Consider the following 72,089-nt stretch of genomic DNA (forward strand, 5'->3'; position numbering starts at 1 on the left):
GATGATTAGCAACCTTAATTCCATGTGCTACCTTAATTTCCTTTTGCCATGTAATTTAACATATTCACAAGTTCTGATAATTAGGACATGGACATCTTTGGGAGGTCATTATCCTGCCTGCCATACAAACTTTAAAATATGGAGATTATCCTGGATTCCTGGATTGTATAGGTGGGCCCAATGAAATCACATGGATCCTTAAAAGTGGAAGAGGCAGATAGAAGAACCATAGAGATGCAATGGGAAGAAGAGGCAGGGAAGATTTGAAGAATGTTACAAGCTTTGGAGAGGGAGGAAGGAATCACAAGCCAAGAAACAGAAGCAGACTCCAGAAAATGGAACAGTCAGCATTTGACAGCCACCAAGGAAATGGGGACCTCAATCTTAGAGTCATAAGCAATTGAATTCTGCTAACGACCTTAATGAGTAAGAAAATGGATCCTCCCCTAGATTCTCCAGAAAGAAACACAGCCCTGCCAACACCTTGATTTTAGCCCAGTGAGACGCATTTCAGACTTCTGACCTACAAACCCTAAGGTAAAGAATTTGCATTGTTTTAAACCACTGTTTTGTAATTTCTGCTGCAGTAGTGAAAACGAATACAGCCAACATCCATCGGTAATATAGTATGTTCTATGTAACAGTTCTAAGAACTAGAGATTAAACAGTGGACAGGGTAGGTATGGTCCTTTCCTCAACAAATTTACAAGACACATTCTTTAGTAATGCAAATCTTGGTTATATATATCCCTATTGCAGCCTTATTTTTAGTCATAGATTTCTTTGGCTACTTACTAATGGCTCTTCCACCTTCTCTTTTCTGAGCATCTATTCTTCTGTTTAATAAGCAGGTATTACTCACCTAGTGAGAATGTATTGGAGTTTAAAGAGAGATGATACACAATCCCCAACCTCCTGAGGCTACAGTCCTGTGGGAAAGGCAAACACATACAAAAGGTAATGACACAAACTAAAGGGGAAAGAAATGGTCTCAGGAATACAGCTCATGCTGTACTCCAAATTTTGTCCAGCAATTGATGCTAAAAACTGCCACTGACCAGGTTCACATATTCCCTGCCCATAAGCCCTGGCCATGTGCTTGCATTGTTCTCATGCTCCACCATTACAGTTCTTGTAGGATCACAGCACCAACAATAACTCACCTGGGTTATTTTAGCATCTTCAATACTAGCTGGATAGCAAAATGCAGAATGTTTGTGGGAAAAAAAAGCAGTTTAGATTTACTTAAATACAAAACTAGGGAGCAGATGTCACTCAAGTGGTTTAGTGCCTGCTTCCCATGCATGAGGTCTCATGTTCTGTCCCCAGTACCTCTTAAAACAAAATAAACAAGCAAGAAAACCAACTCTTCAGTGGGGCGCAGATGTAGCTCAGTGGTTGAGTGCCTGATCTTCACGTACGAGGTCCTGGGTTCAATTTCTGGTATTTCTAAAAAAAAAAAACAAAACATTTAAAGTGCAGGTCAGATCTCCCTTGAATCACCCACACATACACATCAAAATCACCAGCAATAAGACTTAACTATGTTAAGTACCCCTGATACAGTGCTTGAAGCCTGCAGGATCACTTTTATGGTCTTCCTGCCAGAAATGCATAATCTCCATCTCATCATGAGAAAACATCAGATAAGCCAAATTTGAGAAAATCCTACAGAATTAGAATACTCTGCGAAAGTGTCAAGATCATGAAAGACTAGGAAAGAAATGATGATCTGTCATGGAATGGTGGAGACCAAGAAGAAATATCAACTAAATGCAATGTGGATTTCTTGATTGGATCCTGCAACAGAAAAAAAGGACATTAGGTGAAAAACTGGTGGCATTTGAACAAACTTGAAGAAATGTGAATAAACTATAATTGAATTCATAGTATCATACCAATGCTAATTTTCTGGATTTGGCCATCATCCTATGATTATGAAAGTTGTTAATATTAAGGGAAGCTGGGTGAGGGGTATATATATGAACTGCCTATACAGTTTTTATAAATTTTCTCTATAAAAAGTTAAAAATAAATACACAAAACAATCTATCAAAAAAGGGGTTAGATAATCCTAGGTAGACTTCGACACACAGCAGTTCTCCCTTATATTACCATATTCACATTTGATGATCTCAAAAGCTTCTCTCCAAAGTGGTCCATTAGGGACATGTGGAAAACTCAGTCATGGGACTGGTGAAATGTTTTGACCGAATGGACGGAGAAAGCTGGGAATTGAATTGAGACAGGCCTGCTTATTTCACTCAGACCACCTGCCTGGTTCAGATTCAAGCCAGTGACCTAAACACGATGGGCCATTACCAGTCTCTGCTGGCATTCTCAAATGACTACATAAGAGACAAATTTGGGAATGACAAGGTTTACAAATGACATGAGGACAGCAGAGGAGTAATGGCTTTTCATGTGTATTCTGAGATACCTGACATATACACATACATAAACTCACCAAGATTATTCACCCAAAATAAAATTTTTTCCCCAATAAGTTGTAAGTTGTGACATCCAATGTGATGCATTATTGGGGGGAAAAAAAACAAAAAGCAAAAAAACTTCTAAATAGATGCTTTCATCACATTTCCTGAGGCAATAGAATGGAAATTTTTTAATATAACAATTATTTCTTAGTTTGCTCTTTTTCTGTCAAGCATGCAACTGCTTTCCCTTTCTTCTGAAAGAGTTCATGTTATGATGACTGAAAGGAGAGAAATGAAAAGAGCTATGATCGTGTCAACCACAACTGAACAAATACATTTACTAAAAAGTACTCCCACCAGAAATCTTAGAAGTCTCACAAAGTCTCATTCTTTTTCATGCACTCACTCTATTATGAATTGATTATGCACCCTTCTTTTATTTTAAATCATTGTCATCATCCCCTGTGTATGGAACAACAAGTTATTTAAGTGGTGTCAGATGATAATACGCTAGATAATTTGTACTTTAATGGCTATAATAGCTCTAATAAAGAAATTAAATCAGATGTCATATGCAGAATGTATATTTTTTGCAACAAACAAGACTGAATTATAGCAAGCTAAATGTTATAAAGCAAAACATCTATCTGTTTGCAAATGAAAGCACATGTTGAAACCGCTATTAAGATCAGCAGAAGGCACTCTGGAGGTGCTGGGGAATGGGCAAGGAGCTGGCTTCCTCTAACATGGTCCTTTTTCCCAATTCTTTCAACTTAGTCCTTTATGATAATTAACTCTAAATTTTATCCTGTAGATCATCCCTCTATACCCTCCCCCTCATCTAGTTGAACTGAAATACTAGAACCCAGATCCGTAATTTTAATATGCATATAATTTCACACAATTGATGAATGTAACACACCATGGGTAAACAGCAGGGAGGGGCTAAATGGAAAACTCATTTGTTAGTTTTCCCACTTGGAGGTTGTTATTCTTTAAATTACTGATATTGGACACTGTAGGAGTGCCCTTTTTCATACACACTGAAGCACTCCACTGGCCCCAGGAGTCACTAAGACTAGTGGATTTTAATAGTTATAGATCTTAAGTGGAGGGTTAGAAATTGTTTCTTTTCATTACAATTACAACAAGGAATTAACCCCAAGGGTATCCACTTAATTTCATAATATATAGACTGGAACGCTAATGTGGCTCTTCTACAATGTAATAAAGAGGCAACTGGCCCTTCTCTCCCCAGGGTGGGTTTCTGTAAAATGTATCACAAAAAAAATGTAAAACGAAGGAGATTTGAAGTTAACAAGCTCCATAATGTCACCAGTCCAGAGCCTGGTGTGAGGAGACCCTCACAGGCACTAAGCACTGCTTTTTTCCCCCTAGTGAGAACTCAGTCCCAGCACTTTTCTGTGAATTGCTCCACTGACACAAGGAAAATGGAAAATGAGAGAAGGAAGGATAATTTACAATTAAAAATATAATAGAAAGTCACAAGGATAGAGGAAGAGACTCCTAGGCCTAGTCAATTACCCGGCCTCTGAGATGCTACCAGCAGAGCTGGCCAATTCTGACCCGTCAGCTTAACCCTTTACTTTCTGCAAGGAACCTCCGTTCCATTTTATGGGAACTCCCTCCCCACTTACTGGAACCTGAAGCAACACCCAGGGTAAGGATTTTCCATCATCAGGTTCCAAATGTCTGAAGCCACTTCCTGGCAGAGACTTGAAATGTTGGATCCCTGCTGATTAGCTCTCTCAGTTAAAGATATTTTACTTTCCAATGCTTTTTCATGATGTTTAACTATGACTCCCTGGGACAAATGAGAGGAAGATCACTATTTCACAAAGAGATCTTTAGACAGAGGGGGGATAAGGACAGCAGAGTAAGGCAAATGGCAATTCAATAAAAACACAACTCTAAAAGAGAATGTTGTTGTCTTCTGTTATGCATTTTCAATGTGTATAGTAACATTTGGCTCACTTCGTGCTTCCAGCTGGCCATAGCCTAAGACACACTTTCCTTCCTACTGAAAGTGTCAGCTCTGTAGAAATCTGCACATTTTCCAGTCAAACAGGGGGAAACTGATGATCCAGAGAGACGAAATAGCAGATAACTCATTAGTTCACATTTATCATACAGACCACATTTCCAGAGACAGATAAGGAACTCTGGCTTCATGAAAAGAACCCCTTTACAAATCAAAATTCCCAAGTGCTCTCCTGAGACAGGAAGCAGAGACTTGAAGCAGATGTCAAGAGGGCTGCCAGGGAATGACCAGAGATGGGAAGTCCCTAAAGAGGATGGAAGGAGACATTTATCACAAGAGAAAATTGAGGGAGTCCTCAGTACTGACTTGGAGGTATGGAAACCTTTTCCAAAAGAGTGCAGCATCATTCCACAAATCCATGAGTAGCCGAAGGAGAGAAAAAAGCATGTTGCCCCCAGAAAACAAACACAATGAGAAGTCCACCAGAAAGGTAATGACATATTGTGCATGGTTTAACAGATGGCTCTCAGTTCAGCCAAATGACCAAGTCTTTCTATATAAAAACCAGGGACTCAATATCAAGGATAAGGGAAAACAAGGGACATGCCAGCGGTTACAAGCTTTTCTATCCCCACATTTCCTCAATTCCCATTTGCTTCCTTCTATTACCATGCTTCTATAAGCAAAGTATCCTGAATGTATCAAACTCTGACTTATTAAAAGTTGTATGCAACTCAAAATAGCACAAGCATATTTCCCCAATGACTTATTCTGTTTGTTCTAGGCTTATAAACTTGGGAAACTTGAAGCATTTTTAAAAAATAGACAAGTTCAGTATGCCAGTGTTTTGGTGTTTCTAAGTTCAATGCACCCTAATTGGCTTTCCTTTTAAAATTATAGTTAAAAGAAGTAAGCTCACCTATAAAGAAATTTCTTATTTGTTTATCTTAAAAATTTTTATGCAGGAAACTGTTAATGTTCTTTGTTTTGTATTATATTAAATAGAAATAGAATTCAAAATAATGATCTAATTAGAACTACATAGGATATATGCCTGACAAGTTTGATTTTAAGAATATCCCCAACATTTCCAAATTGAGTATCATACTCAGTATGAGAGTAACCAATAAAGGAGCTTAATTTTTATAATGAACCTAGAGAATATCTAAATTTAACATATCAGACAGCTTTCATCTCTCTTGGACTTATTTTAGGAAGTGTTTTAGTTAAACTGACTTACTATAGCAAATATCATATCTTTCAGGTAGCATAAGACTACGGACTCCTGGCATATTATAATTATTTAGAGCTAAAAGTCATTTTGTCAAATGATACTTGCTGAATTGTCTGAAATACCTACTACTGTTAGTTCTATTTATATTTGTTTTCTCAGAGTTTTAAGCTTTTAAATATCAGATACAACATCATACTATAAATTTTCAATAACTATCAAAAAATGAGTGATTATTTGCAGTTTAAAAATAATCCTTAAATGATATAATTCTTAAATTAGATAATACTTTGTAAATAATATAAATGTTTACTGTAAGATTAAACAGAATTACAAACCCAGTTTTGCCATCTTATTTATCATACATTGCCTCTCCCCCAAATGTCCCAGGTTGTTTCAAAAATATAATAAAAACACACTTTAAAGTTTGTTCTTTTCTAGATTTCCAAGATCAGACTGTTAGATGGCAGAACAAACATCATCTCCCTGAAGCTTTATTGCTGTGAAAACCAGAAACATTCCCGAACTTTAACTCTGGTCCTGACAGTTCCTTGCACTTTTTCCTAACATGCCCAATGACTCTGGGGACTGTGATCCAAATCTGAATGTTTCAGATTCTCTCACAAAATTATTTCTTCTCCCATCTTTTCCCTATTGGCCAAAGGGAGGTGTCATTTTCTAAGGTCACAGAGATATTCTGGGCTGTGTTGAGATACTATTAGGCCTGCATTTGGATATGTCAGGCAAGCATTTGGATAGGAGCTGGGCCTCCAGGCTAGATTTATAAATTAGGGAATCATCAATATAGAAATGGAATTTAAATCCTTGAAATTACCTACTGATAAATATAGAAAGAGAAGAAAAGTGTGAGAGATGAGCCTCTGACAACGCCAACACATAGAGTAGATAAGAGGAAATCATCAAAGGGGATGAGAAGGTGAGCCATTGAGGCAGGCGGGAGCCCTGTTATCAGGACACAGGCAGTATTCTGTATTTCAAGTAAGACAGGTGTTTCACGAAGAAGTTTGTTCAACTCTGTTAACTTGTACTGATAGGTGAGACAAGATCACTGAGAATTGATCTTTGACTTTATCAACATTGTGATCATCCCTGAACTTGATAAGAGCTGCTTCAATAAATACTGAGGATGAAAGCATGATGCACAGTGGTTCCCAAAGAGAATGTAAAAATGATGGGAAAACAATTATTTTAAGGCGCTTTTGTAAAGGGGAGAAGAAATAATTGAGGTGGTAACTGGAGAAGGATGCAGAGTCAAAGTGTTTTTTTGACAGAAGAAATTTCAATATATTTATGCAACAATGAGAATAAACATTGGTTTTGCAGTAGAGCAAACAAATAATTCTTGTGTGATCCCCTTGTGTAAGAAAAAGAGAATGAAATCCACTTGACAAGAGAGGGTTTGTAGCAGAAAAGTTCATCAACAGCAATAGGGAAGTAGGCAGAGTTTATGAGGCAGAGGTGGTGGTAGCCGCAGCTAGAAATTTCTCATCTGATGGTGGTTTTCTTATCACTCAGGTCTTAGCACAGCTGTCAATATCCAAAGAACCTTTCTTGACTACTTAATACAGGAATTAACTCTCATTTTCTCTCATACAATCCTATTTCTTATTTTATGACTTTTTTTAACATTGTTAGTTGGGTAATTTTTATCTGATTATGTATGTCTCCTCATTAAGAGACTTACTTCTCTTCTTAACTTCTATATCCGTGGTTCTCAGAACATAAAAGCAGAGACTACAAATGGTAGCTTAATGTATAATTGTTGAATAAATAAATCAATGAAAGCTCCAGAAACAAGCATTTTTGACAATCCACATGACTTGAAATACATTATTATCAGTCTCAGATATTTTGTTCTAGGTTTTATTTTCCCTATAGGTGACAAAGTCTGTGAATAACTGAGACTGTACTACTTGCTCTATTGAAAATGTACATTCCTGAGAGTTTTGTAACAGCGAGTTAGACCATTCCCAGGCATGTTATGGGTTGCAGACTAAGAGCATTAAAGAAGAGCAGCAGGTATCGCCAACACAAAAAAATCAGCTAATGTTTCCTAGGCACTGCACCACACATACAAGGAATGGTACAGAGAAGAAAAGATCATTCAAAAAATAGAGAAAAACCCAGGGATTCAAAAACCATTAAGTTGGAGGAAATTAACATGTAATCGTTGTTTAGCACTTGATATTTATTTTTCCATAATTTTTATTAGTACACCACCAAATCACCTCCAGAGGTTGTTTAGGATTCTGTTGTACTCATTTTTGCAGAGCCATAATCTGAAACTCTAAGAAATTAAACTATCTACACAAAGGAAGTGATTAGCAGCTGCTGAAAAAGAAGTCACAATTGTGCTCCATGATTTTCTTAGCCCACCTAAGCCTACTATCCCTCTAATAGCAATGGAGTGGCAGAGGCAATGGTTGGATGATTACAAGCAGCAATAATTGACCACTAATTTTTTTTCTCCCTACTACTGAGTTTACTTCTCTTGGATGACTTGCAATGACCTGGATTGAGAATATATCCAAAGAAGAAATAGTGCATCTATGAATACCAAGTCCAAATCCTGATTCCAATATTTATGCCTTGGTTAAGCTATGCCAAAAAGCAATCAGGCATTACCCAGTGGCCCTAGGTTTAACCTGTTATTTATACCAGTTAGGCAGAAGGAGACCATGAAATTATCTATGGCTAGGCATCTTGGAAATTTTCCCAGGCTATTTTTCAAAGATTAAGTGATATTGCTGGTCATTCTTGCCAAACAGAAATAGAAGAATGAGAGAAACTTTGGAACTGAGAAATAGGAGCTCACATATACTGAAAAGAGAATGATCAGTAAAACACAAGGGAGTTTTGATAAAAGAAAGAAGGAAAACACAAGATGAAATCTTAGACTTTGCCCTTTTCTTTTAGTTTATTAATTTTTAGTGGTGGGAGAGGCTTTGCTTGAGAAAATTGATCATTCTTCTTCCAAAATTGTGTTCCCAAATGAGAAATAACATTCCATTCTCCTTGAAATCTCCAATGAAGGAGAATTTCACACCCTAGTTCCAAACCACATATTAGCAATAATATTCTGGCTGGGGTGCAGAATGACTTCCATAATCCACCTCCTTGCTCACCACAGAAAGACTTTTGCAAAAATAGAGTACAAAATGATAATGTTTGATCATGTTTCCTCCAAATAAGGTGTGTCTTATAGTTAAGGGATAAAATAGAAATCAAGTTACAAGACCCATCAACCTGTAATAATAATGCAGGTTTGTTCTCTTTTGTAATTGCATCCTCCTTTCCTTCTTTACTTTTCACTTACTTTTTTAATGTTGTTTACTCCCCATCTTGGGCCTTCTAAAAGCATCAGATTGTGGTCTGGTCATTAATAAATGTCATTCTCAAACCAAAGTAGGGAAAAGGGTAACCCTATTGATCACACAATATCTTTTGGGTTTAGTCTTTTCTATTCCCTGATCAGCTGCCTTTCCTTGACATTGAAACTTAATTTATTTTCCATTTCTGGAATTCTATCCTAAGATACAATCCAAATTTTAGAGAGAGTGGCGGACAAAACTATACCCACTGAGCAAATGTTTTTAAAAAGGGGAATTTAGGGAGCTACTGGAATAAGAGACTCCCTCCACCAGAACAACTATTAAATAGGCAGGAACTGTCAGAATCAACTCTTTTAAAACTCTGGAATCCAGTAAAACATTGTAGAGCATTCAGGGAATAGCAGGAAGAGAGGCTGGTAAATTACAGAAAATATGTAAATTGCTCTTTCTGCATGTCATTTACTGTCACCCATCCCCAACTACAGTGGCAGGCAGCAGTGGAGTCCAGCCCCTGGCATAGCTTGCTGGTGCCAGAAAGGGACATAAAATCCACTTCCCCAAGATCAATGTGGGTCGATTGCTGATCACTGCTTTTAATTAGTTACTTCAATTGGCAGGGGCTCTGACTTTGAGTGTGTGGCTCTGAGGATGGCCATTGCTCCAACTCACTCCAAACCAAGATGGCAGAGGAGATTTAAAGACAGTTTGCTCCCTCAGAGCTGCAGAGGACAGTTGATGGGCTATACTTGCTGGGCAGGGACAAGTCAAGACAGTACAGTTTTGGAGAGCCATGGAAATAGCTCCTGGTAACCTGCCAGGCCCCTCTCTTTTCCCTTACCCAAGGCAGCTGGGAGCTGGCCAGAACTCTCTTAGGAGGTCCCTGGCCTTGTTCCAGTTGGGAAAGACTGACTTGGGAAACTTCTCTTCTACATGCTTTCCACTCTACCTTCCACCCTCCTTCCCCAACACCCCACTCCTAGAATTTTCCCTCCAGGCAAAAGTAGCTTGAGACAGTGAAAGCAGTGTAAGAAATAATTGAACAAGACAGCCTGAGGCAAAGGCTTACCTGCATTAAAACCTGCAGGGCAACACCCTGGAGAAGAAAAAGTTCTATTTCCTGGGAAGTAGAGGGGACATTCAAACTCCTATAAACAGGGGAACTTCTAAGATCACTAGCAAGTATAAGCTCAGGTCAAGATACAGGCCCAGAGAAGACTGGGAGGACCCTGCACTTTGTATTCTCCTTATGCTGGCATTGCCATGGAAAGGCTGAACTCCAACTGACAGCACTAGGCAATGCAAAGCCAATTTGCAAAGGCAGAGAAAGGTGTTTTTTGCTTAGGCCTGCTTGGTATTGCTAACTCTTGACACTCAAGAAAATGTCATATCACCAACTAGTTACAAATTCAAGAAACAGATATCTCAGGCACTAAAGCCCATAAATAGCATTTTTTTATTAATATATTTGTTTATTATCAAAGTTACTCTTGGAGGGCAGGTTTTATATAGTATAGTTAAACAGATTTAAAAAACCAATCTTTTCCATTTGGTGAATTGAAGCAAAATGAAAAGCCTAGAAACTAGAACTTTTGGGGATCCCAATGGATATGCATAATATAGATACTGTTAAGTAAAAGAGTGGTGGGATTACTATCTTTATATAAATATGTAAAATCACATTTTAGCTTCTAATTTCCATGGACATACATTGGACTTGGAGACACTATTCTCAGTAAAACACAAAGTAAAATAAACACCAGTTAATCAGCTGCTTCTGACCCACAAATAACACTTTAAAGTATTAAAATGTGCTGCTCAACAAAACATTAAAAGATGAACAAAGAAACAAAATATGAATGTCCATCCAAAGAAATAGAATAAAAATCCAGAAGACACCACAAGGAAAACCAAATTGTGGAATTACTAGGCAAAGTCTTTTTAAAAATGATCTTCAATATGCTAAAGGAGATGAAGGAAAATAGAAAGAACTAAGGGATATCAGAAAAACAATGAATGAACAATATGAGAATCTCAATAAAGACAAAGAAATTTTAAGAAGGGAATCAGAGAGAACTACTGAAGTTGAAGACCACAATAAAAAATTCCAGTGAAGTTAGTTTAAACAGCAGATTGTCATTAGCAGAAGAAAGAATCAGTGAACTCACAGACAATACAGTCATGCTAAGGAGCAGGGGAAAAAAAAGAATTATAAACTGCAAAAACAGCAAAAACAGCCTAAGAGATCACTGGGACACAAACAAGCATGCCAATATATGCATTGTGGGAGACCCAGAAAAAGAAAGAGAAAAAGAGGCAGAAGGAATATTCAAAGAAATAATGACAGAAAACTTTCCAAACTTAGCAAAAGACTTGCGTATGCACACCCAGAAAGCTCAGAGAACACCAAAAAAGATAAACTAAAAAAAAAATTCCTTCTTACATACTTACAAATGTTCTAATGTAAAGATCAAAGAGAGAGTTCTGAAAGCCACAAAAGAATAGCAAGGTGTTATTATGTACGAGAGTACCCCAATTAGATTAATTGCCATTTTCTCATCAGAAATGGAGGGAAGAAGGAAGTAGGATGAGTGCATAAAGTGCTGGGAAAAAACTGATAACCAAGAATCTTATATCTGGTGAGACTTTCTTTAAACAATAAGGGATAGATTAACAAAATCCCCAATAAACAAAAGGTGAGATAGTTTATCAGCAATTGACCAGTCCTACAAGCAATGCTAAAAGGAGTTCTTCATACTGCAAGGAAAGGACATAGAGAGTGGTTCAAAGAAACATAAAGAAATAAAGATCTCCAGTATAGGTAACCATTTGGGTATATATAAATGCCAGTACTATTATATGGTATTTTTTTGGTATGTAACTCCACTTCTTACTTCCTACAGGGCTACAGGGGTTAAAATGCAAATGCATAAAAAGTAATGATAAATGTATGATTTTGACATAAATTATACAAAGATATAATTAGTAACAAAAAAAGGTACAGGGACAAAGGAATGTAGGAACAATGTGTGAGGGTACCACTGAGGTCAAGTTGGGATCAAATCAAATATAATTTTTATACATTTAAGATGTTACATTTTATCCCCATAGTAACCACAAGGAAAATAAATGAAAAAATATATATCTGAATATAAATGAGAAGGGACTCATTATGGTACAATACCAAAAAATTAAATAAATACATAAGTAGGTGGTAGTTTGAGATTATTTTATGAATCCGAAGAAGAGAAAGATTACATTTGTAAACTAATCAATTCCTCTGGGTATTATACCCTTGGATTGGATTACATCAGTGGGGCATGAGTCATGTTGAGTCTCCACCCTCTTGCTGGGTCTGATATAAAGAGAGGCACAGAGACTCAGAAAGACAGAGAAAAAAGGGAGCCAGCACATTTGATTCTTTAATGTGAGAGAGAGAATTGCTTAAGCACAAAACCCACAAGAGGATGGGCCCACAAAACAGCTCAAGAGGAGATGAACCCTGTATATGCCTGATAACATATAGCTAAACTTGGAAGAGAGCAGACAGCCAAAACTGATACAGGAGACCTGGAATGAGAAAAATCTTATACCTGGTTGCTCAAAGTTGAGCTCAAAGAGATGGTAGATTCTGGAGAGGAAGGCAGAGACTTCCACAGAGATTGGTGCCATCTTTCTTCACCATGTTGCAACAACTCCAGTATCAACAGTAGCTAATTTGGGTGAGAAAGCACCTATGCTGATCCCTCAATTTGGACATTTCATGGCCTTGGAGCTGTAAGCCCATACCCCAAATAAATACCCTTTATAAAACCCAACACCTTTCCAGTACTTTGCATTGGCAGCCCTTTGGCAAGCTAAAAGAGTAGGCATTAATGGAAGACTTGAAGGACCAAAAAAAAAAGGTATAACAATAACAAAGACTAAATAGAAAAATTTCAGAAGAATGTACTCTATCTTCAGTAGTGACTTTAAATGTAAATGAATTAAACTCTCCAGTCAAAAGATTGGCAGAATAGACAAAAATCCATGACCCATATCTATGTTTACAGAGACTCACCTTAAGTTCAAACACAAAAGTAGGTTGGAAGTGAAAGGATGGGAAAATTATATACCACCATGAGAATGGTAACCAAAAGAGAGCTGGGATAACTATACTAATACCAGATATAATGTGACTTTAAGTCAAATACTGTTATGAGGAAAGAAGACAGTCTTTAAGTACTGCTAAAGGGGTCCATTCAAAAAAAAACATAACAATAAATATATATGCATCTGAGAGTAAAGCAAATAGTGACAGCTGAAGGGAGAAACCGGTGGTTCTACATAAATAGTAGGAGATTTTAATACATCACTTTCAATATTGGATAAAACATCTAGACAAAAGATAAATAAGTAAATAGGGGACTTGAATGATACCCTAAAGCAACTAGACCTGACATATATAGAACACTTCGACCAATAACAGAATACAAATTCCTCTTGAATGCACATGGATCATTCTCCTGAATAGAACACACCCTCTGTGACAAAAAAGTTCTCAAATAAATTTAAAAATACTGAAATACAATGTATTTTTCTAGCTGCAATGTATTGAAGCTAGAAATCAATAATAGATGGAAAATTGAAAATTGACAAATATGTGGAAATTAAACAATGGATGTGTAAGCAAACAATGGGTTAAAAAATGAAATCACAAGGGAAATTAGGAAATATTTTAAGATAAATGAAAATGAAAATACAATGTACCAAAACTTATGGGCAGCAAGGCCATACTGAGAAGGAAATGTATAAGTCTAAATGCTTATATTTAAAAAGAAGAAAGAACTCAAATCAGACATGCAATATCAAAACTGGAAAAAGAAAAAAAAAGTAGATAAAGAATAAAACTAAACCCAAAGCAAGAAGAAGGAGGAAATAACAAAGATTAAAGCAGGGATAAATAAAGTAGAAAATTAAAAATCAGTAAAGAAAATCAACAAAACTAAAAGTTAGATCTTTGAGGAGATCAATAAAATTAACAAAACATTAGCTAGACTGAGAAGAACAAAAAATACACACATGACTAAAATGAAAAGTAAGACATTACTACTGACCCTACAGAAATAAAAATGACTAAAAGATACTATGAACAACTGTAAACCAACAAATTAGATAAGCTAGAGAAAATGGACAAATTCCGAGAAACACAAAAAATATCTACACTGACTCAAGAAGAAGTCAAAGATCTCAACAAATCAATAACTGATAAAGAGATTGAAGTAGTAATCAAAAACAACCCAACAGAGAAAAGCTCAGGACCAGACAACTTCACAGGGGAATTTTGCCAAACATTCCAAAAATTAACACAACTCCTTCACAAACTCTTGCAAAAACACTGATGAAAGAGGAACATTCCTTAATTCCTTCTATGAGGCCAATGTCACCCTCACACCAAAGCCAGAAAAAGAAAAAAAAAAACACAAGAAATTTACAGACCAACATGTCTTATGAATATAGATGCAAAAGTCCTCAACAAATACTAGCAAGCCAAGTCCAACGGCACATTAAAAGAATTATAGAATATCATCAATTAGGATTTATCTCAGTTATGCAAGCATGTTTCAGCCTAATAAAATCAAGTAATATGATACACCACATTAACAAACTATAGGGAAAAAACACTTGATCATTTCAACTAACACAGAAAAGTCATTTGGCAAAATCCAGGATCCCTTTTTTATAAAAACACTTTAAAAACTAGGAATAGAAGGAAACTTCCTCAACATGATGAAGTCATATATGTAAAACTCACAGCTAACATCATACTTAATGGTGAAAGACTGAAAGCTTTCCTTCTAAAACCAAGAACAAGACAAGGATACCCACTGTCACCCATTTTTCAACTTTATGCTGGAAGTTCTAGTCGGACCAATTAGGCAAGTAAAAGAAATAAAAAGCATCCAAATTGTAAAGGCAGAATTAAAACTATCCTTATTTTCAGATGGTGAAATACTATAAAAAAAAATCCTGAGAAACCCACAATAAAGATACTAGAGCTAATAAACAAATTCAGGAAAATGGTGGGATACTAAAACAACAGCCAAAATAAACAGTGTTTCTATACACTAGTAATGAACAATGATAAGAAATCAGGAAAAAAGAAATTACAATAGCAATTAAAATAATCACAAATATCCAGGAATATATCTAACCAAGGTTGTAAAGGACTGGTACACAGAAATCCACTATTTTTAAAAGAAATCAAAGAAGACTAAATAAATGGAAGGACATTCTTTCATGGACTGGAAGACAAAATATTATTAAGACGTCAAATCTATCCAAAGTTGTTTACAGATTCAAAGCAATCTCAATCAAAATTCCAAAAACCTTTTTTTATTTTTTGCAAAAATGGAAAAGCCAAGCATCAAATGTATATGGAAGCATAAGGGTCCACACATAACCAAAGTCTTCATGAAAAAAGTAAAAGTTAGAGGATTAACATGTCCCTATTTTAAAAACATATTACAAATCCACTCTAATCAAAATATCATGGTTCTATCACAAAGACTAAGGGAATCAAACTGAGAGTTCATAAAATAAACCCTCACATTTTTGTCAAATGGTTTTTGACAAGGGGACAAAGATAATTCAATTGGGAAAGAATAGTCTCTTCAACAGATAGTGCTGGGAAAACTAGTTCTCCATTTGCAAAAGAATAAAGGTGGGCCCCTACCTCACACCATGTAAAAAATCATCTCAAAATGAATCAAAAACCTAAATATAAGAGCCACTACTATAAAACTTTAGAAGAAAATACACAGAAGCATTTTCAGGATCTGGGGTTAGGCAATGTTTTGTGTTTTTTTTTCAGACCAAAGCATAAGCAACAAAAGAATAAATAGATAAATGGGACCTCATCAAATCTAAAAACTTTTGTGCATCAAATTACTTCATCATGAAATGAAAAAAAACAATCTACACAATGGGAGAAATTATTTGGAAGCCACATATCTAATTTGGGTTTACAATTTAGAATATATAAAGAAATCCTTCAACTTAACAGCAAAAAAATCAAAAGCCCAATTAAAAACTGGGCAAAAGACTTGGATGGACATTTCTCCAAAGAAGATATATAAATGGTCAAGAAGAACATGAAAAGATACTCAGCTTCATTAGCCATTAGGGAAATGGAAGTTAAAATCACAATGAGATACCATGTCACACTTACTGAAATGACGTCTATTAAAAATGGAGGGGGAGGGAAACGGACTTTGGCCCAGTGGTTAGGGCGTCCGTCTACCACATGGGAGGTCCGCGGTTCAAGCCCCGGGCCTCCTTGACCCGTGTGGAGCTGGCCAATGCGCAGTGCTGATGCGCGCAAGGAGTGCCGTGCTACACAGGGGTGTCCCCCGCGTGGGGGAGCCCCACGCGCAAGGAGTGCACCCATAAGGAGAGCCGCCCAGCGCGAAGGAGGGAGCAGCCTGCCGAGGAACGGCGATGCCCACACTTCCCGTGCCGCTGACGACAACAGAAGCGGACAAAGAAACAAGACGCAGCAAAAAGACACAGAAAACAGACAACCGGGGGAGGGGAGGGGAGGGGAATTAAATAAATAAATAAATCATAAAAAAAAAAAAAATTGAGGGGGAAAAAATGGAGGGAGCAGATGTGGCTCAAGCAGTTGAGTGCCCACCTCCCATATAGGAGGCCCTGGGTTCAGTTCCTGCTGCCTCCTGAAAATACATAAATGCAAACAATAAGCAAAACAAAGTAGAAAAACAAACCCAGGGAAGCTGATGTGTCTCAGTGGTTGAATGTCAGCATCTCATATATGAGGTCCTGGGTTTAATCCCCAGGCCCCAGTCCCTAAAAAAAAAAAAAGAAGGAAAATTACTGTTTGGCAATTTATACCAAACAGGTATACCACAATCTCTCCCTAGAGTTACTGAACAGCATAAAAGAATGCAAGAAAGAATGCTGTTTCCCATCAACTTTGGGAGGAAGGCACTTGGCCTTTCTCACTCTCATGGTCCAATATGTCATGGCTGGTCCCCTTTTGGGGGCTGATTACCACCATCTTCTTTATCCTTTTAGTAGAACCATGTATTGTCAAAATTCTAACTAGGTTTATTTTTTCCAGAATCAATTCCTTCCAGAACATGGTATTAGTAATGTGGGAGTTTTACCAAGTTCCAACAATGGTATCAGACCCATCTTCCTTCAACCTCAATAGAATACCCAGAAGGTTTTAAATCCTGTCAGGTAGGATGTACTCCCCTTATCCAGCAGGAAGCAGCTACAGAAGAATGACCATAGCCCTTAAGTTCCCCCTTAAGAATAAGGGGTATAAACTCTCTGAGGGGAGAGTTGAGGCAGCTTAGTATAGGGAAAGAGAAGATTTGGTCACAGCTGAAGACCCTGCGGAAAACATGCCCAGCAGACAACATGGCCAGCAGACCACATAACCATGAGACCCCATCCGGAAACCTCCTGAGAAGAAGTCTGCTGGAAAGATCCTGTGAGACCCTGGCCACAAGATCCCATTTGGAACTCTTTCCAGGGTCAAGGAGAAGCCCCAGATACCTTCAAACAAAAGACCTCACCATTGGCCCCCTAAGAGCTAACAGGTAGGACAACCATCAGAACAGCAAACAGCTGGGGCTCCTCCCCAACATTATGAAGCAGGAGGAGGACCATTTAAAAAGGCCTGACCTGGAGCTCCACAGGTGCAACTCATCCAGTAGTATGCTCACAATCTATGTTTTAGATTATGTACACTTCCAGTTTTCTTGCTTATTAATAAACACTTTACTCCCTTGCCTATCCTTATTTAAAAAAAAAAAAGGAAAATTGCAATTCTTGGAGAGGATGTGAAGAAATAGGAGCACTCGTTCATTCCTGGTTGGCTTCTAAAATGGTAGAAACCAGTTGCTCTGGAAAACACTGGCAGTTTTTCAGAAAACTATGTATAAAACTACATATGATCCAGCAATCCCACTTATAGGTATATACCTATAGCAGTTTGATATGGTTATGAATTCCAAAAATATCTATTGGATTATGCTTTATAATCTAGTCTGCATCTGAGTGTGATTGAGTTATGATTATGGTTTTGATTGGGCTATGTCATTAGGGCATTGAGACCCTGCCCCTTGGTGGGCAGGGAGGAAGGGGGTGACTCAGAGATAAAAGGCATGGCAAAAGACAGATTTGAGAGTTCTTAATGTTGGAGTTTTGATGTTGGAGTTTGATGCTAAAGTCTTAAGCTGGAGTCCCAGGAAGTAAGCACACAGAAGAAAGAGAAGCAAGCGCCAGGAAGAAAGGAACCTTGAATCCAGAGGGAAGCAAGACCCTGGAAGGGAGGAACCCAGGAAGCCTGAACCCTTGCAGCCATTGGCAGCCATCTTTCTCCGACACGTGATAATAGACTTTGGTGAGGGAAGTAACTTATGCTTTACAGTCTGCTATCTGTAAGCCCCTACCCCAAATAGATACCCTTCATAAAAACCAACCAATTTCTGGTATTTTGCTTCAGTACCTCTTTGGCTGACTAATACAACACCCAAAAGACCTGAAAGCAGAGACTCAAATGGATATTTGACACTGATGTTCAAAGTGGCATTATTCACAATTGCCAAAGGTTAAAACAATCCAAGTGTTCATCAACAGACAAAAGATGGAAGCAACCCAAGTATTTATCAACTGATGGATGGGTAAACAAAATGGGGAATGTACACACAATGGAATATTAGTCAGCCATAAAAATGAATGAAGTTCTGATAAATGTCACAACATGAATGAACCTTGAAGACTTCATGCTGAGTGAAATAAGCCAGACACAAAAGGACAAACATTGTATGATCTGACTCATTAAATAATTAGAATAAGCTAACTCAGAGAGTCAGAATCTGGAATATAAATTGCCAAGGGATGAGGTGACGGTGGGAATAGGGAGATAAAGCTTAAAATATACAGTTTCTATTTGGTTCTGTTTTAGTTTCCTCATTGCTAAAGCAAATACCATGCAATGGGTTGGCTTAAACAATGGAAATTTATTGGCTTATAGACTTGAGGCTAGAAGAAGCCCAAAGCTTTCTTCCTGAAGGCCAGTGTTCTAGGGCTGGCCACTGGCAATCCTTGGTCTTGGCTTTTCTGTCACATGACAATGTGCATGGCTACCTCTTCTGGCCTCCCCCTTCTCTTCTGTGTTCCACTGACTTTCAGTTTTTGGCTGCTCTCTCTGCATCTTTTTTCTCTCTATGTGACCTTTTCTATATAATTTCAGTAGTAGGAATGAGACCTATCCTGGATCACACCTAACCTGAAGTAACTTTATCAAAAGGTCCTATTTACAAGGGTTCATACCTATAGGAATTAATTCAGTTTAAGAATATGTTTTTCTGGAGTATGTAGCTCAAAACCACCACAGGGAATTTGGAAAAGTTTCGGTAATAGGTGGTGGTGAGAGTAGCACAACATTTTAAGCATAATTAATAACACTGAATTACATATTTGAAGTAAGTTAAAAGGAGAAATATTAGATTGTATATATGTTATTAGAATAAAAAAATTTTTAATCCATGGAATTGCACAGTACAGTGAACCCTAAGTTAAACCATTGACTTATCTTCATTTTAAAAAAATTTATTGAAGTGTATCACACAAACATAAACATACATAAACAATAAGTGTGTATAATAGTTGTGAATTTATAAAACAAACATATGTAACATTATACAGGGCTCTCAAACGTCACCCCACCAATAATACCTTGCATTGCTGTGAAACATTTTTAACTAGTGATTAAAGTGCATCCTCAAAATATTACTACCAACCAAAGTATCTTACATTTGGAATATTTTTCCCTCAACCCACCTATTGCTATTATTATTTTCTTTTTATATCATTTATATGTGAACATACATAAACAGTAAGTATATAGTAAAAGTTGTGAACTTACAAAGCAAACATGCATAACATCATACAGGGGCCCCATATATCAACCCACTACCAACACCTTGCATTATTGTGAGATATTACAAATGATGAAAGAATATCATCAAAATCTTACTACAAACTATAGTGCTTATCTTACATTTGGTGTATTTTCCCCTTGCCCACCCTATTCTTTTTTTTTATATATTTTTATGACAGAAGTTGTTAAATTTACAAAATAATCATGCACATGTGCAGCATTCCCATACAGCACCCCTCTATCAACACACCACACCATGGTGGAACATTTGTTACAGATTATGAGATTATGAGATAATATCATCAGACTATTACCAGGTCCATAGTATACATTTGGCACACTTTTTCCATACTCTGTCATTATCAGGACAGTACATCTTTAGCATAGATGCATGAATATTCCATTGTTACTGTTAATCACAGTCCATAGATCACTCCAGTTGTATTTTTCCCATGCTTCTCCACATTTCCACCACCCTGCTATAGTGATGTACATCTGCTCTATCTCACAAAGGACATTCTTGCATCTGTACCCCATCAACCACAATTCTCATCCACCTCTGGGTTTACTGTGTTAGTCCCTAAATTATTCTCTAGCTTTCTTTCATTGGGCATTTACATCCCTAGACTACCCTTTTCAGCCACATTCTGATTTATAAACCAGCTGTCACCCACTAAATGTGTTACCATCAACGTTATACATTTCCATGCTTTTACAATAAAGTTAATTAAAACTTCTACATACATTAAACATCAGTAGTCCACCTTCTCAGTCCTCCTCTTCTCCATTAAGTATCCACCACCTACCACCAGGTCTTGAGGATATTTTCCTACATTTTCTTCTAGAAGCTTTATGGTTCTTGCTTTTATATTTAGGTTTTTCATCCATTTTGAGTTAATTTTTGTATAAGATGTGAGATAAGGGTCCTCTTTCTTTCTTTTGGTTATGGATATCCAGTTCTTCCAAGATCATTTGTTGAATGGACTGTTCTATCTGAGCTGAGTGGGCTTGACAGGCTTGTCAAATATCATTTGACCATAGATGTGAGGATCTGTTTCTTAACTATCAGTGCAGTTCCATTGGTCTAAATAGCTGTCTTTATATGACATTATCATGCTGTTTTTTTGCCACTGTAGCTGGGTAATATGATTTAAAGTCCAGAAGTGAGAGTCCTCCAACTTCATTTTTCCTTTTTAAGATGTTTCTGGCTATTCGGGCCCCCTTATCCTTCCAAATAAATTTGATAATCATGTTTTCCATTTATTTTATTTTTAAAATGCTGGTGGAATTTTTATTGAGAATGCATTGAATCTGTATATCAATTTGGGTAGAATTGACATCTTAATGATATTTACTCTTCCAATCCATGAGCATGGAATGTTCTTCCAATTATTTGGGCTTTTTAAAAATTTCTTTTAACAATGAGTTGTCATTTTTTGAAGTGCTTGACATTGTTCATTAAGTTTATTCCTAAATATTTAATACTTTTAGTCACTATTGTAAATGGAACCTTTTTCCCTGACTTCCTCCTCAGATTGCATGTTACTAGTGTCTTTTAAAGTCTATTTCATCTAATTTAAGTATAGGTGCTCCAGCTTTTTCTTTCTTTTCTTCCTTTTTTTTTTCTTTTTTTTTTTTGTTTGTTTGTTTTTGGTTACTGAATGCATGGAATAGCTTTTTCCAACCTTTCACTTTCAATCTATTGGGATCCTTCTGTCTAAGGTGAGTCTCTTGCAAGCAGCATATAGATGGCTCATATTATCTTATTCATTCTGCCAGTCTGTATCCTTTGATTGGGGAGTTTAATCCATTAATATTCCATGTTACTACTATAAAGGCAGTTCTCATTTCACTCATTTTGACCTTTAGGTTTTATCTGTCATATTTTATTTTCAACATTATTTTGGACTTTTAGTTACTTTTACTGATATAATCTTCATTTCTAGACTCTCTCCCAAGCCTCTTGCTCCTGTCTTTTCTTTTCAGACTGTAGCACAACCTTTAGTATGTCCTGCAAAGCCGGTATCTTGGTGACAAATTCTGTTTCTGTTTATCTGTAAATATTCTAAACTCACCCTCATTTTTGAAAGAGAATCTTGCTGGATATAAGATTCTTGGCTGGAAGTTTTTCTCTTGTGGTATCTTAAATATATCATACCACTTGCCTCCATGGTTTCTGATGAGAAATTGGCACTTAATCTTATTGGGTATCCTTTATATATTATACACTGCTTTTCTCTTGCTGTTCTCAGAATTCTCTCTTTGTTTTTGGCTTTTGACGTTCTGCTTAGTATGTGTCTCAGAGTTGGTCTATTCAGATTTATTCAGATGGGAGTATGTTTTGCTTCTTAGATATGGATAACTATGTCCTTCAATAGGGTTGGGGAATTTTCTACCATTATTTCTTCAGATATTACTTCTGCCCCTTTTCCCTTCTCTTCTTCTTCTGGGACACCCATACACATATGTTTGCACATCTCTTGCTGTTGTTTAGTTCCCTGAGACCTTGTTCAATTCTTTCCATTCTTTTCTTCATCAGTTCTTTTGTATTAATATGTTTGCTTTTGGAGGCCATGTCTTCAGGTTTACCAATGCTTTCTTCTATCTCCTCAAATATGCTATTTTTCTATGTATGCTTTCAAATTCTTCATTGTGCTCATCCAATTTTTCTTAATACCCTTAATCTCTTTAGCCATCACATTGAACTTATTAAGAGTTGCTTGAACATCTATGATTAGTTGTCTCAACACCTTTATATTATCTGGTGGCTTAGCTTGTTCCTTTAACTGGGTCATAGCTTCCTGTTTCTTGGTGTGGATTTTAATTTTTTGTTGGCATCTTGGCATCTGGCTTACTAGATGTATTTATCTAGGTGCAGTTTCTCTCTTTAGTTTAGGGCTTTCTTACCGTTTCTCTCTTGCTGGTTGTATAGCAGGAACCAAGGATGTAGTTGGTGCTCTAAGCTATGGAGGTTCAAGCTGCCCACATAGCTCAAGGGACAGAAGAAGCTTCTTCCAACTCTCTCCTTTGCCAGGGGTAGGGACAGAGCCACCATCATGTGTAATAATCCAGGACATGCAGGCCTAATCTCTAGTTGCCTAGAGAGACTGATTAAGCTGCACACCCTTCCTCCCCTGGGCAGGAATGGAGCTGCAAGTATGAGTAGCAGTCTATGCCATGCGGGTCCAAAATGACTGCAGTTGCCCCATTAGACTACCAATTATCCAGTCTGTGCTGGCTGAATGTATCTGAAAGCCTGCAGTTACCCAGAGAGACTGGTGCAGGGTCTAACAACTTCATCCCTGCTAGAGTTGGGGCTGAAGCTTAGCCTAGGACTGCAGTCCATTCTGGATGAAAGAAGCCAGTCCCTACCATCATAGATTTTCAGTCCTTCTGGCTTCCCCCCTTGCCAGAAGTGCCATCAAAATGGCAGCTACCAGCCTCTTTCTGAACCAGACAGGTTCAAACTTTAGCTGTTCTTAAGGTTATACTTCAGCCTGACAAATTTAATAATCAGTAGCTGGAGTTGGTGGCCAACCATCTCTCCCTCCTCTGTTTTTGGGAAATGGAGCTTCCAACTCCAACCTCAGAACAGCTCCCCAGGCAGCTTGTGCCCCCAGAGTAGAATGATCACCAGCCTCTGTGGTGTGGCCTGTATTTTCCCAGAGAGGCTTTTGCAGGTTCCCCCAGTTTCCTCCCTGCTGGAGGTGGGGCTGGAGCTTAGGCTAGAGCTGCGATACAATCTGGATGGAAAGAAGCTGGTCCATCCCAGGATTGTGATTTTCAGACTGCCCCACTTCCCCTTATGCCAGGGCACAGTTAAAATGACAACTACCAGCCTCTTTCTGACTTGGGCAGGTTCAAACTTCAGCTGTTCTTAGGATTATACTTTAGCCCACTGAATCAGTAGTAAATCAGTACTGATTTACTAATCAGTAGCTGAAGTAGGTGCCTGTCTCTTCCTCCTAGGTTTTTGGGAAGTGGAGTGTCCAATCCCAGCAGTGGAACAGCTCCTGTGGCGCCTTGTGCCATTAGTTGAGGATGGGTACTGGACTCCAGGGTGTGGAGTGCTCTACTTATGAAATTTTCTCTGCAGATGGGCAGTCTCCTCCTTCTATTCTTACCAAGGATGTTGCAGGATGCACTTCTGGTCCCCTGGAGCCCCCAAACAGGTGCTGTAGCTAACTCTGGATGATAACTAATTGCCCTGTAGCATGAGCTGACTCTAGGAACTCCTTGGTCTGCTGCTGTCTTGCTGGCGTTCTCTAAACCATTGACTTTTATAAACAATGTACATTTATAAACATTTGTTTTTGTCAATTGTAACAAATTTACCACACCAACGCAAGATGTTAATAATAGGGTATTACATGGGAACCCTATATTTTAGTCAAGATTTTTCTGCAAAAACACAACTTTTCTATTAAATATATTTTTAAAAATTTTTAAATACATTGAAAGTAAGAGAAATCTCCCAAATAAATTCTAATTTATTTTGTTTCAAATATTATAAAGATACTTGAAGAACTTCAAATACCTGTGCAAATGCTTTATATTTTAATGTTAAACTAAAAGATTATGATACAAAATTGCATGATTATATGAGTTGAATTATGTAAAAAGTAGAAAATGAAAATACAATTAAATGTTAGATTTGTTAAGGTAATTGGATTTTTTTGTTCTTTTCTCTGAATTACAAATATTTTATAAAATTAAAAGTAAGTTTAAAGGTGACTTGTAATGTAAAGTAACCCACATTGAATCCAATTTTTCCTTTTTCCTTTTAGGTATTTCTTGATTCATAGAATAGATATTTGTGGGCAAAAAAAAACCATATCCAGATTAGGTCAAGTTTCTGTTCTCTGAGCCAGTTGATAAGGGCAGGGATTTAGAAGGAGTAAGAGAATGTTATTAAAACTGCCTGAATTTTATAGATCATCTATTTGAAATCCCTCATTTTATGATGGAGAAACTGAGAAGGAAAATGCTAGGCAAATATAAGGAACAGATATGTGGGTAGATCCGGTAGAGATGCTGTAAGTTTAATGTAATTTTTGCAGTAATGATTATTTCAGACAGCTCTTTGAATATCTGCTTACAGTAGATCTAAATAGTATAATGTAGATGACTTTTCTATCCCTAGTCTTTTCTAATGCATTCCAGCTCTTCATATCAAAAAGTCTTTTTTCTCTGAGGAGTATACAGAGCCAATATTTACACAATTCAGAGATAGTGCTAAAAGTATTTATTAGAATTGCCAAAGTTCTAGGAACATTGTAGGTAATAGAGGCCATGAGCCCCTCCCACATACCTCTTCGCTGATGAGGCTCTCACTCCCCACCCACTGAGAATGACGATTGTTGACTTCTCAGGTCTCTGTCCCTCCCTGTGAATTGCCCTTGGTACAGCTGCCTCGCCAGGTTATACCCAAGATATGCAGCTACACCCATGACCAACCATTTCAGGGATATCAAGGCCAGCCCTCTTGCCTTGATTTGGGACAACTATGAGGGCCTTTTCAATTTCAGAGTTCCTACAGTATTAGTTGAGGCTCTGCTGCAAATGCACTGCAGGCCAACTTCTCCTTCTACCTATCTTGCTCACACCCAGGAAACCTCCTCAAGCAAATCTGTCTCAGGCTCTCCTAGAGAATCCATCCTGAGATATTGCAACTGGACCATGACATAAGATGTACATTACCATCATTAAGATTCATTTCAACTAAAATCACTTTGTTTTCAACAATCTTATTGATATTAAAACAAAAACAAGGGCCTGTATTTCAGAGTTATAGATCATCTATTCCCAGAAGCAAAATTTAGTAGGGAACTGGACAATTGTCTATCCAATTTGATCAATTCATGTAACTAATTTTTTTGAATACTCCTTTCTTTAATAATGAAGAAATATTTATTTCCTTATATATATAATTATATATAATTAATTTCCTTATTTCTACATTGAAGCTATAGGTATACATGATAAGAAAATAAACCTGTACATCTTTGCTAGTCAAAGTGTGGGCCCTGTGGCAGCAGCATTAACAACGCCTGAGAATTTGTTAGCAATGTTGAGTCTCAGGCTCCACCCTCAGACCTACTGATTCAGAATCTGCATTTGACCAAGATACACAGGTGATTTGTATTCACATTAAAATATGAAAAAACACTGAACTCCACCACTGTTGTCAAATTAGGCTGCTCCTCAGAATTGAGCCTTGAGCAAAGGGAAAAAAACTGCTCTGGTCAGAAGAATTCAATATGAGTCCCAGTTGTGCTTTCATCTTGCTGAGCATTTTGGCAAGTTAGTCTACATCTGCTCAGTATCTACTTCCTCACCCTTAAAAGTACTTATAACAATATCTACTTTAAAGGATTTTTATGAGGATATATATACTTGCTTTTATTCAAATAATTTTTATTCAGCATCTATAATGGGCCAGATGTTGTTTTAAAGGCACCAATATTATAAAGAAAAACAAGACAGACTCAAATCCTGTTCGTCAGTCATTCCACAAACAGGCCCTGAGAAGGTACCATGCATCAGGCACCAGTCACAGTGCTAGAACTATAGTATTAAACAAAATAGATCTTTCAGAAGTGAACAACTGAAGACAAGAGAAACATTGAATAAGAACTATTACAAATAAAATTTGCTATTAATACAAAGGAGACATATAGGTACAGTGAGAGCTTACTTTAACAGGATTCAATCTAGGCTCAAGGAGGGAGTTCTTAAAATATCTCTGCCTTCATGTTGCTTCCAGTCTAATGAGGGTGTTGTTTTACTTTGCTAAATGCTGCTGGGAGCAGTATACTAGAAATTGGTAGGCTTTTACAATGGGAATTTATTAGGTTAAAAGCTTAAAGTTCTGAGGGGGAAAGTGTCCAAATCAAGGCATCATCAGGAGACCCTTTCTTCCTGAGCTGGAGCTGTGAGTGATCAGGCACATGACAGAGCACAACGGTGGCCTCAGGTCTTTTCTCCCCTCTCCTCTGACCCTTGTTGCTAGTACTGCTTTGGGTTGCTCCATCTGTGGCTTTATTCTCTCCAGCGTTCATTGGTTTCAACTTCTGGAGGCTTCTCCCTGTCTCTGCAGCTCTTTTCTCTGTGTCTGTAGGTTTTTATTCCTCTGTTTATAAATTACGGTAAGAGGATTAAGATCCACCCTGGACCATGCCCTACTGAAGTGATCTAATCAAAAGGAAGTTCCCTTAACTAAATCTAACCAAAAGGTTCCCATCTACAATCGGTTTACCTGCTCAGGAATGGATTAACTTTAAAAACAGAGTTTTCCAGAGTCCTCAAAAGACTTAAACTGCCACAGGTGTGCAGACAAATAAATATGAAATTCCTACATGGTGAAATGACTGATGTAATAGAGTGATATGTTACACCGTGATGTGTTTACCCAGACCTGATGGAGGCAGGGGGCATAGGATGAGGTGGGATAGGTGGGACTGGGGTAAGATCTTTTAGAGGAAATGCCATTCATTCAGAGACCTTCAAAATGAGTAGGATTTATCTTGATAAAGGTGGAGGCTAGAATGTCCCAAACAGAGAAAAGAGCATATATTAATTTAGTGTTTTTTTAAAAAAAGAGAAGTAACAAATTAAAAACACATTTTAGGAGAGCATCTTTGTGATATAAAGAACATATAATATGCCCTGCAAATGTCTCCTAACTGATCTAGTAGGTTTCCAGTTTGCTCCTTCAATCCGTTTTTTAAATTAATCCCAATACCTACTATGTGCCAGATACTCAGGTAATTTTCCTGAATATTATCTCATGTAGATTTCATAATACCTCTATAGGGAAGGGTTCATTTTCCATGTTTTTGGAAATGACAAAGCAGAGACTTCTTTCATCTCAGAGCCCTCCTTTTTGTTTATGTCAGTTCGATGTGGTATGTGTATAATATTTCTGGTATAATAGACTGGCCAGGATTCAAATCCCACCTGGTTTGAGCCTGGCAGTAACAACCTCAAGCACCTCAGTCACTCTGTACATGAAAGTTTATCTCACTTGCACAAAATCCTCTGCAAGTCTAGAAGCTTGCCAGAACAGCTCACTTCTAACAGTGACTTTTTGTTCCTCCATCTCAATGTATGCTTTCCAGGTTCTCCCAAGACCAGGGAAGAGGGAGCTAGGGAAATTCACACCGCCATGTTTCATCGACCAAAGGTGATACCAATCCACAGGCCATTGGCTAGAACTCATCATATATCCCAACCTAACTACAAAGAAGGCTGTAAAATATAGTGGAGAATATGGAATTTGGTGAATATGCTGCCTATCACATGCATTTCCACCAATTTTCAGCTTTTGGGCCTTGGGCAATGTCCTTCCTTTACATTAGCATATTACAGGGCCCCAAGATAATGTTCAGTAGCTGTTGTATTAGAAAAATCAATTGTGAATTTTGTGTTCTATTTTTAGCATGTTGGATCTTAATATATTTTCCCTTCATAGCATCTCAGAGCTTCAACATATTTTCATTGGCAAAATAACCTCTTTACGTTCTTATAGATACCATATAAATTACTAAAATGAGAATCTACATGGTTCTTATTACCATTTTCAACTTTGGTCTTTGGCTTCTTATATGCTTTTATTTAGGGCTATTTTGACTTTCAAAGAAAAAAATTCTAGGAAGAATGACATACAAACTTAATACTCAAATAGGTCTAAGGAAAACTGGAGACTTTTTTAGAATACCACAGAAATTCAATCAATCAATTATTCTCTTTATAAACTAACCCGTTTATTTCTGTCAGCTTCTTCCTGGTACTCTACTGAGTGTATCTTTGAATACTTCACAAGCCCCAAACAGAAGATCCGATTGGTTCAGCTAGTCACTTTCCAAGCAAAACACCATTTGGGGCCAAGTTCTTATACCAGGCCCCTTCATAGATCACTGCTTAACCTGCCTTTGGCTGCCTCGGTTGACACATAGTGCTAATACAATCCATGACATTCAGAATTACTGAAGGTCATACAGCATTACACACTCAACAACTCACCTGTGGCAGCCCAGCTCAAAAGACAACTTTGGACATGTCAAAATCTCACAGTTTCAGAGATTCTTCTCCAATATATTATTGTGAGGATTTTCCTAAATAATGAAAGAGCTACATTTCTTATTTTCAGTTTTGTTAATTTAGGTAATTTAGTATTCTAGAGACTATAATAACATTGAACCATAAGGTTAGCCACCCATTACACAGCTAACAGATGGGTTCTTTAAGACAAAGAAAAATATGTGAAAAACATATTTCTGTCACTGATAGAATTTTTTTAGATAGCACCTACAGCCTTCTACAGATTCATCACTGACTGTTGCAATATTGGATTTTGTTAATTTACATTTTAAATTACTGTAGAAATTATACTGTTACCATGACAAAAATGCAAACTGAATTATGATCTCAAACATGTAGGTCACTGAGCAAGCACAACAGAGCACTTATAATTGTAAATTTAAACGAGAATAGAACACAGATCAATTATGAGCACAGAGTATGGTTAATCTATAAGTAGTCTTTATACTGTAAAGCATTATATAAAACATTTAAAGGATTTTTTAAAAGGGCGGAAAAGAACTGAAATAAAAACTAAAATTTTTCTCATAAACTCAGTTTTCCATATACCTAAGAAAGACACATTAAAGAAGGAAATCATCAGTTAATTGGTAAACACATTTACTTAGGACTGTTCCTTGAAGCATGAGTTGGGTGAGGTGGGAGGTGAGGGGAGTGGGCAATTGGAAGCAACCTGTATGTCCATAACTGGGAGAAGGGGTGAGCAAAATGTGCTACATACACATCTTGGAGCATCATGTGACAATTAGAAATAGATGAGAGAACAGATGTGGCTCGAGTGGTTGAGCACCTGCTTCCCACATTTGAGGTCCAGGGTTCATTCTCCGGCCCCCTCTACCTAAAAAAAAAAAAAAGATGAGATGTGTTTGTAGTAACATGTATGGGACCTAAAAAAGAAAGTATAAAAACAGAATGAGATATACATCCTGATATCATTTACATCAATTAAAATATGCATATACAAAACAATTTTTAAAAACATGAAACAAAAAGATGCATATTTAAAGAGTTGCCTGTGTTAATGCAACCATTGAATAAAACATCTGAATGCTTTAAAATTTCCTGTCCTATTCTTGTCCTATTCAAACTGCCCTGTTTATGGCCCAAAACATGGGTAAGATTCCTGAAATAAAGTCTTAGGGTACCCCTTCCCTTCTAGATGCCTCTGCCCAGAGGTATAGGTAGGGAAGGGGTAAAAGGGAATAACGATCAAACAAAAAACAAATAAAAGAGGGTCTTTGCACTAGACCAGGGGTTCTTAACCTTTTTTGTTCCGTGGACCCCTTTGCCAGTCAGGTGAAAACTACAGACCCCTTACTAAGTCCATACTATACTGTGCATTAATAAATATATCACACCTGCACCAACATGTCCCCACAAGAATAATGTTTTTTTGAATTTCAATTCAAGCTCATGGACCCCTGGTTAAGACACTGCACTAGACAGATGCTAATGTGCCCACCGGAACCCAGGAGTATGATTAACTAAATATTCTATATCTGAGATCCAAAAAAGAGAGATACGGAGAGAGAGTGACACAGCCCTCTCTGGACTTAAAAACATGTTTAACTAGACTGTATACTCGTAGTTTATGAACTTTTTTATTTTGGTTCGTTTTCTGTTTTTGTTTTTTTCTCTATAATAATAGTCCATGTAACCATGAACAAGTTCAATACAGAACCTGGAGAGAATATGTCAATTAGGAATCAAGCCTTAATAGCCATTCAATTAAACCCTCTGCACAAATCAATGGAAAAGCAATAGCCTCAGAACTACATAGAGATCTGGATTAATCATCAACAGTACATCCATCACTCGACATGGTTTGGGATTTTGTGAGCCACAGAGATTATGTTCCAACAACTAGGATGTGACAACTAGGCTGGAAAATAAAAGGCAGTCATGGTACTGAGTATTACAGGTGATCAGAAGTCAGGTCCCAGACCTTCAAACAATTGAAAATGATTAGAGAGTATTCTCTCTGATAAAGTTTCAGGGCACTAAATGCTGGTAAGCCCAGCAAAGGCAACTTTTCTACAATAGCTAAGGGAAAGTTAGAAGGATCTAAGTAATAGAAAAGAGCCAAGGCCAATTTGGACGCTTCTAGTCATATATAACAAAGTACATTCTCTTTTCTGGGGATCGTGGCCAGGTGGTGGATTGGCTTATGAAGGCAGGCGCTGCATGACATGATTTATTGGGAGGCCCACCAACTCACTGACACAATTCCACACAATGGCATGCTGTACAAGTTAGATGGCTTTCCAGAGGAGATGGATACAGGATGAGAAATGGAAACAAGATTTTGTGATTTAGGAAACAAGTCATAGCCTTCCTGCAGTTGCCTGTCCAACACTTAATCTCTAAATTATTATAACCAGAAAAACCAACATTTCCATTCCTGCAGAATGACTGACATGTGGTTTAATGTTCCTCTCTCCTCATGGGAATGCACTTTACCCAAGTGCCCAATGAAAGAAGGCTTGTCTGGTCATATCTCTGGAAAAGAATCATTGACTATGCTGGCTTTGAAGTTTATTACCTTCTTACAGTGAGCTGAGAAAAATTATGGGGGAAAAAAAAACAACTTAGAAGTAAAACAAAGACTATGTTTCAATATATTCTCATAGTGCTCATTCTGTTCTGGCAAATTCCTTTCTTCTAAGGCCAAGGGTGTCATTCAAAATATTAAAAGCCATTGTGGCATAGGTGCAGACCAACTGAAATGGATAAAACTCAGTAAAAATCAACTACAGTCCTAGTGGTGTCTATTGAAATAACCTGAAACTCCTAAAGCCATTTGAAGTAACCCCCAAATATTAGAGGCAATTTTTCTGTTGCATATTGGGTAAACCCAATGAGCTAGTTTCATTTCCCAGAATCATCTCAAAAATGTGCCCAAAGTTTATAGTCCCAGCTGTAGTTTCATATCACAGGAATTCCCAAGCCTCTATCCACTATTAGCTTTCTCAGTCACAGTCAACATGCGCAATGTAAGTGTAGGCTCTCAAAATGGCACCCTGGCCAGATATTTACTCCAAGAGACAGTCACCCCACTCTGTACTCTGCTAAAGAGTGGGAAATTTACCTGGCGCAAGTATCCATCCCACCAGGGCCCCACTCCAATGAAAGAGACTTGGACAAGGACAGGCAGCCAGCACACAATTCATGGTTCCTTGCTTTTCTCCCTCTTTCCCAAAAGGCCCAACTCAATGCATAGAAAGCCAGGGCTGTTCCCAGAATCATGCAGTGTAGGAACCTAGGGCCACTTTCCAGATAGCTGCATAAGGAAGTTCCCCAGAGGGACTGTAGAGGAGGGACTGCATCCCTGTCTGAAATCACCAGCACCTCCCACACTTGAAAGGAGAAACAAGCAATAAGTTCCTGGTACTTCTTGTTGCAAAGAAGCATGTCATATTGTCTGCATTGCAGGTAAGGATTCATATTATTTGCTTAAATACTTTATGACTTTCCTAAAAATAATGTTTTGAGCATATGCATGGATGAAGTATATGCAATCTACACAGGAATGCTCTCCTGTCACTGTTCCCTACTGCACATATTCCAACCACTTCTCTATGAGGACATTCTTATTGACTGGTTTACAGTCAACTATAGTATAGTGGATGAGAACAAAGGCTAGATCCAGAATTTGTAATCACGGTGGATCTTTGTAATCACGGTGCAGTTTCTTAACCTCTTCAGATTTCAGTCTCCTCATCTACAAAATGAGGGCAACAAAAGCAACACCATCGGGTTTTTAGGAGTATTAAATGGTTTCTTCGTGAAAGGTGCTTAACACAATGCACATTGTAGTCATTCTTCAATAATTGATAAATAGGCTATGTGTCCACAGCACAGTTAAAATACTCAGTGGATTCTATTTAGTTAAGAATCATCAGATTGATTCTCTGGAATCCTACAGATAGTGTTTTATATACTTTTCCACAATTTATCCAATTGATTTCTCATCATAGATTCATTTAACAGACATTTCTTGAGGGAGAGCTATATGGCAGACCCTGTGTCACAAAAGCTCATCACTACCTCATGAAGTTTACAGTCAAGTTGAAGTGGCAGACTTGTACACACGTGAGGCAATGCAGAGAAAGGTTTTAGATGGAGCACAAAGACAGAAGGAGTTCACCAAAATTCAGGGGATCAAATTAGCATAGGCCACCTTTGAAGAGTGGGTTTAAAATTCATAAATGAAGATAGAAATCTAAACTTATCATACACATGAGTCCTCATTTCCATTGATGGCAGAAGCTAAATCTAGATCTTGCTATTTCAAAATAACCTAGACTCTTTTTAAACAATCACTTTTGGGTAGTCAAATTCAGAATTTTTCCCCAACATCTTGCTCCTACCTCTATGGAACTTATGAATTGTCCTGTCATTACGGAAAGGACATAAAACCCTTCCTGGCTTGGTGTCTGAGCACAAAGCAATCCCTGTCACTGCAAGGAAGTGTGCAGTGCTACTAGGGGTCCCATCTCTGCACATTGTGATGGAGGTAGTAGCATTCATCAAGTTTTCTAATGAGTCTCAGGACTCATTAATTCAACTGACATTTTGAAATTTAACCACATCCTACGTATGTCCCTACTTTGAGCTATCCAATCTGCAGTTTCCTGTTTAAGGTACAGTAACATCCTGACAGACATGCTGATGTCTAATTCTCAAATACTATCCATGCTTCAATTTTAAGTTTTGGGAACTCTCCTGGATCTTTGCTCTGGGTCTCAAGGAGGCTTGGGGGGATGGGCCCCATCATCTTATAGACACAACACCTCAATTTCTGCTTTACTGAGAATGCTCTTTTTGAGTCAGTGATAAAAAAATAAAAATAGAAAATAGAAACACATTTAATGTAATTTAGGATCCCACAGATTCTTTGACTGATGCAAGAACCAGGCAGCATCCCATTCAGAAAATAGAAGGTTGCTCCATGGAGGGAATGGAAAGGGAAAGCTCATATCAGGGAAACAGGAAAGCAAATGAGAACTGGTTCTGATTTGGCTGACATTAAGTTTCCATTTTACATTAGGGGGTCTTACAAAGTGGGATGCAGGTGTTCATTGATTAGTATGGTTTGCTTGTCCATTCTGATAAGCTATGTCCACTGGACCATAATCAGTTTAATTACCAGGTGTTGGTTATCAGCAACGCTGTAGGGCATGTTCCATTTTCTCGGAAAACTCCTGTGGGTCAATTGTTATTGTCTTTTGGAACAGTCCTCTTCAGAAAGACGTGTTCTCCAAGCAATGCCAATGCAGGTGGCCATTTTATTTTTCTTAGTAGTTACCTCCATCCAGAGTTCTAGGCAAGAAGTAGGAATCAAGTCCCCCTAATCAATGATTTCCAGTATCACTTGGGGTGTCTATCACATCCAGGCCCAGGAACTGGCTTCAATCCTTGCCTCAGTAATCATGATTTCCTCTCACTCTTTCTCTCCAGGCTCCTCCCCACTAGCTTTCTTCTTCTCCGTGTATGGGAAAACTGTCCCTGTGCCATACCCAGCATGTTTACTATTCTGTGGCTTACAGTAAATCTTTCTTCCTTCAGTTCTCTAACCTCTTAATATTTTAAGGGAATTTTAATATTTAAAGAAAGCTTCTGATTTCTCTTTCAACAAGCCTAGGTATTGCATGTGAATTCCTTGGCTTCTCGCAACTATTGTCTCTGAAATTAGCTTCAAGAAATTGTTTTGGAATTCAAAAGCTGAACATTGTCTCCTTTGTTCTCAGCTAGGTCCTGCCCTTACCCTGAAGCAATGGATGCCATGACTCAATAGTCTGGGACTCTGGTACCAAATGAACTGATGGGAATTAAAAATACAGAAGAGAAAGTTTCAAAATATCATTAGGCTCTCTTTGCCCCATCCCCACCCCCAAAAATTTTAAATTCCTAATTCCAAATGTAGGCTAACAAAATAGCACTGGGCACATATGTTCTCTAATACACTTTTGCTATGTAATGGCCTAGAGTATGTCACAGGAATATAAAAGCAGAAATGTTTAAAGGCAGGTGAAGCTGTGTCATCACCCTAACTCACAGGTTGAATGAACATTCCAACCTCAGCAAAAAAGAGGCTACTCCACTGTCTGCAATAAACAGGGTTATTCTGGGGCGAGGTGAGGAGAAGGACAATAAGGGAAGCTGACTTAAATGATAGAAGCCATGGACTTAAAAAAATTTTTTGTTTCCTTTATTATTATCTATGAGTTGATCATCAAAAATTGCCTAGTTATGGTCTTCAATATCAATCTTAAATAATAAAAGCCATTGTACTATCTCTCCACAACTAACTAAGTGCTTACCTGTTCATTATTTTATTGGATTCTCTCTGGGAAGTAGATAAAGTTATAGTAACCCCAATTTCCACTTGAAGAACCTGAGGCTCACTGACTTTTTTAAAGTCATGTAACCAAAGAATGGTTGTACAAATTCAGACCTTCAAGCATTACATCACGAAGGCTATTTAACATTCTTTGGCCTTATAGGCATCACTCCTTAAATCTCTTTTTAAAAATAATTCCTAATTATTATCCCCATGGCTTATAATTATTTATGTGTGATGTATGGCCTTCCCAAATATTGATAGATTGCAATTGCCATTAATTCATTTGGGCTCTTCCACACCATGTGTATGCCATGACTTACTTAACCTTTCTGTATATCAAATCATCAAGTCATCACATCTTTAGGTTTGATCTGTCCTTTCAAATCACCTCCAAATTGGGTGAAGCTTGCACTGCTTACAAGATGCCTCATGGGGTCTGCCTATTCACAAGCCATTATTATTTGCTAAAGAAACTCTTCTCCTTTGTCAACTTGAGGAATCCCAGCTCAAGGAATCTAAGGTCTTAAGTCTTCTACTATTCTCATACCAGATAGAACTCTTCTTTCCAAGGAGTGCTGTATGCTTGGGCTTGATTTTACCACCATTCTTAGTAAAATCTACTTTGACAATTTTCACTTTGTAAATAAAAAGTAACATCTCTGTATCAATTAACTTTTGCTGTTTAATAAACCACGCCCAAAATGTAATATCTTAACAATAATCATTTATTTAGCTCACATTCTGCAGGTCAGCCATTTGGGCTGGGTAGAGCTGGATGATTCTTCTGGTCTGATCAATCATTATATCTTCTAGCTCAATAAATACATTTGAAGTCAGATGACAGGTCATCTGGAAACCAGTTGGTCTAGGATAACATCAGCTGAAACAACTGTCCAGACTTGTTCACAAAGCAATTGAGCAAAATTTCGAGTGCACCTCTAGGCTTAGAACTGGTACACCACAATTTCTGTTGCATTATATTGGCCACAGCAAACCCTAAGGCCAGTCAACATTCAAGGATTTAGTAGACAGATTCCATCTCTTTATGGGTGATGCCACAAAACCATATTGCAGAGAACATGGATAATTATGAACAATTTTGGCCATTTTTGTAATCAATCTATCAAGTATCTGTGACTAAAATCGGTCAAACAATAAACATTATTAAGTGGATGTGTGGTCTGCTAGGGACCCATTATATGAATATAAATTTTAACCATTTCCCAAAAAGGACATTTACTTGGTATAAGGAAACAATTATTTAATTAAAATCAGTTTAGCTCCATTAAGTTTGCCAAACATTTTTTGGGTGTCTAATGCTAGACATTGATCTAGACATGGAAATACATAAGCAAATGAGAACATTACTACCCTTAAGAAAACAAGTAAATATATGCAATGATAGATATAGAGGGTTCTGTGGGGGTTACAGAAGGAGGGCACATCGCTCAGAGTAAGGTTTTGGAATGTTAAGTGTCAAAGAAGCAGAGTGATGAGGACTATTGCATTTCTATATATATGGATAAATAACACTGAATCTATAGCTTCCAGTCTTTGTCAGAAGGTCAAAAAATTACTTCACTGACAGATTTCAGTTGCCAGGATTAGACTGCTTGATACCAGGGGCTTTCAATAAGATACTATTAAACTAGTTCTACACACCAGCCCCCTTCTGTTACCTGACATGTAAAGATCTCCAGTAAACCTTGGTTTTGTTCTCTGCCTGGATGGCAGATAATCAGTGTTGCTTGTCTTCTGTCTCCCCCGGCATTCCTCACTATTTGATATATGTTGGTCACCCATGTCCCTCTCTTTTTAGCATTTAAAATCCTGGGGTTAGTTCACACCCAATACTTAGTTGTGACTTACACCTCCATTGCCTCAGGCAAGTAAATATTAATCCTATTTATGAAGTCCCAGTACCAATAATATATTCATTCATACACCTATTTAACAAGGACTGGCTATGGCCTAGAACTACTACCCAAGACAATTATAGCCTCTATCCACATGACTCTTAAATCTATTGAGAAAGGTATTAAAGCAAGAATACTGCAAGTAACTTTCAATTATGTTTACATGCCCTATAAAGAAAAATACAAAGTGATATGAGAACAAAAAAAGAAATGTTTTAATTTGTCACCAGACGGATGAGCAGTAATGAACCCCAAAGGGAGTTGGAGAGATCCAGGGGCTGTGTCCTACATTGAAGACACAGTACATATCAGAACTAGGGGCAAAGGAGCCTGGCATGTGGGAGAAGCAGAAAGATGACCAGTAAGCCTGGAGACAAAGAAGGAGTGAGGAGGAAGAAAATATTAATGAAGGTGGAGAGGCAGAAAATAGGCACCCTGTTTCAGAATGGATCCACCTCTTAGCATAAAGTTACTGTTATATGAAGCCATGCCATATTTAGGACAAATGGTACTTCAAAATTAACCCCAACTTACAATGTTTGATTTCATTTCTGGTTCATCATTCAAAGAGAATCTATCCTCTCAATTCATAGATTTCTTCTCAATTATGACTAATCCCAATGTGATGGTTTAATTTCACATGTCGACTTGGCTAGGTAATGGTACCCATTTGTTTGGTCAAGCAAGCACTGGCCTGAATGTTACTGCAATGGCATTTTGTAGATGACCTCACAGTAACATTAAGCAGTTGATTACATCTACAGTCTACGAAGGAAATTGCCCTCAGCAATGTCTTCATCCAATTGGTTGGAAATATTAAAGACAGAACTGAGCATTTCAGAAGTCAGAAAGAAGAATTTCTGCCTCTTCTTCAGTCAGCCAACTTCTCCTGGTGAATACAACTTCACCTTCATCAGGGTTTCAACTTGCAGCCTGCCCTTTGGAATCTGAATGTGCCAGTCCCCAAAGTGCCATAAGCCAATTTCTATAATAAATCTCTCTCTTTCTCACTATACATATCTATTTAAATCTTGTCAGTTCTAAGGTTGGGTTAACTTAGATCCAGCCATCCAGGAACTTAGTAGAGTTCCTAAGATATAAAATATTTTACAGGATTCTAGGGATTGAAGACACTTCCCAAGGCATAGAATAAAGGGTCAAAGAGGAACAGAGCTAGAATAGAATCTGATTCACCCTGCTTTCTCCTCTTTTGAGGAAGTTCAGACTAAAAGTTGGGCTAGCCCACAGGAACAGTCAAAGGATTCCACCAATCTTTCTCATTTGTGTTTCTCTCCAAAGACTTTATTTCTATATTTGGTTTTAAAGTCTCCTGAATATAATACTTGGAGCAAATCTGCTTCACATGATATTTATGTGTGGAAAATTAAGTTAAAAATCAAAGCTATTACTTCAAACCAAAATCCTTAAAAACCCAGACTCTGTGCACACATTAGTCACAAGTGTATGTGTGTTGTGTGTTTGGGGGTAGTGGGGAGTTGCTGCAAGTAAGCAAATCTGGAAAGGAGAATCAAACTAATTCTAACATCTATGACACACATATTTCATCAGATTAAGGGGGTTTCTCTTTTTCCGACATTCTATCAAACAGAAGAATTAATGTGCAACCATTGTTCTTTGTCCCTTCTCCAACCCGCAGTAAAAACCACCATTCTAAACATATGGCCATTGTGGGGTTTGCTACCGTAACATACAACTTAATACTTTGTGTAATTCAGCATCATTTTGCCTGAACTTCACTCAGCAGGTGACATTTTGGTCCACACTGTTCAAATCACCAGAGATTAAAGAAAATTTTCATCAACTTTGAAGTCAAAAGTTGCTGAATCACTCCTCGTTCCAAAAGGCAACTTTATCTGAGAGTATGATGCCATTTATTATCAATTTTCAGAGTCAAAAACATCATCAAAATTAAAATACTTTCAATTTTAGGAGCTCAGTTCCTACTCTAGGTTCTGTTATTTTAAAACTTCTGCTAAAACTTTCCCATAGGTGACTGAGTTTTCTCAGTCCCCAGGGAAGCTGCTCTGAATGACTTTTCACAATGTTTTCCTGAGAGTCAACAAGTCCACTTTTTGCAGACTTTGTGTTATAAGCTTAAATTTGTTCCAGAAGGATCCAAATTGAAGGAAGGAATGAAAATTCTAAATGGAAAGTGTTTAAATGAATAAAAAGATAGAGGAAGCTTAACTGAAGTAATAAAATTAAAATAAAATAAAATAAAATAAAAAGCTTGGAGCTCCAGTCTCACCCTAACTAGTGGGATGCTACAGGAAGTTATACCTTTTGAAGATTAAATTAATTAACACACCTGGCAAAAGCACCTGGCACTCAGTTGGACCTCAGGCTTCTAAGTGCCTTGCCTTTAGCTTTCCTAATGTCTAACTGGCCAGTGAGATAAGACGGAGGAAAATCATGTTCCGTTTTTTAAATGAACTAATGTAGATACATTGATCTATGCAGTCAATTATAAGTATGGGCAATGGCCAAATAGGCAAGTTAGTTGAAGAAAAAAAAATCCTCAGGTCATTGATGCAGCAATTAGCAAGTATTGTAGGGAGAAGGAGGGGAAGAAGTAAAAGGAGGAGGAAAAAGGCCTGATGAGGCAAATTGCCTTTAATTATCCTTAAACATTTTCTTGTCTTCTTTTGATGCATAAGACCCCCTGCAGTTCCAAAATAAAATAAGCCTGAGTTTTGTTTTTGCTCTTTTAAATGGGAACATAATAGCCACTATGGAAACATGTTCTTAATCAAAGGTATTAAACTCCTGGCTGCTCTTCTTCATTTGAAATTGCCCGGGTTCATTATTATCAAGGGGAATAGAAGTCTAGTCACCATTTAGCTCCCTTCTTAGTAAATTAAAATATTAATTACAAAATACGTTATTTTTATCTTATATCTTAAGCTATTAGTTATTACGGTTGGAAAAAAGAAGAGTCATTTTGTGCTAAAGTAATTTTCCTAACAAAGCATTCGTAGTTACTCTTTAGCTCTGGGAAATCAAATTGGTACATGAAATGCTGCATTTTGAGAGCCATCTGAATAAATTAGATAGCAACTTCATTTATTTTTTGTCTCCACGATAAGTGTGCAATTACAGTTGCTGTGTCCACACTCTCACGACGTGCGACCGCTCAGACAAGGCCATTTGCTAAGTGAGAGGGTGCAGGCGATGCCAGGCAGAGCTCGAGAGGAAAGAAAGAATGTTTCCTTTTCATTTCCGCTGCACAATGCAGCAATCGATCTTATGCCCGTAGACACAAATGCACAATCTCTAGGAAAGAGGCACATAAAGCCACAGAATAGACATTAGAGCCAACTAAAATCCTCATTGTCTGCCTCTTCAAAGACTCAAATTACCAGCAAGGTATTGAGGTGACAGTACAAAGTCTTAAGAAAACATAAGCTAAAGGCCAGCAAACCCACTAAGCATATGAAGAGGCCCTGGTACCACAGGGCCGGAAGTCATCACAAAATAAACCAAAGCTGGGCTCTCTTTTACAGGTGAAAGTTATATAGAGTGACCATGCACTTTAAGGGTGTGAGGAGGCTCTAAATGCCATTTCCTCTTTCAAAATATTTCCTCCTTGCCCTACTATCTTCCATGGTGCCTGAAATTAAATTCTTTTTCTTCCCTCAGATTTGGAAGAATATTCAGTTTAAGAGATCACTATTTAATTTCAGAAATAACTAGAGAGACAAAAATACAGCCAACAACATTTATTAAAGGCCTGCTCTGTATCAGATCATTTACATTTATTATTTCATTGAATCATTACAACAGTCTGATCATGTAGACTGTTTATCCCCCCTGAGATGGCTCCCTCATCTGTTTGCTCATTGTTTTTGCTTGTTGTTTGCACTTGTTGTCTGTTTGTTGTTTTTGCTCATTGTTTGTTTTTTCTTTAAGAGGCACTGGGAACCAAACCCTGGACATCCTGTGTGGGAGGCAAGCACTCAACTGTTTGAGCGACATCCACTCCCTGCTCGTTTGTTGTGGGTTTTTTTTTTTTTGCTTTTTGTCTCCTAATTGTTTTTTGCTTGATATCTGCTCATTGTTTTTTTGCTTGATGTTTGCTCGTTGTTTGTTTGTCTTCTTTACAAGGAGAACCAGAAACCAAACCCAGGACCACCAATGTGGGAGGTAGGCACTCAACTGCTTGGGCGACATCCACTCCCTAGACTTTTTTTTAAAGTACCATTTTATTCAAGTGAAAAGTGAGACTTAGAAAGCATAAGTAACTTGAACATTGGCAAGTAATACAGGCAACTTTATCTGTTGGCTGCTATCTGATGAGGGTATATTGAGGGGACAATGGGAGCATGTAAAAATAGAAGAGCATGAAAAAGCAAAGTGAGGGGCCACAAGAGGAAAAGGAGAATCAGCCCTCTCTATGACTTTGCTAGCCTGCCAGATGGCAGGATGAATAGGTAGCCTGCTCACTAAGCATCACCCAAACTATCCTTCTTTTCAGATGCATATATCTCACCAGCTTGCACGAAACCCACCAGCTCTGTGGTTGAGCAAAGCAGTGTCTATTAATTCACAGGAACTTTTCTGTGTCTTCGGTGAATTTTAGTCATATATCCCCTCACTCTGAAGAGGGCAAGCTCACTGGTCCCAATGCGTTAAAGACAAAGAGAGGCAGAAGAGTGCTAAGTGGCACCAGATGCTGGCGCAGGACAATGGTGCAGGGCATGGCCCCACTGCCCACCTTTGTAACTTAGGGGAAGTTATTTAATCCTCTGTGCCTTGGTTTCCTCATCTAAAAAAATGTCTTAATCATAATGCTTCCTTAACAAGATTGCAGTGACTAGCAGATATAAAAAGCTGACTGACTGGGTGTTAGCTTTTACCAGTAGTAAATAATAAACCATCACTTGATTTACCTGGATATGTTAGCATTTCTCAGATGTGTTCTGTGAAAGAATTCCCTAGTCAAATAAGTTTGGAAAACATTGCTCTTGGAAATGCAGGAGAGAAACTTAACATATAAAAGTCTTCCCCAAGCCCCAGTCAAGAAACCTATATTAATATACATGCTTGATCCATGAAGCACACCTGAGGAATTAGTGTTCCAAAGAGCTCCCTATGGAAATCACTGAACTAGGACAAAGTAATGTGAATGCTAGTGCACTTAACAACACTTGTGCCAGTGTGCTGGTTAAGGAGAAGAAAGGCAGTGTAGAAAGGATTGATACCTTGGAACCAAACCCTTTCTTGGACTCAAAACTCAGCAGGCCACTTAGGAGTAGAATGGCCTTGAACAATTCACTCATCTCTTAAGCCCTGATTTCTGCATACCTGTTTATGTGCCTGCCTTGTCAAAAGATCCACCTTATTCATACTTGAATATCCACCATCTATCACAGCATTCCAAACCTTGTTGGTGTTCAAAACGTTTGCAGAATGAAAGAATGAAGGCCCCAACTTGGGGCTGGACAAAATGGAATGATCAAGTGAAAACTCATCACCAATATAATTCAATTGCATAAACTTTTGCTGAGTGTGTCAATGCAGGTCCTCCAGGGAGCAGATGATGGAGCAAAGTTAGGAGTGCAGGTTAACTGGGGAGCTATGCCTGTGAAAGACAAAGAGAGAGGAAGTAGGATTGGGCAGGGAGAGTATCAGAGTACAAAGCAGAGCTGACAACTCCTCGGTCAACTCACCAGGGAGTTCCAGGGCTCATATTGCCCTTTAGAGATTCTCCACATACAGCAGAAATAGCCAGATCTCAGTATCCCCACCATGCTCAGTCATTGGCTATGGGTTGCCCAGAAGAGTATGGCCTCAGCTTAATTGCTGCAACAGATCTCTAATGCAATTGGAGACTGTTAGCTAACTGCACTCTTTGCAGCTCAAGTTCTTTCTTGAAAGGAGATCCAAGTGCCACACCTTTATGGCTGCCACAGTGAGCCTCTTCTATGTGCCAAACACAGTACAGAGATAAACAAGATTTAACTTCTACACTAGAAATGTCTGAAATTTGACAGGGAGATAAGCCAATTCTTTAAATTAATTTAAGAAAGCAAGCAGTATGTGGACAGCTCTCTGAGGGAAGGAAAATCTGTCACGGGGTGATTGATTAACAATATCTGCCATGGACAAAGAGACAGTGGGTATGAAGATTCATGTGTTTGCCATCGCTGGCCTTCCCTTCCCCTCTGCCAATTCAAATCTCCACAAAGTCCAGCCAAATGCTTATATTTTCCATACATTTCTTGAATACTCCTATTCCTAAAGGTCTCCTCTTTCATCATCAGCTACAACATTTATTACCTTCCCATAACTGATCACAGAATTTACATTTTCTATATTATCCTCCAATTGTTTTTTTCTGTCAAAGCTAGTCCTCCAGCCAAACCATAAACAATTTGGCAGGAAAGACAATACAATGTCTCATACTTTCCTAAACTTCCCTTTTTCGAATAGTCCCATACCACTGAACACAATTTATCGCATTTGGTCAATGTCTGTATTTGGATATATGGATCACTTGGCTAAACTCATAGTTTCAGAAGAAATTAGAACACTTGCTGTTGGAATCCAAGTGCATGATTTGCTTCCTTCAGCATAAATGCTCTAAAAGAAAGGAGGGAGCATGATTTTCAGTTGGGATGGGTCTGTGTATAGAGCTGTATTCTTCTATTATCAATCAATTCCTTTGGTTGGCTTAGTATCTGGTGGTAGCTATAGGGTATCTTAGGGGGAAACTGGGGACTTTAGGCATATTTCTATAATCTCTGCCAGTTCCACCCCACTATCCTTTGAAATCTCCACATTTGCTTTCATAATCTAATATAAATCACTCTGCAAGCCCAAATCCAAGCACCCCTGCCACCAGTACTTCTTAAAACAATACTACCACCACCAAGCCTACAAGCAGAAATTCTGGAGCTACTGCTGCTACTTTCCCCCAAAATTCCTGCAGATAGTAGAGTGTAGTCGCTAGTTCTATTTTCTCCCTGAAAATCCTCAGGGACTGGTGAAGTCGACTCTACTTCCTTAAAGTCTCCACTTCTGCTATTTTGGTTCCCATCCAATCTGTCTCCAAGGATCAACTTTCCAGTTAATTCTCTGTAGAAAGAAGCAAAATGGATCAAGGGAAGAAAAAAAAAGGTCAGAATGAATCATACATTTCTTTTTATAAAGCAGTTTGCCTTATATACATCTGGCTTTATTTACCAGAGAAAAGAGCATTTGCTTCTAAACTTGCTGGAGTTGAAGTTACTCATTCAAATCGGTTTACCTTTTGTGTGAGTGTGTTAGCTGACATTGCCGGTTTGCCAGTTCATAATGTTCACGTTTAAAGTAAATAATAGCTTTCATGAAAATCACTTTAAACCCTTGTCCTAGAAATTAGTCTTCATCACATTCCATATGTTTACATGGTCACAATTGCCATCCTTGTTCTAAAGCTCACTTAAAAGAGCCTCGGAAGGTAAGTGATTTGCCAGAGGTCATAGTGAATCTGGGCTGAGTTGGAATAGAAGCCAGCTGTGTGGGCTAGCTGCCCCATGCTCTAATTAACTCAACAACATTCATTCCCACACACCCCATTATTACACAGACACTTGTCCCAAAACCCTGTCCACTTCATCTTCTATGAAAGGGTCTGTGGAAATACTCAAACATGCGTCTCACTTCTCAGCTTTGATCCTGACTCATTGCAAAGTCTCCTTACCAAGGCAAAGCACAGCCATTTCATCATTTTCAGATCAAATCATCTTTTTAGTAAATTCACAAAATGTTTTATTATTTAAGATAATGGTATCACTGTAAACACCAAACATTTTGCAAAATCACAGATACGGAAACGCTTTGTCTCACTTCCTGTCTTTGCTGGGATGAGCTCAGTGAGTGTCCCCCATGTTCCGGGCACTGTGTTAGCCACTGGGGGTACAGAATACAGCCCTTGGCTTTTAAAAGTTTACCATTTATTGTGGACGAGAAACAAGAGGCAATTACAACACAGTATACTAAACTCAATCCCAGAGGTACGTGCAAACTGCCAAAGTTCACAGGAAGAGTATTTAATCTCAACTTGGAGGATTGTATGGAAGTTGAGTTCTCAGAGAATAGCCAGTTCCCCCTCCCCCCTAAAAATAAAAATAAAGAATAAAGGAGGCAGAGGAAAGGGAGAAGGGGGAATGGGGGTGGAGGAGAAGGGGCAGCAGCATTCCAGGAAGGAAAATCAAAGGGGCTAGAAACAAAACATTCCCCCATTATTTGCTTGATTTCAGTAAGGTGGAAAGCTGTGAATGGCCACAGATGAGGCTGGACAGGGAAGCAGGGACTGACTCTTGAGTACTCTACACAATTTACTTAGTCTGACCTTTGCTAGTGTGGAACCTATGAAATTCCCAGTATTCCTACTAGGGAAGGAAATTATCTGGATATTGTATGTTCTGTATATCTACTGATAAGTTTTAAGCACTCCATTTCCTCTGCAGTCAGCACCTTGCAGCATCAAAGCTTCTGTTTCAGCACCACATCAAAACTCAGGGAGCTTTAAAATTTATACACCCAGCCCTCGCTGAAAGAAGACATAGGGACTCTACAGACAAGCAATGAACTGTCTCAAGGATCTCCCTGAAAATAAATATCAGATAAGTGGACCTGTATTTACATCCTAGAATGCCCTTTCCTGTTCCAGTTCTACTCCAACCCAAAATACATGATGTTAGGCCAATTTCATCGAAGGGAGAACAGCAGCCTAGTAGGTCACAAGACAAGGGGAACAAAATGCTGACACTCAGACTGCAAACAGCACCATTGCCTTTTGCCTTACAAGGGAACATCTAAAGCCACCACCCTGGCCCATGCAAACATGCTCCCTTGAGAATGGACTAAAATTAGCAACTTTCCATTCTTCTCTATAATATCCTCACACCAAAGAAACAGACTTCCCATGAAGTCCAGCTTAATGCATTTCCTCCCAGACACTTGAATAGAGAAAAATTCATATGATCTGCCAAATTAGGGAAGTCTGGTTAGTGATTCAAGGCTTCAAAGTGCCACAACTCTAACAGAACTAAGAAAGGAAACAGAAAGAAGGAGACGCTCTTCAGGAAGGTGTGTGAAAAGTCAAGAGCTGCCTTCTTCCCTTGATGTGGGTGGATTTCGCCTTAGTGAGAGTAGCTGTCTTGTGGACACACTACAGAGAAAGGATGCCAATCAAGAATCAAATGCCCGGACTGCTTTGTTTCACAGCTTGGTTACTGAGTCTGTTTAGAGCAGAAGTGTCCTGTCTCAACTTCTCTATGCAGATTGAGCTCCCTTTTAAGAGGTTTGGAGACTGGAAAAGAATGGAGTGGGGCAGAAGATGGAATTTTCCTTCCCCCTCCACACACACATTTGGTTTGAATTTTTTGATCGTTTTGCTTGCTTTGTTTTCTCTGCACTGAAGCTAAGAAAATTTAAATGTGAGTTTATTACTAGGTGCAGCACCCAGATGTATAGCATCAAAACAGCAATGGATTTTATTTAGTCTTGATGTACATTGTTACTCATAGTACGCTGCGTTCACCTTCCTTAGCCCTCCTGGATAGGATTTCCCCTTCCTCCCTCTATGGATCTTTGTCTGTAGTTCTAGTGAAGAGCTCACCCACATTGTATTGTTATTTGGTGCCACAGCTGGGTTTCTCTGAAGGCGACAACTGCATCGTAATCATCTTTGCATCCTCAGTGCTCAGCACTGAATAGGTGCACCATTAATTCTTCCCAAATTAATGACTAACACATACCTTGGGCAACCGCAAGACAGCAGAGCTAAATTTGCCATTTCAGCTAAACATTGCTTTTCCCAAAAATCACATCAACACTCCTAGATGTTATTACAAACATGACAAAGAATGCAAGAATGGCCACCCTCAAGAATACTCTGCTGTCCCCCAAGTCCATGCCCTCCTACTTCAATTCTTCTGTAAGTCTTCCTCACAAAAAAACTATTGCTTGAACACAGGCAATGGCAAATCAAACGAGCAGCTTAGAAGGTATTATTTTCCACATTTAAAACAGGAAAGCTGTAATCAAGTAAAGTATTTTACATTGTACAGCCATTTATATACATATAGTTTGGTACCACATTTATGTAAACTATGTAAGTTAAACACAATTTCTACTTTTTATTTAAATTTATTCTTTGCAAAAATGCAATAAACTCTTTCATAATCATGGTAGTTTGACATATAATAGTTTGTCTTTGGAATTGAAAGCATTTAATCGACTTTCCCATCTACCCAGTTAACATCCTCATCATCTAGGGATGTCAGATATTAGGCATTGTCCCCATTTACCTGAGGGAAAGACAGTAACTGAATTTAAAAAGCAGTGCTGCACAACAACTGTGGAGTGGACACAGCAAAATTCAGTGTAAGGTTGGCCCACCTTGGTTTTCATTCAGAAAGGTTTTAGTAAGAGAAATATAGTAATATCCTTATTTATGTAGAGGCTGTGATCAAACAACACAATTTACTGCCAGAAACTTCATTATCAGAGTTTAAAATACTATATGAGGCATTAGGAATGCCAGTATAGAAGTTGTTATGGTCTGAACAACATCAAATATTCTAGAAAGTAATATTAATACATGGTTGTCAGAGATATTATGGCTCAGAGATATTAATACATGATAGTCAGAGATATTATGTCAAAAGAAGGGGTAAAATTTTGAGTTGGGGGAAGTCTGAAAAAAAGGGACTTTTTAGATAGACTTCAATGTCTTATAAGAAATATGTTTGGCCAGCCAGAATATGGGGCCAATATGTTCATCTCGGTATCACCAACCTCCACTTTACAAATAAGGCTCCCAGAAACACAACTACAGCAAAGCCTTCTCATTTTTTCCCATTAATTTAAGAGTTTTCCAAGGGAAGGGGTCATGAGCCAGCCTTTTTAAGCCCAGTTACTCAAGAGGATCCATGTGGGAAAGTGGGCAGAGAAGATAGATTTGGGAGCCAGACAGGTCAGAATTAGAATCCCACTTACTAACCATTTAATTTAGCTAAATTATCTCACCAACTTTGAGCCTCAGTTTCCTCATCAATAAAATAAAGGCAATTATATTTATCCTATCGGGTAGTTATGAAAATTTGAGATCATATAGGTAAAGTGCCTAGCTAAGTACCTGGCAAATATCAGGTATCCAATAAAAGAGAATTATTATTGTATCTAAAACATTAAATAAAATTTATCCTGAGCTTAGAATTGTGGACAATGAGTTTCAGTAGAATTAATGCCCCAAAGCAATTTGTCCACTATTGAAAGACTTTCAAATGGCAGCAAACAAGAAGGGAGAAAGTCCTTCTTTTTATTTAACAGGTAAAGTTAAGTAAAAGTGACTGAAAGATTAAAACTACATTAAAATGTAATAAATCAATCTATTACCAAATGTAAATCATTGATAGTATACCTTTCCAAATTTGATTTTAACAAGGAAGGTAAAGGATAGCAAAAGCAGAGAAATAGTCATAACAAGGTATGATGGTTAAGTTCATGTGTCAACTTAGCCAGGTTTTAGTGTCCAGTTGTTTGGTCAAGTGAACATTGACCTGGTTATTACCGTCAGGACATTTTGTGGACTTAAAGCTTCAGTAAGTTGAGTGCATTTATGGCTGATTACATCTACAATCAACTAAGGAGATTGCCCTCAACAATAAGAGAAGTCTCATCCAATCAGTAGAAGGCTTTAAAAGGAGAAGAGATGAGTTAAATAGTCAGAAGAAAGATTTCCATCTCTACTTCAGCCAGCCAGCTTCTTCTGGGAGATTAAATGAAAACCTTCATTGGAGTTCCCAGCTTAGAGCCTGCTTTATGAAACTTGGATTTGTGCATCTCCACAGTCAAGTGCAACAATTTTTCTAAAAATTTCAAAATATTTACAGGTATCTCTTCTCAGTTCTGTTTCACTAGAGAACCCTGACTAATACAGCTTTGGTACTGGGTGTGGTTCTTGGGAAACAGAAGCTTAAAAATGGGATTTCTGTATGAGTTCTGGGGTTTATGAAATTGGTTCTCTAATCTGATTAGATTCAAAGGCACTACTGACTCTCTTGTTAGTGATGAAGATGCCACTGATAGTCCATGATGTGAGTTGGCAATAGAGATATGTAAAATATCAACAATGGATATGGTTACTCAAATGCTTTTAAGAGACAAGGCTGAGAAAGAGTGTTTTTGACACCAAAACAGACTTCTGTGGAGTTAAAAGATAAAATGAAGCTGTTTGTTTGTTCCTAAGTGTGCATAATACAGTTATAAAAGAAAAATATGAGCTCATGTTTTAAAATTTGCAACTCAAGGGCTGCATGAAGGATGTGAAAGTTTCTATGTGGGCCCTGAAAGAAAGTCTTATTTCATGTAGACATAAATTTGAGATTTCTGAATACTAGACCCAGAGTCTCATTGTACAAGTGACTGAATTATAAAGTAAACTAAATTCCCAAACTTGCAGTGTGTCTGCTATTAAAGTGAGGGCATTAATTAGAAAGGAATGGGTTCTAAAAATTGGAAAGAGGACATATGGTTGGTGATAGTGGTGGAGCCTTTGAAACCCTAGATTCTGCTGAGTCTTTGCCAGATAACCCTGTAATGGTCTGCCCTGAGGAACCAGCAATCCAGCCTCCACATGAAGATATTAGCCCTGCTGTGCCTGATAAACCTGCAACCACCTTCCCTGAGCAAAAAACCCTCATTCCTCTGTCTAAAGAGATTAATCCAATATTACCTGATGAAATTACAATGGAATGCCATCAGACAGTTGGCCTGCAAGACATTTCTAATTCGTCCCGTGACCCACCCCTGCCACCCCTCTTTTCTTCAAGACCTATAACTAGACTGAAGTTCCAACAATTTAGACTTAGTTAAAAATGCATGTTAAAGTGACCATGAAGCCATGAAAAGAATAGATATAAAGCATAAAACATCCAAAGAAAGGAGTAATGGGGAAGGAGGTATGAAACATCCAGTACAAAATAAGGCACAAAAAATTGTAGGGAAAAGAGAGAGACACAAATAGAAGTCACAAAATAAGAAAGTAGAAATTTTTCAATACATCAATATAAATTGCCTACAATCTCCAAATTAAATATATATATATATATATCATATTGCATTAAAGCAGAAATATAGTAATGTGCTATTTACAAGAGATTTATAAAACATATGGACACAAAAAGTAAATAGTTAAAATAAATGAGAAAGCAGAGTCTGGGCTACATGAAATAATAACCAAGATCACAGGTTTCTACATGATTTTTCCAAATTCCAGCATCCAATTGTTTTCTATATGTCAGGCCAGCTACTGCAGATAATGTCACTATCTTATTCATCTTTATGTATCTACTATCCAGCATAGCAACAAAACAATATCTGTTGAATTCGTGAAATCTCAATTGTATAAGTGTGCAATCCATCAGAAACATGTTGCGAATTTTCAAAAAGAATATTTCATAAAATTTATGAAGATTGATTTGTTCTGATACTTCCAACATAACAAATGAGCTTTATTTTTCCCTAGAGGATAAAATTAAGGCAAAGCTCAACCTAGAAAACATCTATATATGTGGTCATTTATAAGGTGATAGGTATGACCATAAAGGATGGCTTTCATTCATTCATTTATTCTGCATATATTTATTCACCTAATCTCTGCCAGAAGCTGAGTACTAACAGTGGATACAATGATAAATAAGACAGACATAATAAAGATGTGGACCAGTTGTATAGTAAGGCTCTAACATATGAGTTATGCTTTTTTATCTTCTTTTCTTTTCTTTTACCTTTAGGAAATTCCTTGACTACAAAGTAAAATTTCAGCTAGTCTTATTTTATTAAGTGACTGACTTTGGGCAAATCATTCAGTTCAGTTAGGTTATTTGCCATTCTGCAGTTCAGTTTTCTTAACTCCAAAATTGACGATAATGCCTACCTCTCATTGTGACAATTACCTGAAATAATGGACCAAGCAAAATGATGTTCAATAAATGGCAGTTCTTTTCAAAACCAAACTCTTACTACCATGCCCAAATTTAATATGTACCACATCCCATTCTAAGTACTAAGCATTATGCAGTCCATGAATCAGGTTTCAGAAAAAGGAAGACTTCTAGATGTGGCAAGACTGTTATTTATTAGAAACAGGTTTATTGAGGTCCAACAGGAATGTAATGTATGCATATTTATTCATACTTTGTATCTATTACATAGATGTTGGACTAGTAACTATGCTTTGAATAATCTACTGGCATTTACTTGTAATAATGTTACTTTTATATTCTGTATAGTTACATATAATTTACTGTATTGCCTCCTCCGCATTCCTCCCCCAAAAAAGTATATGATCTAATGAAAACCTACAAAGTACTGTTTTGACCATTATCTCCCAGCTCACACTTTACCTAAGCAGATGGAGAAATGTATTATTGGATATGTTGCATAAAGCTAAATACTTTGAAATTAATAGAGACCTGGTTGCCACAGGATATGACTACACCTAATGGGCTATTAAAATATGATTAATATATGTCCCAGTAGGCCAGCAAAGAGAAGGCCCATGATTGTGCGTAAAAATGAAGAATTAATATGACCGATCATGGCAACAAAAAGGGCTACTCCAAGTTTCAGGGCAATGGCCGTGGGAAGAGGCTAAAAGCTTTAGCGGGTTTTATTAGCTTCTAAAAAACAATATTTTGAGAGCAAAAAAGCAGAGTTTACTAGAATGCAATTTGTGTTTGGTCTTGCTGCAGTGGCTCAGTCTTTCAATGTTAAGTGCTATTTTGCCTTTGAATCTCGATGTCAGTATGCTGTAAGTCAATTACATGAGAGGAGCATTAAACAGTGCCTTTGGGAAAAATACTAAACTCCTAAGGATATTGGAATGAAAGATGTTTTGTAATTGCAAGAATTTATTAATTATTGTTATTCAGACTCTTTTTCCAATATTTCCCATTTTAGATGAACAATATTAAACCCCATCTCTGCCTTCCAGAACACAAACTAAAGATGCTTGAAATATTACAAAGCTTTGTGCTTTTACTCTTCTGTATTCAGGGCCACATATGAATAGATTATTTCTTTCTTCTCAGCAGCTATAAGATGAGCCATTAAATCTCTCAGATAGTTTGGGTGTTTTAGTTGTTGAATGAAACATTTTTAAAACTCATATATATATGTATATTTTAAACACTCCATCTCTAGCTTCATCTTGTATTATATATTATGGATTATTTATTCTTATTTCTATTACTACTACAATCTAACTACTGTCAGTCAAATAAAGAACGTTTTCAGAAGCCACTTATGTAGATTAAGTTGTGGAGGTGACAGGAAAATTGGACATGACACATGTAGAATTTTAAAACATGCCAATTAAATATCTTCTTCAAAATAAATGATTGAAGATGGTTAATATATATTTCTGCGGTTTTTTATAATTTTTTAAGATTTTTAAAAAATATATTTCTCTCCCCTTCCCCCCAACCCCCCTCCCGCCCCCCCCCCCCCCCCGGCCTCCTGTTGTCTGCTCTCTGTGTCAATTCGCTGTGTGTTCTTCTGCATCTGCTTGCATTACATGGTGGCACTGGGAAACTGCATCTCTTTTTTGTTGCATCATCTTGCTGCATCAGCTCTCCATGTGTGTGGCACCACTCCTGGGCAGGCTGTACTTTTTTCAGATGGGGTGGCTCCCCTTGTGGGGTGCACTCCTTACGTGTGGGGCATCCCTACACGGGGACATAGCATGGTATGCCCTGCGGGCAGCAGCACTATGTATGGGCCAGCTTACCCGTGGGTCAGGAGGCCCTGGGGATTGAACCCTGGACCCTCCACATGGTAGACAGACACTCTATCAGTTGAGCCATGTCCACTTCCCAATATATGTTTTTAACTTACCATTTTAGGAAATGGGAAAGCCAATCAGAACTGGTTTAAGCATGAAAGATTAGTTACTAAATCTCTAGGAGTTTATTCAATTAGACTGAACTATTTCACATAATTATGAGTAGTATACCCATGGTTGGTGGAAAGTTGGGGGGCAGGGAAAGTTTTGAAACAAGGCTGAATTGTCAGGTTTATAGACACTTCTATTGAATGTGGTCATTTCAGTCTTTGTTTCATCAACACAAATTCACATGTTTATGTGCTCAGAAGGCAGGGAACTTTATTTAGTACTTATTATGTGCCTGAAACCTGATATATTATCTTATTTAAGCTTTACAAGAACCCAACTATGCAGATATTATTATTAGCCCCATTTCACAATTGCTGATAGTAAAAGTGGGAAACATTAAGTAATTTTCCCAAGGCCACGTGGGTAATAAGCGATAAAGTTAGCTTTTCACACACAGATCTGTTTGCGTCCAAACCTAAGTTCTTTCCACTAATTTCATTCATTCACTAAGGGTACATTTATTTTATTGAACACCTTTTATGTTCCTGGGCCTGTACTGGGAATTTAAATTCTTCTAAGCTATAGTCAGTACCTTAAAGCACCAAGAGCTACGTCCTGGGATGCAAGTCTACAGGAGATAGAAATGTCTATGCTACCGGATGATGAATAGAGGGAGGATTGATCAAAGCAGATGTTAGGTGAAAGTAAAATTGAAACTGAGTCTTCAAAGATGAGTGGGTGTCAGCAGATAGACCAAGAGAAGAAGACTTTGCAGACAGAGCAGCATGGGCAGGGGCAGAGAAACCTAAAAATCTTAAATTTAGAAGAAACTTCTAGAGAGAGGTATGGGGAGTTTCGAGAGAGGTGGCAGGTTGGATTAGACTGGTCAGAAGAATTTCTTTAGATTGAAACAGGAGAAAACGCTCAAATTTCTTTTATACATAAAGAAGTAGAATATCATAAAACTGTGAAATCTGAATGAGATAAAAACAAATGAAATCAATCCTCCAGTAAAATTCATCTGAGAATGAAATTTAGAAGCATTGTCTTTATGGGACGCATGGGACTGATTGACCTTCTCATAGTGAAATTGGATCTGCTTACTTTGTGTGTACAGGGGTGCCCCTTGTCTTACAGTGTACCCTGAGAGTGCAGCAATAGCTAGGTTGGCTTTGGGGTGTCACTTGGAATTTATGAACACATTACTGGAACCAAGGAATATCCATAAAAATGGTATATCTGTAGGCTCTAAACCACTTCCTCTATAGTGGGGAGAGAGCAATTCCATTTCAGCCTCACACTAGCTACTCCATGAAGTCCAGCTGCACGCAGGTTGTCCAGTGAAGAAGCCCACGGAACTTCCTCTCGTCTACTGGTTTACCCCCATGAATTGGCAGGTAATGGGAAGAAAGAATGAGGATGAAGTATCCTGATTAGGATGCTCTGGCTGTAACACTAGATTGTACGAAACCACCAACAGATTGACTCAAACTGGCACCAGGCCCCATGAGATCCTGACCAGAAGCAGCTGCTGTACTCTCTTTCAAACACCATGACTGCCAACCTCTGATGAGACTCCCAGGGGCCTGACCAGTGAGCCAGGCATAAGATTTCATATTAATAAGCTGAGCCTCTGGGTTTTTAGGTAACCATTGAGTAATGTGCTTCATTCCAGGGCTGCATGGCAGGGGGATGTGAAATGAGCGTCTCTTTTCATTTTCTGTTTTCTTTTAAAATCTGTACAGATGAGGCGAAAGATGAAGAATGGTGAGTAACAGACTGACATAACAAATTGCCCATAAAATATATTCCTAATCATATGATAACCAAAAATGGGAATCAGGCCACCAAACACATTAAATCCAGGCTACCTTGGTAAGGATTGTTAAATTTCCTTTGAAAGTAACCAAAGTCTCTCGGTAGCTCACTAGGAAGACCTTTTCCATTCCCTGACTCTCTCTGCCCAACCTCTCTGCCTGCCTCTTTCTGTCTCTCGGTGTCTGTCTGATTTCTCCAGGACTCTGTAAGATGTGCCTGGACCATCATTGGCATAAAGGTTTCATTTGCTAGAGAGGTGCAAGTAGGTACTAGACCTCAGAATTGAACTGTTTCTAACAATAAATTGAGCTTCAAACATAATTTCCTTTTACCCCGCTCTAAAAATTGAGGGACGTAAACAATCTATTACAAAGGATTTTTGTTTAAAAAGAAAAGAGATGTTGATCAACCAATCTTAGATCTTTTAAATTTCTTTCAAGCTATATTTCTCATGCCAATTTCTTTTGCTTTCTTTGGAAAGGTGGAAGCAAGCAGACTGCCAAGGACAGATATTGTTTTTCACACATGAGAAAGAACTTTCTTAAGCTATATACATGCCTTCTTAAAAAAATTTTTTTTAATAAAATTTGCTTCTTAAACCTTATGAATGAACCCATTATACATCTAATTCTGTACCTTCTTAAAAACAAATTTGTAATGAACCATTTTATGTCCCTTAAATAATTTATACTCCCAAAGATACATTTTTTTCAGCAAAGCCTTAGCATACATATGGTATGAGCTGCACATATTAGATTACAGTTATTTTACATATTCAGTCAAGTACATTTGAGTATTTTGATATTTTCTGTATTGGTTTGAAAGAACTATTTATTATCACAGAGTCAGCTCACCAGTAAATATTTATAGGCAGTTTTATTCCTAGTTTAGGGTTTGAGTATTGTATTTACAACACCTAAAAAAGGTATTGTTGATTTGCTATTTTAGTTTTTGATAGAAGTGTGTTTATAGCATGGTGATGGAAGTTTTTTTCTTTAATAATTTACAAAATTACCTGCAGTAAAATCTTCACCTGTTCTTTGTTTTCTTAGCACCACAAAATTGGAATTACATATAAAATCTTTCCTCCAGGAGATTTATGTCTACCATGGAAAGAAAATCTCCACTTAAATTTTTATGAAACATCAAAATTATGGTCAGCTTTAGCAAAACAATACAAAGAAGCCTTTCATTTGGTGAGGAGTGTTTCCAGTACTTGAGGACATAATTCTTTATCTCCCATTTAATCTTTATTTTCTTGTGACAGCTTCTTTTTGGTTTCATCGATTCCCCTGTTTCTATGTGCAGTGTGCTAATTTGTCTTTCATTACAGAAAACTCCAAGTGCCAAACACTGAGGCTAACCCCAGCCAGAGGATGCACCTCTGGGATAGTTGTGCTTTACACAGTTTAATTTGAAGTGGTTACATAAAAGGACTGATGTCCGACTGTTTCTTTCTCTTCCCCAGGACTCCACCCCAATCCTTGCAGAGGGCAGTGGTCCCAAACTGGCAGCCCAATTTACCTGTGTGTGGAAACGGAGAAGCCCAAATGCTGCCCTTCACTGTGATTTGGACTTCAATCTCTCTTTATTGAATTATGTGTTTTAATAAAGGGTTTATATAACATCCACAGAGCAGTTATCAATTAATTACCCATGGAAATTTAGGGGATGTTACACAGTGGTAGTTATTATACCCAGGGCATTAGACATATGTTACATAAAAGACGCAGTCACCTTGAAATTATATTGGCAAGGCAGCCTTTTTCCTGTAGAATATTATATATTCTAATGTGAGAATTGAGTTAAAAACCCATTCAAATACAAAAATGGCATGGTCCAAAGGGTTTAAAGCAGACTTATACACACTTCCAGTAAGCTCAGCAGAATTTTAGGAAATTGAGCCCACTGTTTGAGGAATGTTTTGACTTCTTTGGACACTCCTGCCTTCTGTATATTGGGGTTTTGTGTTACAGAAAACAAATAGGCAGCCTATTTAGAACCTGACCTCATCTGATTCAACCCATGAAGTCATCCAGAGCCACCTTCCGACACTGCCTCACCTTGGAGCAGTGATTGGAGTCTTCAGGTAGGTACAGTCCTATGCTGAATGTTTTGCTCCTATGCACCAGCACATGATGCAAGGCCCAGAAAGGGCACAGCAGGGTGATTAATGGGGAAGATAGCTGGACTTCCCCAGGGACCCTGGACTAGGAGCAGAGAAGAGAAGGAAAGAGCTCTTCCAGGTCTCAGAACAGTGGCAACAAACATGGAGAATGAGAGAGGTATGGGGCAGGGGAGGCAGGGAGGAAACCCTGACTGCTCTCAAGCCAGGGAGAAAGGCACCAACAGGTCTGAAAGGATCATCCCATCCTTCACCTGCCCAAAGGACTGTGCAAACTCTCAGGCTCCAACAACATCACTCTGGGCTGAAAGATTGTTTTGTTTGTTTGGGAGAATAAGGTGATGGTGTTATTTGTTTTTGCTGTTTTATCAGGGATAAGAATGACCTTCCTGCCCGACTAAAGAGATTGAGGAATTTCATTAGCTACTTTTGCAGGTATAATCTAAGTGACCAGAAAATCAAAGTCCTTGCTTCCACTAGCACCACCCCCCGTCTCTCGTCTCTCTCCACCCTCTCCTCCCCCAACACACACACAAGATGGTTCCTCCTTCAGTTTGCTCATTGCGTTTTTTTGCTGGTTGTTTTTTTGCCTGACTTCTGCTTGGTTTTTTTCTTTAGGAGGCACTGGGAACTGAACCCAGGACCTCCCATGTGGGAGGCAGGCATGCAACTGACTGAGCCACATCTGCTCTCTGCTCATTTTTTCTTTAAAAGACATTTTAAAATTTACCTTTCCCCACTCCCTCGTTGTTTGCACTTGCTGTGTCTGTTAGTTGTGTGCTCATCTTCTATTTTATTTTTTTTAGAAGGCACCGGGAAACAAACCCAGGACCTCCCATGTGGGAGGGAGGTGTCTAATGGCTTGAGCCACCTCCACTCCCTGCTTTGTTGTGTCTGTCATTATGTTTTCCTCTTTTATCTCTTGTTGCATCAACTTGTTGCATCAGTTCACCACACCAGCCCATCATGTCAGCTTGCTATCTTCTTTAGGAGGACTGGAAACCAAACCTGAGGCCTTCCATGTGGTAGGCAGAAGCTCAATCACTTAAGCCGCATCTGTGTCCCATTTTTGCTTTGTTTGCTCATTGTTTTTGCTCAATGTCTGCTCATTGTCTGCTTATGGTTTGTTTGTCTTCTTTAGGAGGCACCAGGAACCAAAACCAGGACCTCCCATGGGGGAGGCAGGCATTCAACTGCTTGAGCCATATCTGCTCCCAAAGTCATTACTTTTAAGCATTGCAAAACGTTTTAGAATAATTACTTCGTTATAGTTTTAATTTTAAAATATCAGAAACCTGTTTTAATTTAACTATTCATTAAATGTATTTGGAAAAATACCCAAATCAAAAATTTACTCTATTTGTGTATAAGAATCTATGAACTTATATATCCCTGTGGTCAATTGGATTGTTTTCTCAGCTCTTTGTTCCCTCTCTCTACCATGTGAACTTGCAGTGCTCCAGATTAGAGGCAAGGTATACTTTTAAAGAAATTTACCCCAAATACATTCTTACTGTAAAATTAGAGGTAGTGTAGCCATTCATTTATACTTTCAACATTCATTTTTGCTTGCATCCCTGGAGAGGCACTATCAGAGAAACATAAACAAAAGACACAGCCCCTGCCCTCAAAGACAAACAGAAGGAGCAGGACAGAAAATAATAATAACAGTCCAGTTTGTTAAGTGATTTACCAGGGGACCATAAGAAGTGACGTGAATATCAACAGGCATGAGTTTCTAAATCTGCAAGCAAAGGCTGGAAAGGGATGGGAGGCTGCAGCTGAGCCTTGATAGACTGGCAACAATTCAAAAATCAGAAGAGTGGGAAAATAATACCCTATGGAGGAGAAACACAAACCACATAGTAAATACACCAGAGCCCATTCTCCTTTCCTAAACCTGTGATTATAAAAAGCATCTGCAGGAACAATTGGACAGATCTCCTCGGTTCATGTGTACAAGAGCAGCTAGGAAGCTAAAGGAGGTCTGGCGTCTCTTGTCAGTGAGCCAAAATTTTCTCTGAAAAATCCACTGACTATAATTGGAGAGCAAATAGTAAAGGTATTGATGGACCAGGAATCTCACATAGTTCACACAAAATACATTAAATCCAAGGCCTATTTTGCCCTTTTGGAATTTTGGTTACTTACTGCTATCAAAAATAACCTAAATGGGAATTCATCTAGATGCTTATGATTAGCTTTGAAAAGAACCATAATTGATATATTAAATTTTAAAAAGTCATCACATTTAAGAATGAAGTAAATCTGCTGAATGGATATGTTCTAATAAAGGAAGAAGACTCAAAAGATGTAGCCTCCACTAGGTCTTTATTCAAAGTCAAATCCATACTGTGGAATCATTTCAAAAGGCACAAGCCTAGTTCACTGAATGTAATTGGGCTTTCTTGTTAAAATTTAATTTTTCTACCCTTACGGTGGTTTTCTTAAATTTACTTTTTATTTCTCTTACACACCTATTATTAGTAACCCAGATCCCTTACACCAGAAGCTTATAGCTGAAAATGGAGAATAGGATTCTAAATTCTATTGCTAAATTCACGCTATTTCTCCTTAAAATGACTTCTATTCCTAACACCTTTATGTTTCTCAATAGCAACATCACAGCATAGTGAGAGGGGTAAGCAGATGAACAGACAATTAATTGTATCTGAGTTACAAGTTCGGCTCCCCATGTAACTAGTCGTACATCCTTGGGAAAGCTACAACTTCTCTCTGAGCCTTGGTTTCTTCCTCTATAAAGCAGCAATAACAGTAGCATTGTTGCAGTACTGTTTCATGCTGTGAGTATGAAACAACTAGTACAGCACCTGGCACAGAATAGAAAGCTAAGGCGTTCCCTTCTTTCACTACCATTGTACACCTAAGATAGGACATACCTGTGCTCATAAGAGCCAATTCCAAGATGATCACAATACCATAGGTTCCACTCTAAGCCATGCATTCTATACACAAACATTGCAAGGTAGGTTTGTTCCCAATGTCAACAGTGACTTCCTTCCATAAATCACTCTAGCATTTATTACCTGGCTGTGGGTAGAGAGAAGGAATATAACATGAGAGGGCAGGATTTTAACTGACTTTCTCTCTATTCCTCCATCTTCATCTCATTCTACTTTGCAGCAAACATGACTCCTCATGGTTCCCTGAAATCACAAGGAGAGAAATGATGTCTGTCCTGTTGGCCCCTCTTTCTTCAGCACCTGCTAAAACATTGCATACACTAATCACTTGTACATAATTGATAAATAAATTGAATAAACCTATCAACACCTTGGTCCCTCTTGTTTTCTCACCAGTCCTTTCTCTGCTCTTCCCTCCACTATTTTTCCTTTTTGAACTGCAGCTTTAATTTAAGGAGCATCCATGCCTACCCAGGTCTTGCTCTTTTGGTAAGGTTTGCATGATGACTCCATCATGTCTTTCTCACCCTCTTCTAAATTTCTCCAGTATTTCCATTTACTTGGGACTTATATCTTGCACTTTATTCTTCACACCCTTTGCACTTCTGTTAAATCTTAATTAAAAGTTCCTCAAGGGAATGTATTCACCAAATGCAATGAATGTCTCATGATGATGGAGGAGATTGTTGTTATGGGGGGAGGAGTGGAATGAGGGGTGTGGGAGGTATATGGGGACCTCATATTTTTAATGTAATATTGAAAAATAAAGACAAGAAAAAAGAAAAAAAAAAACGTGCAACAGAAACCGGGGGGGGGGAGTTCCTCAAGGGTAGACAGTCTAGTACTTTTATAACTAGTAAAAGCTTGCCACATAGTAGGCACTTGATGAAAGCTACTTGAATTGGCCTTCACTTAATCCAAGTAGTACAAGGCTGCACAAGAACCTTAAGAAATATATACATGATGGTGGCTATACTTACAACTAGGTTGATCATTGTGATTGGAATGACAAAATTGTTCAGCTAAATTGCTTATTATTTTTAACAAAGAAGCTGATTAATAATGTACTGAATATGGCTATACAAAATTTAAATGCAATTCAAATTTGTCATTTATAACTGTTAAGTGGTATATGGTGGGGGCCACCAAAAATGCTGGGCTACTAATGGCATTCCCAGGCTACATTTTATACAATTTTTGCCTCAAATTTTGGGGTCTTCATTATCTTTTTCATAGTGTCATCACTCCAAGGTGTATATAGGGGATTGATTGTTATAGCAAATGGCAAACTGTGTTAATGTGAGACAGAGAAGAACTTAATTATTCTCCCAATTTCCAAAGGCAATGATGTATCACATTAATACATTTCCTTTGTTTTTCCTACACAGTAGTGGCTGAAAGTAAAATTATGTTCCAGTCCCCTGTGTATTTGTAAAGTTGTCATAAGTAACCATACTGCACCTTTTTAATAGAAGAGCTACTCTCTCATGATGTTACTTGATTGCACACACTATGGACAGAATGACATAAGCTACAAAGACACAGTAGATGATACTATCCCAAACTTATTCTAGGAGTACTTTTTAAATTTTGGCATTTTTCCTGAATGATTTCTAATCTGTAGGGCTGATAGCTATTAGTATTCAAATCTAATGGTGTGATATTTTCTATTAGCGTATTCAAACAGTTTTAGTAGCATTCTCAAAATCCCTGAAAATCTAAAATTAATATACCTGCAACCTTACAGTACTGCAAGTACATAAATCAAAATTTCAGCTTTGAAGAATGCAAATCCCTGGTGCTTTTGGTAATGGGGTGTGAGTAGTGCCAGTGTTTCTGAATTACTCACTGTTCACTGTAGATGAGGTATAATCAATTGAACTCATGATTCTCACCTTATGAAACAACTCACCCAAGTTCTTAGGATATCAGACTATGCAATTCTGAATGTAGGTTGTACAACTGTCAAGTGGAATTCTCTCATTAGAGTTGTTCTGAGAATTACTAGCTAAAATTTGTAAAGCAGTAGAAATTTGTAGAAATGGAATTTGCCCCTAAATTTAAAATATCATTAGAGTCTATAATGTTGAATACTAAAAGCCAGTTAAAATACATAATATTTTTGTAGGAGAATGGAGAAAGAAGATGGAAAGATTAAAAAAGGAAAAGGAGTGTGAAGGGAAAGAGATTTAGAGATGTTTAAATCAAGTAATTCTAGGTATTAAGATTATCTTTTTTATTTTCTTTCTTCTTATCTCTACTTATTTTCTTATATAACCATATATGACTTACAAGCAAAATATTGTATTCTATGTAAAAAAGTATCTAATTATAAATGTTCATAGTATCAGAATTCACATCAAGTTTTTTGGTCAGATACTCAAGATTTCCATTTATTTCCTGTTTAAAAAATAGCTACTAATAATTTAAATTTCTTTTTAATTGAAAAAGTGATTGGAAAATAAATCTTTTACTTATTGATAATATTTTATTTTACTAAACTCTCCAGACACATTGGCCTTAGATACAAATTAAGGGTTAATTGCTCTTTGGAAGAATTCCTTCTTTTTAGGAAAGTTTAGCTGTTTAGGCTACTGTGGTGGCTTAGATTTATATACCTCAGAGAAACATGTTCTTAAGCCTAATCCATTTCTGTGGATGTGGACCCACTGTAAATAAGATCTCTTCAGGATGTTACTTCACTTAAGGTATGACCCAAATGAATCAGATTGGGCTTTAATCCAGATTACTGGAGTCCTCTATAAACAGAGCGAAAGCCACAGAGGGCACCGCCAAAAAGTGAAAGTCAACAGAACCTGGAAGAGAAGGGAGAGGCCAGGAGAGGCTTCCACATGCATTGCCAGGTGACAAAGGAGCCAAGGACCAAGGATCACTGGCAGCCAGCCCCAGAATGTCAGTCTTCAGGAAGAAAGCACCAGCTCTGATGACACCTTATTTTGGACACAAAGCCATGAGGCAATACTTTCCTACTGTTTCAACCAACACATTGCATGGTAATTGCTTTAACAAGAAGGAAATGAAAAACAGCTACCAGAAGTCCAGATACTGAAAAAATTGAAGTGCTAGCAAAATAGACATTGTAGGTATTTTATTGTTTGATAGCTATGTTGTTAATTAAATTACCGAAAAAATTAATAATGACCTAAGAATTAAAATAGTCTAGTAGAAAGGGAACTGGACATGTTAGTAATGGGAAATTGGGCTTCTCTTTTCAGATCCTCCAGCTCTACCATCCTGCCCTGAATGACCTTGGGAAGGTAAATTTTTTTTTTTTTTTGAGGTACTGGGGCCGGGGAATGATCCTGGGACTGGGACCTCATACGAGGGAAGCCAGCACTCAAGTGCTGAGCCACATCGGTTCCCCTGAGTTGGGTTTTTCATCTGTTTGCTTGTTTATTTGCTTGTTTTTAGGAAGCACTGGGAACTGAACCCGGGTCCTCCCACGTGGGAAGCAGGCCCTCAAACTGCGTGAGCCACATCAGCTCCCTAGGAGGTAATTTAACACCTCTGTCGCCTCTATTTCTCTAACAGAAAAAGAGGAATGAGGGGGGCCTTTCCTATCACTCAGAAATCTAATAAAAGGAAAATGGATAGTAAACGTGAAAAAGTCCTATTACATTTAACAAGTTACATTATTACCAAATTATTTTTTGGTTTCCAATTCATATTTAATTTGTGCCAGGCCCTGTGCTAAGCACTTTACATACCACAAATCTTTTAATCCTTCAGTCAGCCATATAATTTTTCCCTTTTAGTTTTATAAAACTCAACTGATTCAGTTTGTACACTACCGTGATCTGCTTATTTGCCATGCTGCCTAGCTGGAGGGACTAAGCCACCATCACCGAGCTGGGCCTGAGCAATCTGCTGAGGCAGGTTCTGCTCTCCTCAAGCATTGCTCCAGGCAGAGTTCATTAGCCTGAACTGGCACAGTTCACTAGCCTTACCTCTTATCCCAGGGCTTCCCTGTTGTGGTGGAGCCTGTAGATGCAGCCACACCTATGCATATGCAAATCAGAAGTATCAGAAAGTTCAAGTCCCTTGAGGCAAACCTTGGATAATTTGAGATGGGAATCAAAGGATATGTTTTTCTCTCTTCTTGCCTACCTTTCGTAGTTTTTGGAGTCACAGTACCTGCATCAAGCCTCACTTCATTCATCTCAGGATGTCCTGAGAAACCAGGAAGTCAGATTGTTGCAAAGCTGTGACTGGCTCCATCATTTACTTCCTTACATTTGTTCTTTTGTCGCAGCCTTGCCTCCCTTTTGCCTCAGTCTTCTTCTGTGGGATTGCACTCTTATAAAGTATTACCACTGTGCTTTTGATTCGGGTTTTTCTCCTGGAAAACTGGTGCTAAGAGCAAAACCCATCACCAACAGGTAAGCATAACTTGTGGAGAATCACAGAGTACAGGCAAGGGATCTGTTCAGCAGGGAGCTACAGGAAAAAATAGATATCATGGACAATTTCTTTTGGATCATTACTTTTCTGATTTAAATTATAATATATCCTGTTTAGAGAGAATAATATTAAAGAGTGAAAATAATAACAAACATACTCAGAAATATGTATTAGTCAGAATGGGCTACACTTACGCTGCAGTAACAAACCTTCTATGAATTATGAAGGAATCCAGCTGCTGTTCGATCCTGTGGTTCAGCCATCTCAGCACATTGACTCCACCCTAACCAAAGAAGAGAGAAAGAGAGAGAGCACTGGGGGTATCATTTAAAAGTTGCTCACTACCTTCATCCAGAAAGGATATACGTGACTTTTAGTCATCTGGCTTTGCCCAACTACAAGGAGTCTAGTAGGAGTAGAGTTCAGTGGTTTTAAGAAAGAAGGGAAGTGGCTGTGGCTCAACCATGTGGGTGCCTGCTGCCATGTTGGAGGTCCCAGGTTGGGGCTGGTGCCTCCTAAAGATGAGCAGACACCACCTCCCATGGCAACAAGCTAGATTCCGCCTCCCAGTGCTATTCTCCACCACCACAGCAACAAGCAGAGGCCACAGGCCAGCAGATGTGCAGCCCACGCGGAGATGTGGCTCAGGCTGTTGAGTCCTCGCCTCTTGTGTGGGAGGTCCCAGGTTCAGTTCTTGTCCCTCCTGGAGAAGACGGGCAGACGAACGAGTGAACTATCTGGGGGAAGCGGGGATAAATAATGTAAATAAAATAAACCTTTAAACAAAAGAAGAAAGGAGAACTTTATATTGCAGATCAATAACAATGCCTACTATAATCTATTTATAATCCATACATATCCGGCAGCTATTGCTTGTCAATAGCTTATGTAAAAAAAGTATGTTTACCTGGAATATGATAAAATTAAAACTTGAAATATTCATTGGAGACCGCCGATGCTACTTAATACAGTAATCTGTCCCCGGAGTCAGGACTACTCAACTCACATTACAGCTGTGTGAGTTTGCGAAAGTCACTTCAACCACATGGGCGTTGGTTTCTTAATCTATTTACAGAATTAAGTGTCCCTTCCAGCTCTCCATGTCATAATTTTTGCCTCGATTGCACTGGCAGCTATGGAAGACCTGCGAAAGAGACAGCTCAAATTTTTTTGCTCGATCCTCTGCTGCCACCTCACAGTCAGTACTGTGGGCAACCTCAACCCAGGGTCTGAACTGGAGGAGATTACTCATTCTTATTTCAGGACTGAACTTGCTGAAGTCTCACCTGCTTGAGTTTCTTGCTGTGCTGGAGTAAGTGATTGAATGTCAAAGAAAAAGTTAGCACATGACTCCTAACACAGAAAATGGCACACTAAATTTTGTCATTTTCCCTACTGTTTTATTGTCCTTACCTGTTGAGAGAAAAGTGATTAAGCCATGAGTGTTAGCTTTACTTGCAGAGCTAGAAGAAACAGTGCATGCTGGTGGAACAGCTCCTGCTCTATGATTAGCTAATGAAGCAGAGTAGAGAGTGTATGAGAAGAAATGACAGCAGCCTGAGCCAGGATGATAGGGAGAAATACTACATTCCCTATGGAATAAGAAGGCAGACATGCTAGGAGGAGTTTCATAAGACACATGTGATTTTCATTTTCTTTTTCTTCTTTCTTTATCTAAGTCACAATCTCTGACCTCAAGAGAACGCCTTTGTGCTCATTGTTAAACCTTGCATCATGAAGCACAAATACACACAGTAAGAATATGGCCATTCTTCTCAAAGCCATAGTCTGAATCCTAGTATCAGTATTACAAAGTGGTAGTCACTACAATGCTTATTAATAGTTCATTTAGCCCCATTGTACTACACTTATGCTTTCTAAGTGAGTTAAATAAAATCAATTCTTAGTGTCTAAATGTCTACATTTCAGACCACACAATGTTAATGTGGTCATCACAGAATTATCCAACCCAGGTGATATTGGAGCAAAAGTAAACCTATTCTAAGTAAGTATTACATTAGGTTTTGAGCTCAGTAGTTGTGGTTTTTGTGGAGTGGGCAAGTAGCATGTTAGAATAAAGGAGAGATTCAATATTACATACATTTAGTCATGATAGGCTACATGGAGGAAAGAAAAATGAAAGAGGTCTTTGAAGGCTGGAAGGGAAGGTATTTGGTAAATTCAGGCAGGGGAAATACTCTAGACACAGGGAGGGGAAGTCACAAAGGTATGCAATTAGAAGAAAATTGAGGTGTCTCCAGAACGAAGGAGAGCAGGAACTGAAAGAAGGGCGTAAAATTGAGTTGAGTGGTAAGAAGATTAGTATGGGAGTAGAGAGAGGAATGGGTCAAGAGATTTGGATGCCAAGAATAACTAAAATCACTGAAAGAAAGCACGAGAGAATTGGTCATGGGGCTCTGGTCACACTATGAGCCTGCAGGGTGCCACTTTTGCCTTATGTGTACAACTGGAAGGACTGATGCTCAAATTACTTCTTTTTCTCAATATTCTTGGGCCTCTAAATCCTTTGACTACTGTTTTAGTCATTTGAAGACTTGGTTAGACTCAAAGAGTTGCCAGCAAGGAAGCCCTCAACTTTAGAAGAGTTTACCATACTGATCTGGGCAAGTGGATCAACTTAACTGCTTGACTCATTGATTCAATAAATACTTATTGATCTAAACATTTCATTAGCTGCCCAAGTTAATCTGAATCTCTTTGAAATTTAGTCACAAATTCTAATTTATGTTAGGCTTTGCAGTTCATGTATTAAGAGTCCTGGGTTTGGGGCAAGATATTTAAAATATGAGTAAACACATTTAAAAATTATGGAAGTTAAAACCTGGATAATCAATGCCTTCCAGAAATTATGGCCAACTGTGTGTAGATACTATTTATGAAACGCAATCCTACTTTTTCACTAAATTAACAAAGAGAAAATATCCTCAACTTCTCTTTCCCTCTTCCAAACATAAATTAGCAATCAAGTCCTATAAATCTTTCCTCCATAATCTCTGAAACTATGCCCTCCTTCCATTCCCACTCTCCTCTCTCCTTTCTTACTAATATTTGAACCATTCCAGTATCTCAAGACTGCTGTTCTCATCTCTGATATCTTTTCACCACTGGAATAAGAATAAGAATAAAAGGCCATAGGCCAATCTGTGTTAGTCATTCCTCTTCTCAGAAATTCACAAAAGCCTACCTGGGATCAATGTTTACTAGAATGTGAGGGGGTATACGTTGAGAGTTGGGTCGGACATGGAAATGGGAGGCGGGCTAGAGGATGAACAGGTGAACTCTGGGGATTTGTCAGTCTACAGTTAAAATTAAAATGGTGGGAATGTTCTTTTGGCAAATATGGAAAGGGAGTATCACTGGTGCAGGGCATCAGATGCAGGGTATATGTGGGATACGGTACTCCTGGGGCATGCTTATATGGAGTATGAAAGTATTCATCTTGTCATAGTGTCATAGTGTGTTATCTCAGTGGGTGGAGACCCACACAATAAACAAGATAATATTAAACTCCCATCCTGGGGAGTCCTGCTATGTTCTCAGTTAGAGGGGCAAGAATCTCGAGAGCATAGGTAGTGCCTAATAAAAAAATAATAAAAAATAAAAATAAAAATAAAAAAAAACCAGACTGATATGTCAAGCCATCAATATTAATGCATGTAACTATGAACTTTATTCTTCAAAAATTGAAACTTAGTGGTTACCATATGTTCTGAGGGGAGAGGGAGGGAAGAATAGACTAGATGGAATATAAGTCATTTTTAGGGCATTGGAATTTTTCGGCATGATTTTGCAATGACGGATACACGCCATTTTAAATTTTGTCAAAACCTATAAAAATGTACAGTGCAAAATGTAAACCATAATGTAAGCCATTGACCATGATTAGTAGCAATTCTTCAATATTTGTACATCAATTGTAACAAATGTACCATCGACATGTAAGATGTTATTAATAGGGGAGGGGAGCATAGGAGGAGGAGGTAAGCATATGGGAATCTCCTATATTTTCTGTGTGACTTTTCTGTAAACTAAAGCTTTTTTGAAGATAAAATGAAAAAAAAAAACAAGGCACTGGGGGAACAGACTGAAGAAATTGTCACTGTACCTAAAAGACAATGGATCTTATGGTAATGGAAGACACAACGAACACAACTTTTTTAATTTTTTTATTGTTTTATTTTCTTTCTCTTTTTATTTGTTTATTTTTTTTGGCTTTGTTTTTGGGGAGGTTTTGGATCACAGAAGGGTTACAACTATAGCAGGAAGGATCACTGGTGCAGGGTGTCAGTGACTGGAGGATGTGTGGTGGGGTGCACCTGGCGCATGCCTCTGTGGTATATGAACATGTTCAAGTAGTCATGAAGTATTGTTTAAGCAGGTGGAGACCCACACAATAACCGAAAAAATATTGTATTGCTATCCTGGGAAATCCTGTTACAGTTTCTAATAGAGTGGCAAGAATCCCCTGAGTACATGGGCAGCACACAGCAAAGGAAGACAGACCATTACGCCAGACTCTTGATATTGATGGCTGTACTTATGAAACTTGTTCTTGTGAAATTGAAACTTAGCCTAGTATTATATATTACCTAAGAGTTACCTCCTGAAAGCCTCCTTGTTGCTCAAATGTGGCCTCTCTCTCAGCCAAACTCAGCATATAAACTCACTACTTTCTCCCCTGAGTGGGACATGTCTTCTGGGGATGAGCCTCCCTGACACCAAGAGAGTATTACCAGGTGCCAACTAGTGATGCATCTGGAAAAAGACCCTGACCAAAAGGGGAAATTATGAAATACAAATGAGTTTTCATGGGTAAGAGATTTCAAAGTGAGTCAGAAGGTCATTCCAGAGGTTACTTTCATGCATATCTCAGCAGGATCTCATTGCCACAGTAAACAGTGCCTCAAACAGTGGGCCTTGTAAGTGCTCTTGAGACATCTAGACACTATAGGCAGGGCAGACAATCTCAGGAATCTGGCATCCTGTCAGTGGGCCTTACTTTGGAATATATGCTCCCCAATTTAACAGAGTTAGACTAATTTATAATTTCCCTATACATAGTTCTTCTGCCCCTTTTATTTGAATCTATAGTTAAAAATACATTTTAGAGACTTAACCTTTCCATCAGTTCATATGCCAATTGAACCCTGAATCTCAGCAGAATTGCAACATCTATTCTCCAATCCTTTGGACTGACCCAGGACAACTAACAAAAGGATTATGATGGACAATGTCCATCTCCCCCAAAAAACAGAGAACACCTATAACTGTAAGCAAGACAGTTCCCTTTATCTGCCCAGTAGTATCTAAGCTACCTCTCAATTAGAAACAGAGTGGGCATCACCATCCCAAAATCCTCAAGATTGAAGAATAAACAAACATAAAGAAGGAATTCAACTATGAACTAAAGTAGACATATTATTATTCTAACAATGGAAGAACTTGTAACATTGATATAAAGGCAATAGCCATCAGAGGTTCTGGGAGGAGGGAGAGGGAAGAATAGGTGTAACATGGTACATTTTGGAGACAATGGAATTGTCCTGCATGACATTGCAACGATGGATACAGGCCATTATATATTTTGTTAAACCTATAAAATTGTGCAGGGCAAAGTGTAAACTCTAATGTAAATTCTAGACCATGGTTAGTAGGAATGCTTTAATCTGTGTTCATCAATTGTAACAAATGTACCACTCTAATGAAAGATGTTTTAATGGGCGAAAGTGTAGGAGGGGTATCAGGTGGGTATATGGGAAGGCCCCTATATTTTCAATGTAACATTATGTAATCTAAAGCTTCTTTCAAAAAAAAAATACAGACTTTTATCACAGTGTCCTAAATCACCCACAATCTGTCCTCAGGCTGTTTTTCTAACCTGTTTGCCACTACTTCCTTGTCATCTCCGCAATTTAAGCATCTTCAATCATGCATTTATATACACTGTATCTTTCTCTGGAATCCACTTTTTCTCCCCTTCCACTGACTAAATTTCTCCTGGTCTCTGATTAGATGCCATCTTCTCCACGAAATCTTCCACCCTCACAACCGTACTTTCCTTGATTTTTTTTTTCTTCTGACAATTATCTGTATGCAATGTTTTGCACCGTAACCACATCACTCATTTGTATACTCTTCATAGTGCTTCACAAAGTGCCCCTTACATAGCAGAAGTTCCAACAATTTGGTTAATTGAATTCATAAATGTCTGTTTAATGAAAGGATTGAGGGAATCTGTTGTAACACTGACCTTATTAATATATTGGTGATTCTCAAATTTTGCATCATCTTTAGTCTTTCTGGACAGATCAATGTAGCTTCATTTTGAATCACAAGAAGATTTCTCTTTATTTGGAACTTAAATTGAAGTTTCTTCATTTAAATCTGTGAAACTGCTTGAGCTGTTTTTTTTTTTTTTAATACTAACTAGACATTGAGCAAATATGAGTAAATAGTATTCAAATTGAAAAAAATGAATGAATGAATGAATGAATGAATGAGAGTAAAGCATGAACTAATTGTGGTTCACTTTATAGACATTTGAATGAGTTGGTGAAAATCAAGTCTACTTCAAGACCATTAGTTTAATGCTGAAATTTTGATGTTAAACATACATGAGTAATTTTTCTGTTTCCTACATTTTCTAGCTATGTAAATGTGGGCAAGTTGTAAATTCCCAGGGTGTCAATTTCCTTATCTGTAAAAGAGGATAATTATATCTATTCTATAAGACTGTTGTTAGAATTACATCAGATAAAAATATATATGTAAAATACTTTTTATCAGTTCCTAATATATATTATATGCTCAATAAATTATATCAATTCTTGTTTTGGGGGTTTTTGTTTGTTTGTTTGTTTTCTTCTCCTTTCTCCCTCCTGTCCTTCTGGCATTCCCATTATGCATATGTTGGTGTGCTTAATGGTGTCCCACATTTTTCTGAGGCTCTGTTCATTTTTCTTCATTCTTTTTGCTCTCTTTTCCCACTTTGCACAATCTTCAAGTCCACTAATTCTTTTTTCTGCCAGTTCAAATCTCCTATTGAACACCTCTAGTGAATTTTTTATTTCAATTATTGTCCTTTCAAATTCCAGAATTTTCCATTTTGTTTTGTTTTTTTTTTTTAATAATTTTATATCTCTTTGTTGATCTTCTCTAATTGAAGTGACATTGCTATCATACCTTCCTTTTCTTCTTTAATTATGCTTTCCTTTCACTCTGGGAAAATAATTTGAATGACTACTTTGAAATCTTTTTAAAACTGACTCTGGTTGTTCTCACAGGCTGTGCTCCTTGCTTTTATTTGTTTGTTTATTTTTGCAGTGTATGGGTCATACTTTCCTATTTCTTTGTGTGCCTTATATTTTTTTTGTTTGTAACTGGACATTTTGGATAGTATATTTTAGCCTGAAGTCTTTGAGTGGCATGGAACCACAGCCTCACAAATTGGGGGAAGGGCTATTGAGGCACCAGTATTCTTGGTGTATTGTGCGCAAGTTAGAGCCTCTCATCCAGGACTTAACCTCAACT

Source organism: Dasypus novemcinctus, chromosome 9, assembly GCF_030445035.2.
Source record: "Dasypus novemcinctus isolate mDasNov1 chromosome 9, mDasNov1.1.hap2, whole genome shotgun sequence".
Taxonomy (NCBI): Eukaryota; Metazoa; Chordata; class Mammalia; order Cingulata; family Dasypodidae; genus Dasypus; species Dasypus novemcinctus.